The 72,089-nt window shown below is 40.9% G+C and overlaps 2 protein-coding genes across 3 annotated transcripts in view; both read right to left on the bottom strand.

The window, feature by feature from the left end:
• znrf1 (zinc and ring finger 1) overlaps positions 1-20,320 on the bottom strand; it is a 54,970-nt gene extending 34,650 nt beyond the window's left edge. For both annotated transcript variants that reach the window (XM_061919911.1, XM_061919910.1), the window contains exons 1-2: positions 19,599-20,320; positions 14,651-14,746 (exon numbers count right to left, since the gene is read on the bottom strand). In XM_061919911.1, the coding sequence (XP_061775895.1) occupies positions 14,651-14,746; positions 19,599-20,001 (499 nt within the window). In that variant the 5' untranslated portion in view covers positions 20,002-20,320. The remainder of the gene's footprint in view (positions 1-14,650; positions 14,747-19,598) is intronic.
• A 4,807-nt stretch (positions 20,321-25,127) lies between these two features.
• On the bottom strand, positions 25,128-63,848 carry LOC133568169 (probable D-lactate dehydrogenase, mitochondrial). Its single transcript, XM_061919909.1, has 11 exons — positions 63,751-63,848; positions 62,460-62,572; positions 58,129-58,270; positions 57,851-57,992; positions 50,391-50,550; positions 50,077-50,276; positions 49,837-49,965; positions 42,878-43,005; positions 35,224-35,314; positions 32,545-32,656; positions 25,128-26,115 (listed from the first exon to the last, which is right to left on the bottom strand). Exons 1-11 carry the CDS (start codon positions 63,832-63,834, stop codon positions 25,935-25,937), a joined length of 1,482 nt encoding a protein of 493 aa, XP_061775893.1. The 5' UTR covers positions 63,835-63,848; the 3' UTR covers positions 25,128-25,934.
• Between the last annotated feature and the right edge of the window lie 8,241 nt (positions 63,849-72,089).

Here is a 72,089-nt window from a genome sequence, read left to right as displayed (position 1 = left end):
AAGGTGCGCTTATTGTCTGTAAGAAGAAGACACAAGGAGTGGGAAGACCCTGCAGTGTAATGCCCGCAGCTAAAAGCAACTGCGTGAGAACGTATACTCGAATATTACGATATAGTAGGGGTGTAACGGTACGTGTATTTGTATTGAACTGTTTCGGTACAGGGGTTCCGGTTCGGTGCGGAGGAGTACCGAACGAGTTCCACACGAACATATGAAGTAGCCGCCTATGCATAAGTCTTAACAAGCTCCTCCGCTCCATTCTGCCTCCGTCTCTGTCTGTACACAGCAACCTGCATTGTCCCTCCCACACAACCATCTGATTGGTTACAACCGCAGTGCGTATTCAGAGCGCATGTCGTCAGCGCTTCATCTTCGAGAAGATAGGTCTTTAGCAGGGGAGCAACGGACCCTCCCAAAATTATACTAAACACTTCAAAGTCAACTACTTTCTAAACATCACTATGAGCCAGTTGACCTTCTAGAAATAAACTGCAGCTCAGCTCACTCGCAGTCCTGGTTTGAGGTGAAGGCTAGTTAGCTTTTTAGCCTAACGTTAGCTCATTTTGCGGTGTGTGTGTGTGTGTGTGTGCATGCGTGCGTGTGTGCGTGCGTGCGTGTGTGTGTGTTACGGACAGGTGTGTTGAAGCAGCAAAAAAAGGACATTATATTAAACGAAGAGTTTCCGTCTCTGATAGTGTATATAATAATGTAAGTGCATCATAAAGCCTACATGAACTCCATGGTGTTCAGGGATGAATAGTCTCTCCTATTGCTATTGTACTATCCATCCATCCATTTTTCTACCGCTTATTTCTACCGCCGGGGGCGCTGGCGCCTATCTCAGCTACAATCGTGCGGAAGGCGGGGTACACCCTGGACAAGTCGCCACCTCATCGCAGGGCCAACACAGATAGACAGACACCATTCACACTCAGATTCACATACCAGGGCCAATTTAGTGTTGCCAATCAACCTATCCCCAGGTGCATGTCTTTGGAAGTGGGAGGAAGGCGGAGTACCCGGAGGGAACCCACACATTCACGGGGAGAACATGCAAACTCCACACAGAAAGATCCCGAGCCTGGATTTGAACCCAGGACTGCAGGACCTTCGTATTGTGAGGCAGACGCACTAACCCCTCTGCCACCGTGAAGCCCGCTATTGTACTATTGTTTCAGCAATAGTTACATTAATCATTAGTAATGTAGCAGCCTGGTTTTGAATGGCAGGGTCCTTGCTATCACATGTGGATACAAATATAACATTTACATAATAAAAATCAACTACAGGCTTCCCCAATGCTGTAATAAATTAAGCATGATGAGTTGACTTGAAACTGTTTAATGTTGCACTTTTTATATGTAGAAGAAAATGTGTGTCATTTTATTTCATCCAAGCAACAACTTGAGGCAGTTTCATGTGGATTAATGTGGGCAGAATTATTAGACTGTCCTCAATGTTAAAAGGATCAAGCCATTGTTTACAAATTTGGTAAATAAATAACTGTCAGAGTTATTTGGTGTCGAACCCCAAGATGCAGAGACGGAGGCAGGCATTGAACAAGAAAATATAATTTAATAAAGATACTAAGACAAAATTAAACATAAGGGTACTAACACAAAGCGCGCACAAGGCGGGTAACAAACTAAGGGTCTTTAGCATAAAAGCTAGCAAGAAACAAAAAAGGGCCTAGCGTGGAAGCTGGCGGGTAGCAAACAGGAAAAACTGGAAACAGCTAATTGCTAACAGAAACAGCTTACCCCTACGACGACCAGAACAAAATGTAGCACGACAGGTAGTAGCTGTAACAAAACGACAAGACACGATAGCAACGACAAAAGCGACATGTGGCAACAACAATACAAATGACAATACAATACAATGATCCAGCAACTGACACAAGACAAAGCAGGTACAAATAGGAGCGGGCTGATTGGCAACAGGTGTGGCCAGGTGCCACTAGTTCCACATTCACCCATTCATACACACATTCACACACTGATGGCGCGATTTCCATGCAAGGCCCTAACCACAACCCATCAAGACTGGGGGTTTGGGGGAAGTGTCTTGCTCAAGGACACAACGGACGTGACCAGGGTGGCGGAAGCTAGGATCAAACTTGGAACCAGGAACTCTCAAGTTGCTGGCTTTACCAACCAAGCCAAGCCGTTCCCAAGAATCCATTCTGAATCGAATCGTCTCCCCAAGCACGTAATCAAACTGAATTGTGAGTTCTTGTAAGACACCCATGCCTCGTGAACACACTATCAGTGACAAACGTCACAGCCCCATGTGTACAAACATGTTCTGTTTGAGCAACTACAGTCAGGAAACGGCGATACACAAACCTGATAAGGGCTCAAACTAATCAACAGGCTGACAGGAAACATGACTCAGTACTCTTAGGTTCACTGTTCACTGTTCACTGAGTAATCAAGGAGGTCTTGAACAACAACAGAGCAAAAAGAAATGATACAAACATTTTATACTAGTTTGGATGATCACTAAAAAACAAAGTATTTTTATGACCTATATGAATTAATAAACTCAACTGCATTTGTTATGATTCCTTTCCTCTGCCTTCATTGCAAATAATTCTATGAGAACAGTTAGGGATGTCTGATATAATTGGACTGACGATCTTATCGGACGATAAATGCTTTAAAATGTAGTATGGAAATTATCGGTATCGGTTTCAAAATGATCGGTATCGGTTTCAAAAAGTAAAATGTATGACTTTTTAAAACGCAGTTGTGTACCCAGAAGTAGGGAGAAACCTTGAAGGTACTTCCTTTGCGTGACAGACGAATCACATAATATCTACGGCTTTTCACACACACACACACAAGTAAATGCAAGGCATACTTGGTCAAGGCATACTTGGTCAACAGCCATACAGGTCACACCGAGGGTGGCCGTATAAACAACTTTAACACTGTTGCAAATACGCGCCACGATGTGAACCCACACCAAACAGGAATGACAAACACATTTCGGGAGTACATCCACACCGTAACACAACATAAACACAATAGAAGTGAAGTGAAGCGAATTATATTTATATAGCGCTTTTCTCTAGTGACTCAAAGCGCTTTACATAGTGAAACCCAATATCTAAGTTACATTTAAACCAGTGTGGGTGGCACTGGGAGCAGGTGGGTAAAGTGTCTTGCCCAAGGACACAAGGCAGTGGCTAAGATGACAGAAGCGGGAATCAAACCTGCAACCCTCAAGTCGCTGGCACAGCCGCTCTACCAACCGAGCTAAGCCGCCCCAGAACAAATACCCAGGACCCCTTGCAGCACTAACTCTTACGGGATGTTACAATATACACCCCCTGCTACCCCCTACCCCCTCCGCCCCCTTCCGAAACACCCCGACCCCGCCCACCTCAACCTCCTCATACTCTCTTAGGGCGAGCATGTCCCAAATTCCAAGCTGCTAATTCATTTTTACAGCTTGTCCTTTATAATTTTGACCAAAAAAAAATAGAATGAGAAATGACACAATATGTTACTGCATACATCAGCAAACTAATTAGGAGCCTTTGTTTGCTTTCTGTCATGATCCTGTTTTGTTTAGTCATGTTCTGTTAGTCTTGGGCTCCAATTAGTTCCGGTTTGTGCACTTCCTGAGTTAAGTCACCATGGTTACTTATGACTTTCACCTGCCTCTGTTGTTTGGGACACACCTGTGTCTAATCAGGAGACTACTATTTAAGTCTGCCTTTGTTGATCACTCGTTCTGGCTTCATTGTTTGCGTCACACCTTTGCCAAGTGAGTTTTGTTCTATGTTCTAGTCCAGGGGTAGGGAACCTATGGCTCTAGAGCCAGATGTGACTCTTTTGATGACTGCATCTGGCTCTCAGATAAATCTTAGCTGACATTGCTTAACGCGATAATTATGAATAATTTCGCTGGTAATCACAGTGCTAAAAATAACGTGCAAAATATAAAACATTCTCATGCATTTAAATCCATCCATCTGTTTTCTACCGCACCTGTTCAAGAAGTCGCATTAATGGTAAGAGGTATTTTATGTCACAATGGGGGGGTCAAAGCTTGCTGCAGGGCCGTTCTCCCAGGAAGGCAGACGGACTACTCGGGACTCGGCATTTAGGTAAAAACATGATTTAATCTAAACTAAAAAAAGATACAAACAAAAATCGCTCACAGTGGAGGCACAACTTGGGCTAAGGAACAAAGCTAACGGATAAACAGACTATGAACATAAATCAAACAAAACTTACTTCGCATGGCATGAAGAACAAAACTATGGCAAGGCATGAAACAAGTCAGCACAGAGCAAGAAAAGATCACATTGACGCCAGGGTGACTGACTGGCAAAGACAAGCTTAAATACTGCCTCTGATTAGTGCTCGGGAAGCAGGTGAGCGGGCGTTTTGGCCACCAGAGACAGGTGGACAAAATGAGTAACCAAGGAAACAAGACAAGGGAGTGGAAAAAACAGCAACTTAAATAGTCCAAAGGACAAACAGCACATGGCCAAACAAAAACATGATCAACAGACATGACATTTGATTTATTATTGGTTAGCTTCAGAATAACAATGTTAATGAAAAGAATAAGAGACATATTATACTCTAAAAATGTTGGTCTTACTTAAAAATGCACACATTTAGTTGTATTCAGTGTTAAATAATATGATATGGCTCTCACGGAAATACATTTTGAAATATTTGGCTTTCATGGCTCTCTCAGCCAAAAAGGTTCCCGACCCCTGCTCTAGTCTGTGCTAACTTGTAGCCTTAGCTTCCGGTGCGATCGGCACCTTGTTCCGTCTGTTTGATTTCCGTTTGGTACCTGTTTGTGTTCGGTAAAGATTGAATTATGTCGTTACCTGCAAGTCCTATCCAAAGTCGTCCTCTTGCTTCCTGGGAGAACAACCCCCGCATCACCGTGCGACCCGGTCGGGACACTTACTTATTACCTAGTATGTTTACTATTTTATTCAAGGCCAAAATTAATAAGAAACATGTGTTTAATGTACCGTAAGATTCTTTGTTAAAATAAAGATAGTAATGCCATTGTTTTGTGGTCCCTTTTATTTAGAAAAGTATCGAAATATATTTTGGTACCGGTACCAAAATATTGGTATCGGGACAACCCTACTATGTAATGATGTGTACTCGACCAGATTTAAGCTTCATTTAGGGCTGGGCGATATATCGAATATACTCGATATATCGCAGGTTTATGCGATATAGAAAATGACTATATCGTGATATTCGAGTATATGTTCTCACGCAGTTGCTTTTAGCTGCGGGCATCACACTGCAGGATCTTTTCACTATTTTTGGTTTCTCTTTCTCACAGAGTCATAAAACAAGCGCACCTTCTTACATACGTCACATACTGTCGCGCGTGCAACGTCATAAGCCCTCGCGGAGCAGAGAGGTAGCGGAATGGGTAAAATTAGCTGTGATGTAGCGGACTGGTGCGAGTGGTAGTACGAGAGAAAGAAGGTGCGAATCTGGTAACAAATGAAGGAAGAATTAATTCCTAAGAAAAACAGCAGGGGGTCCATCGTCTGGCGGTGGTTTAGCTTCAAGCAGGAAGATGTCGAACAAGCGGCAAAAGCGTTGTTACAAAAAGTAGTACCTACTGCTAATTTGTAGCATCATTTGAAAAGTCACCCACGAGAGAATGAAGAGTGCTTGAAATTCCACATATCAACATCTCCGTTCGGTGCCACACCCACAAAATGCAGAAGCAACCATATCTAGATCAACATCGCACAGGGGAATTGATTGATTGATTGAAACTTTTATTAGTAGATTGCACAGTACAGTACATATTCCATACAATTGACCACTAAATGGTAACACCCAAATAAGTTTTTCAACTTGTTTAAGTTGGGGTCCACGTTAATCAATTCATTTAAGCCCCATGGTCCAACAACTGCTTCCGGTCCTCCCCGGGGTTCGAATCTGGGTCCTCCTAATGAGAATCAAGAGCGTTTGGCACCAAGGTAAAAGTCAGAGCTGTCGAGTCGACATCTAGTGCAAGCTCTTTAAGGTGTCAGGGAGTGAGGTCTGCCAAAATACACATGGTACACAAATGGCACAGCTGCACTAGCTGGCCTCTGTTACAGACACCCCCCTGAACCTCACTCTCATCCGGGTCACGGCACCAATTACGATTTATTGATTGATTGATTGAGACTTTTACTAGTAAATTGCACAGTACAGTACATATTCCGTACAATCGACCACTAAATGGTAACACCCGGATAAGTTTTTCAACTTGTTTAAGTCGGGGTCCACGTTAAACAATTCATTTAGGCCCCATGGTCCAACAACTGCTTCCGTTCCCCCCAGGGTTCTAATCTGGGTCCTCCTAATGAGAATCAAGAGCGTTTGGCACCAAGGTAAAAGTCAGAGCTGTCGAGTCGATATCTAGCGCAAGCTCTTTAAGGTGTCAGGGAGTGAGGTCTACCAAAATACACATGGTACACAAATGGCACAGCTGCACTAGCTGGCCTCTGTTACAGACACCCCCCTGAACCACATTCTCATCCGGGTCATGGCACCAATTACGATTTATTGATTGATTGAGACTTTTACTAGTAAATTGCACAGTACAGTACATATTCCGTACAATCGACCACTAAATGGTAACACCCGGATAAGTTTTTCAACTTGTTTAAGTCGGGGTCCACGTTAATCAATTAATTTAGGCCCCATGGTCCAACAACTGCTTCCGTTCCCCCCGGGGTTCTAATCTGGATCCTCCTAAAGAGAATCAAGAGCGTTTGGCACCAAGGTAAAAGTCAGAGCTGTCGAGTCGATATCTAGCGCAAGCTCTTTAAGGTGTCAGGGAGTGAGGTCTACCAAAATACACATGGTACACAAATGGCACAGCTGCAGTAGCTGGCCTCTGTTACACTCACCCCCCTGAACCTCACTCTCATCCGGGTCACGGCACCAATTTTGATTGATTGATTGATTGAGACTTTTATTAGTAGATTGCACAGTACTGTACATATTCCACGGCACCAATTTTGATTGATTGATTGATTGATTGAGACTTGTATTAGTAGATTGCACAGTACAGTACATATTCCGTACAATTGACCACTAAATGGTAACACCCGAATAAGTTTTTCAACTTGTTTAAGTCGGGGTCCACGTTAATCAATTCATTTAAGCCCCATGGTCCAACAACTGCTTCCGTTCCCCCCAGGATTCGAATCTGGCTCCTCCTATTGAGAGTCAAGAGCATTTGGCACCAAGGTAAAAGTCAGAGCTGTCGACTCCATATCCAGCGCAGGCACTTAAGGTGTCAGGGAGTGAGGTCAACCAAAATACACATGGTAAAAAAATGGCACAGCTGCACTAGCTGGCCTCTGTTACAGACACCCCCCTGAACCTCACTCTCATCCGGGTCACGTCACCAATTTTGATCGATTGATTGATTGATTGATTGATTGATTGATTGATTGATTGAGACTTGTATTAGTAGATTGCACAGAACAGTACATATTCCGTACAATCGACCACTAAATAGTAACACCCGAATAAGTTTTTCAACTTTTTTAAATCGGGGTCCACGTTAATCAATTAATTTAGGCCCCATGGTCCAAAAATTGCTTCCGTTACCCCCAGGGTTCGAATCTGGCTCCTCCTATTGAGAGTCAAAAGCGTTTGGCACCAAGGTAAAAGTCAGAGCTGTCGACTCGATATCCAGCGCAAGCTCTGAAGGTGTCAGGGAGTAAGGTCTACCAAAATACACATGGTACACAAATGCACTAGCTGGCCTCTGTTACACTCACCCCAATGAATCTCACTCTAATCCGGGTCACGGTACCAATTATGATTGATTGATTGAGACTTTTATTAGTAGATTGCACAGTACAGTACATATTCCATACAATTGACCACTAAATGGTAACACCCGAATAAGTTTTTCAACTTGTTTAAGTCGGGGTCCACGTTAATCAATTAATTTAGGCCCCATGGTCCAACAACTGCTTCCGTTACCCCCGGGGTTCGAATCTGGGTCCTCCTAATGAGAGTGAAAAGCGTTTGGCACCAAGGTAAAAGTCAGAGCTGTCGACTCCATATCCAGCACAAGCTCTGAAGGTGTCAGGGAGTGAGGTCTACCAAAATACACATAGTACACAAATGCACTAGCTGGCCTCTGTTACACTCACCCCAATGAACCTCACTCTAATCCGGGTCACGGTACCAATTTTGATTGATTGATTGATTGATTGAGACTTTTATTAGTAGATTGCACAGTACAGTACATATTCCATACAATTGACCACTAAAGGGTAACACCCGAATAAGTTTTTCAACTTGTTTAAGTTGGGGTCCACGTTAATCAATTCATTTAGGCCCCATGGTCCAACAACTGCTTCCGTTACCCCCGGGGTTCGAATCTGGGTCCTCCTAATGAGAGTGAAAAGCGTTTGGCACCAAGGTAAAAGTCAGAGCTGTCGACTCCATATCCAGCACAAGCTCTGAAGGTGTCAGGGAGTGAGGTCTACCAAAATACACATAGTACACAAATGCACTAGCTGGCCTCTGTTACACTCACCCCAATGAACCTCACTCTAATCCGGGTCACGGTACCAATTTTGATTGATTGATTGATTGATTGAGACTTTTATTAGTAGATTGCACAGTACAGTACATATTCCGTACAATTGACCACTAAATGGTAACACCCGAATAAGTTTTTCAACTTGTTTAAGTTGGGGTCCACGTTAATCAATTCATTTAGGCCCCATGGTCCAACAACTGCTTCCGTTACCCCCGGGGTTCGAATCTGGGTCCTCCTAATGAGAGTGAAAAGCGTTTGGCACCAAGGTAAAAGTCAGAGCTGTCGACTCCATATCCAGCACAAGCTCTGAAGGTGTCAGGGAGTGAGGTCTACCAAAATACACATGGTACACAAATGGCACAGCTGCACTAGCTGGCCTCTGTTACAATCACCCCCCTGAACCTCACAATCATTCGGGTCACGGCACCAATTTTGATTGATTGATTGATTGAGACTTTTGTTAGTAGATTGCACAGTACTGTACATATTCCACGGCACCAATTTTGATTGATTGATTGATTTATTGAGACTTGTATTAGTAGATTGCACAGTACAGTACATATTCCGTACAATCGACCACTAAATGGTAACACCCGAATAAGGTTTTCAACTTGTTTAAGACGGGTCCACGTTAATCAATTTATTTAGGCCCCATGGTCCAACAACTGTTTCCGTTCCCCCCGGGGTTCGAATCTGGGTCCTCCTAATGAGAATCAAGAGCGTTTGGCACCAAGGTAAAAGTCAGAGCTGTCGACTCGATATCTAGCGCAAGCTCTTTAAGGTGTCAGGGAGTGAGGTCTACCAAAATACACATGGTACACAAATGGCACAGCTGCACTAGCTGGCCTCTGTTACACTCACCCCAATGAACTTCACTCTAATCCGGGTCACAGCACCAATTTTGATTGATTGATTGATTGATTGAGACTTTGATTAGTAGATTGCACAGTACAGTACATATTCTGTCATTTGACCACTAAATGGTAACATCCGAATAAGTTTTTCAACTTGTTTAAGTCGGGGTCCACGTTAATCAATTCATTTAAGCCCCATGGTCCAACCACTGCTTCCGTTCCCCGCTGGGGTTAGAATCTGGGTCCTCCTAATGAGAATCAAGAGCGTTTGGCACCAAGGTAAAAGTCAGAGCTGTCGACTCCATATCCAGTGCAAGCTCTAAAGGTGTCAGGGAGTGAGGTCTACCAAAATACACATGGTAAAAAAATGGCACAGCTGCACTAGCTGGCTTCTGTTACGGACACTCCCCTGAACCTCACTCTCATCCGGGTCACGGCACCAATTTTGATTGATTGATTGATTGATTGATTGAGACTTTTACTAGTAAATTGCACAGTACAGTACATATTACGTACAATCGACCACTAAATGGTAACACCCGAATAAGTTTTTCAACTTGTCTAAGTCGAGGTCCACGTTAATCAATTCATTTGAGGCCTATGGTCCAACAACTGCTTCTGTTCCCCCCGGGGTTCGAATCCGGGTGCTCCTAATGAGAATCAAGAGCGTTTGGCACCAGGGTAAAAGTCAGAGCTGTCGACTCCATATCCAGTGCAAGCTCTTAAGGTGTCAGGGAGTGAGGTCTACCAAAATACACATGGTAAAAAAATGGCACAGCTGCATTAGCTGGCGTCTGTTACACTCACTCCCCTGAACCTCACTCTAATCCGGGTCACGGCACCAATTTTGACTGATTGATTGATTGAAACTTTTATTAGTAGATAGCAAAGTACAGTACATATTCGGTACAATTGACCACTAAATGGTAACACCCGAATAAGATGTTTAACTTGTTTAAATCGGGGTCCACGTTAATCAATTCATTTATGCCCCATGGTCCAACAACTGCTTCTGTTCCCCCCGGGGTTCGAATCTGGGTCCTCCTAATGAGAATCAAGAGTGTTTGGCACCAAGGTAAAAGTCAGAGCTGTCGACTCGATATCCAGCGCAAGCTCTTAAAGTGTCAGGGAGTGAGGTCTACCAAAATACACATGGTACACAAATGGCACAGCTGCACTAGCTGGCCTGTGTTACAGACACCCCCCTGAACCTCATTCTCATCCGGGTCATGGCACCAATTACGATTTATTGATTGATTGATTGAGACTTTTACTAGTAAATTGCACAGTACAGTACATATTCCGTACAATTTACCACTAAATGGTAACACCCGAATAAGATTTTCAACTTGTTTAAATCGGGGTCCACGTTAATCAATTCATTTATGCCCCATGGTCCAACAACACCTTCTGTTCCCCCCGGGGTTCGAATCTGGGTCCTCCTAATGAGAATCAAGAGTGTTTGGCACCAAGGTAAAAGTCAGAGCTGTCGACTCGATATCCAGCGCAAGCTCTTAAGGTGTCAGGGAGTGAGGTCTACCAAAATACACATGGTACAAAAAATGGCACAGCTGTACTAGCTGGCCTCTGTTACACTCTGTAACACCTGGATCATGTTTTGTTTTGTCATGTTATGTTTTGATTTTGGACATTCAGTCACGTTTTGCACTTACTGATTTTGTTTGTTACCATAGCTACTCATTAGTTTCCCCTAGTCACGCCCCGATCATCAGCCTCTCACACCTGTTTTTCATTACCACTGCTACTATTTAAGGATTTTACTTTCTGTCCATCAGTCTGGGATCTTCACACTCGCACGCACCCTACCCATGCTGCACCTCCTTCACAACCTCGATAATCTGTTTCATGCCTTGTTGTTCGTTTTGGTCCACGCCGAGTAAGTTTTGTTGTTTATGCCATAGATAGTATATTTTGTTTATTTGTATGTAGTCATACCATTGTGCTGTTTTGTTTTAAGTTTGGTGGAGCGCGTCCTTGGTTTGCCTTTTTGTAGTTTGTTTCTTTAGTTAATAAATATCATGTACTTACATTCATGCCTGACTCGTCCCACATCATCCTTGCATCGAGGAAGCACAAACGTCCACAGTTCAAACCTGACACACTCACCCCCCTGAACATCACTCTCATCCGGGTCACGGCACCAATTTTGATTGATTGAAACTTATTAGAAGATTGCACAGTACAGTACATATTCCATACAATTGACCAATAAATGGTAACACTCGAATAAGTTTTTCAACTTGTTTAAGTCAGGGTCCACGTTAATCGATTCATGGAGACGGGCTCGCGGTTAGCTTCAAGCTAACCAGCACCCGACCAGACTCCTCCACTTCAAAAACAGACTTTGCAGGTCAACTAACATGTGGCTTTTGAAGTGTTAATGTGCGATGAGTGTTCAAAAGGAGTCTCTTGGAGAAATGGCTGACAAATTGGCAAGTGCGGCTCACATCGCTGACAGTGACGTCATCACCGTCATTGTTTACTGAAGCAGAGATGCTGACTGTGAGCTACGTCGCCAGGCTTCGCTTTTTATCGTTAGATTTATCAGATTTTATGTTTTATTATCAATAGCAGGGGTGTCAAAAGTGTGTCAAAAGTTAATGTTTTAAAGGCCCACAGCACATTCTAAAAATATTGTTAAAATAAACCAAAAAATAACAAGTGGAATAATAAAGCTTACAGGTGAAATGTCATTTAGAAAAAAGTTGCAATGTTGACTAATAAAACAAAGCTGGTATTTATTTAAAACTTTCATTGCTCAAAACATAATATCGAATCAAAATCAATGTTTTTATGAAATATTCACCTGTATACATGGCTCCAATTACTTCACATCAGTGAAAAATATTTTTGTGGAAGATTTAGCGTATTTAGCGTTTGCCAGAAAAACACAGTTTTCTTTGAGAAAAAGGGCAGAAAAACAAACTTGGTGATCATGTTTAGTTTGGCTATGTTCTGTTTGGTTTTTGGATTTTGTCTTGTTTTTTCACTCCCTGTTTTGTTTCCATTCCAACCCATTAGTTTTCACCTGTCCTCATGTCACGCACCTGATTGATTTGAGCTCACGCACCTGTTGTTAATCTCGTCACCACTATTTAAGCCTGTAGTTGCCAGGCAGTCAGTCTGGTGACATTACATTCGTGCTCTGCAGTCTTGACACTCTGAGTACACTATCCAGGTCATAGTTCATGCTGCTCATTTCTTGCCACATAAGTTTTTTGTTTGTTTATTCAAGCCACGGTTTATTTTCATGTCCATAGTTTATGTTATAGTAATGTTTTTTGTTTTCTTAGCCAAGTTTTGTACCTCCGCTGTGAGCGCCTTTTGTTTTCACCTTTTGATAAATTAAAAGATGTCATTACCTTCATGTCGTGTCTGGTTCAGTCGCTTTGCACCACGGGAAAACAAACTGCACCAAAGTCCATGTTTTGACACAAACAAAACAAAAAAAAGAATTGATGGATAGATCTGAAGTTGATGAATATTTAAAACATAATACATTTACATATGCATAAAAACGTGTTTTATTTTGTTAATGACAACCTTTTTTCAAAATAATATAGAATGTGAGCTATAACAGGATAATGCATACGTTTATCATGTGTTTTCAAAACAGTTACAAAAAAGTGGGACCCCAAAAATGTACTGTGGGACCCCGTTTTTATGACTTGATGGGGTCCCTGGGACCCCATTTTGAAAATCCCTAGCACCAACACTGTTTGATGTTCGTCTTTAAGCGGTTTATTTCACCGTGTACATCTTTAAAAGATAAATGATGATACGTAATCACGAACTGGGAACGCCTCCACAATCAAACAACTTGCAGACAGTCAAAAAAAAAAAAAAAACGGGTTATAGGAGTGACTGCAAATTTTACAGCAAAGCATATCCAAACCATATTATTGAGACCACGGGGGAGTGTTTTAAATGAGGATTAAAACCATTGTTGTACTATGGGATCCCGTTTTTATGACTTGATGGCAGGGGTAGGGAACCTATGGCTCTAGAGCCAGATGTGGCTCTTTCGATGACTGCACCTGGCTCTCAGATACATTTTAGCTGACATTGCTTAAAACGGTAAGTAATGAATAATTCCGCTGGTAATCACAAAAATAACGTTCAAAATATAAAAACATTCTCATGCATTTTAATTTATCCATCTTGTCAGGTTGAGTTGCTGACGAACCCCAAGATGCGGGGATGGTGGCAGGCATTGTAAAGGAAAACATGATTTAATGTCCAAAATATAAAGAAAAAACACAAACCGGGAACCAGGAATGGACAAATTGGAAACAGGGAACAGGAACCAGCAAACAGGAACTAGGAACAAAAAGACGAAAAGCAGTCCACGGCATACAGGAACAGCGACAAGTAGTAGCACGACATCGACAGGTGTTAGCGACAATAATCCAGCCCTGATTGGATGAGAAAGCAGGTCTAAATAGTGTCTGGCTGATTGACACCAGGTGTGGCCCGGTGCCAATCAGCCACAGCTGAGGGGACACAGCACTCAGGGAGACAAACAGGAACAGGAACTTAAGACAGGAAACAAAGACAAATGCAGAGGAAAAACGAAGACATAGTCGAACTGTCAGGGACAAGCCTGACACATCCGGTTTCTACCGCACCTGTTCAAGAAGTCGCATTAATGTTAAGAAGTATTTTATTTATTGTTGGTTAGCTTCAGAATAACAACGTTATTAAAAAGAACAAGAGACTTATTATACTCTAAAAATGTTAGTCTTACTTAAAAATGCACACATTTAGTTGTATTTAGTCTTAAAAAATATATTATATGGCTATCACAGAAATACTTTTCAAAATATTTGGCTTGTATGGCTCTTTCAGTCAAAAAGGTTCCCGACCCCTGCTTGATGGGGTCCCTGGGACCCCATTTTGAAAATCCCTAGCACCAACACTGCTTAATGTTAGTCTTCAAGTGGTTTATTTCACCGTGTACATCTTTAAAAGATAAATGATGCTACTTAATGACAATCTGGGAACGCCTCCACAATCAAACATCTTGCAGAGTGACTGCAAAATTCACAGCAAAGCATATCCAAACCAAATTATCGAGACCACGAGGGAGTGTTTTAAATGAGGATTAAAGCCATCGTAGGTCCATTTTAAGCGCAGCAAAGACAGGGAGCCTTTCACCAAATTGACAGAGGAGGACAGACGAGGGAGAACAACGTGGAGCTTACCGTTGTAGGAGAGCCGAGGCTTGCTCAGACACATGATGAAGTGAAGTTCCATTTCATTTGATGCCACCGACTTGGAGCAGACAGGACACTTGAAGCCTAAAACCGCAACAGGTTGACCTTTTAAACATCACAGTACAGTGTGGTGTTGTGTTGCTGTGGTAACTGCTACATGGCCTTTGTGTCATAATGTCATACATACAAGTAACTAAGGAGATCCATGTATATTTTTATGCAACCAAAAGAATGGATTGGCAACTAATACGACGTTTTGATTCCGAATTTTTTTTGGGGGTTGCATAGACTTATTTTTTTGTTATGTGGTATACGTCCTCTTTTCCCCGGACATGTCCTCTTTTGCGGGGCTGTCCAGGCGGGGTTTCTAAAATGCCTCAAATTTCCGGCGTTTTGAGTCAGGGTTGCGTGAGTTTTCAATGTACGTCCAGTAGAGATGCGCGGATAGGCAATTATATCATCCGCAACCGCATCACCGTCGTCATCCACCCGCTGTCCACCCGAACCAACATTTTATCAGACCCTTACCCGCCCGCCCACTGAAATACATCAGAGGTCGGCCACCTTTACCACTCACAGAGCTATTTAAACCCGTTTCACAGAGTAATGAAGACAACTGGAGCCGCTAACGTGCTCGCAATTATCCCATTGACATTCATCCTGATGACAAGAATGTGGGCGTGCTGTGAAGCCATTGCCTTTGACACCTTCAACAACATGTACAAACCGATTGCTAGTCCGGCAACATGTTGTGTGCAGCCTCCGCAATCTCAGCTACAAGATTGAAAGGCTTACTGGGTGATACAGAGTACACTGATGGTTGTGATATAAACAACTTTAACACTTACTAATATGCGCCACACTGTGAAGCCACACCAAACAAGATTGACAAACACATTTCGGGAGAACATCCTCACAGTAACACAACATAAACGCAACACGACAAATACCCAGAATCCTTTGTATCCGTGACTCTCCTTGAATATATTTTACGCCCCCAACCCCGCCCACCTTACCGACGCATGGGGGGGTGAGGGGGGTTGCTGCTAGAAGGGTGTATAAAATAGTCAGGAATTTTCACGGATACAAAGGATTATGGGTATTTGTTGTGTTGCGTTTATGTTGTGTTACTATGAGGATGTTCTCCCGAAATGTGTTTGTCAATCTTGTTTGATGTGGCTTCACAGCCACATATTACTAAGAGTGTTAAAATTGTTTATATCACAACCATTAATGTACTCTGTGTCACCCAGTATGCCTTGCAGTCGTGTGCCTGTGTCTGTGGAAGCCACACACAACGTGGCTCTGTACCGTGGATGTCGTGGCTTGTGCAGCCCTTTGAGACACTTGTGATTTAGGGCTATATAAATAAACATTGATTGATTGATCGTACATGCCGTAGAAGGCGGTAAAGTCAATGGCTTCATAGCACGCCCTAATACTTATTATCTGGGTGACTGACGGCAGTCATTCTAGAGAATATTAGCGTCTCCTATTGTCTTCTTCGCTTTGTGACACAGGTCTTAAATGGCTCTTTGAATGGTAAAGGATACCGGTCCCTGAACCAGGTATATCAAATATTTCCGGATGGTTCAACCGCCACCCGCCCGAATCTAATTCAAATCTATTTTTTCGTCATGTCACCCGCCCGACCAGCGGGTTATCCGCGGACTCCGCGGATGAGACCGCAAACCGAGCATCTCTAACGTCCAGGGTTAAGAAAGGGTTTCTCACTCTTTCTTGTCTCTCCTCACAGAGGGATAAAACAAGCGCACCTTCTTACAAACGTCACGTACTGTCGTGAGGGCTAGTTAGCTTTTTAGCGTAACGTTAGCTCATTTTGCGGTGTGTGTGTGTGTGTGTGTGTGTGTGTGTGTGTGTGTGTGTGTGTGTGTGTGTGTGTTGATTGAGGTGTGTTGAAGCAGCAAAAAAGGACATTATATTAAATGAAGAGTTTCTGTCTCTGATAGTGTATATAATAATGTAAGTGCATCATAAAGCCTACATGAGCTCCATGGTGTTCAGGGAAGAATAGTCTCTCCTATTGCTATTGTACTATTGTTTCAGCAATAGTTACATTAATCATTAGTAATGTAGCAGCCTGGTTTTGAATGGCAGGGTCCCTGCTATCACATGTTGGTACAAATATAACATTTACATAATAAAAATCAACTACAGGCTTCCCCAATGCTGTAATAAATTAAGCATGATGAGTTGACTTGAAACTGTTTAATGTTGCATAGCGAAGGACATACACTATTTGATTTCCTATTATGCAGCTCATTTTTATTTGACATTTATTGAAATATCTTGTGTGACATCATGCACAAAAGTGCCCTTTATTTGTTTTTAAATATTGTAGTGATGTTCTGTACAAAAAGTACACTTTTATATAGTGTTGTTTTGATATGTCATCTTAGTGACATCATGCACAAAAGTGCACTTATAGCTTGTTTTAAAATGTCTGACAATCTTTCACTTTCTGTTTTGGAAATGACATGAATGTTTGTGCCATATTGTAGTGGCGTTCTGTATAAAAAGTGCACTTTAATTTAGTATTATTAATAAAAGGCCATATCGCCGAGCCCTAAGTGGACACATTTAGAACAGCAGTTTCTTTCATTCAAAAATTTTGGCTCATTTTTATACTTAGCAATTTCAGCCGGCCGTACGTTGGACACCCGTCTTACACAAAGACGGAAATATATCATGCTTAAAAACGGGTATGTGGGACAAGACAATTAGCTGTTCTTTAGTAACTTTTGCCAAGTGTTATTTTTCTTAATCATTTCAGACTTTGAACATGAAAGTGCGAGCATGCGGGTGCAGAAGGTTTGCACTTGGACCTGGAACCAGAACAAGAAGATAAGCATGAACGCTCCTTAACCACTTAAGGCCCAAGCTGTTTGTTTACATGCTTTTTTTTCTCTTTGCTATCTGGGCTTATTGGACCCTAATTAGAATAAAAACTAAAAATCATCTTTTGATATGATGTACTTTAGTCCATAAGTACACAAACGTGTACTTCGTGTGTAGTGAAATGCCACTTTTCATTTGTACACTTTTTTTCTTCCAAATTCCAATGTGTGTTATACTCTTCTGACACCACCAGATGGCAGTATAAGTGTCCACATACGTGGCCATAGGACCCCAATTCAGTAGTTTTGGAAAAGGTCCTATCCACGCTAAGGCTTTTAGAGCAGATCTGGGCAAACTAAGGCCCGGGGGCCACATGCGGCTCGCTAAGCATTTCAATCTGGCCCGCCGGACATTCCCGAATCAATTTTTTAGATCTATAAGATGGAAAATGTAGCTGCCATTATAATGTCCAGTGATGTTTTCTAAAGACCGTAAGTCTTGAATTATACTAAGTATTCCAAGGGTTGTTGATGTTATTGACTTGTGTGGAGTGCTAATCAGACACATTTGGTCACTGCATGACTGCAAGCTAATCGATGCTAACATGCTATTTAGGTTAGCTGTATGTACATATATATATATATATATATATATATATATATATATATATATATATAACTTAGATTTATATCGCGCTTTTCTAGACATTCAAAGCGCTCACAGAGAAGTGGGACTCAACATTCATTCACACCTGGTGGTGGTAAGCTACATCAGTAGCCACAACTGCCCTGGGGTAGACTGCCGGAAGTGTGGCTGCAAGTTTGCGCCTACGGCCCCTCCGACCACCACCAATCATTCATTCACCAGTGTGAGCGGCACCGGGGGCAAAGGGTGAAGTGTCCTACCCAAGGACACAACGGAAGCAAATTTTTTGGATGTCAATAGGTGGGAAGCGAACCTGCAACCCTCAGGTTTGTGTCATGTTTGTCCTCCTACATAAACTACTGTATATTAAAACAAAAAATATTTTTTTTTCCCCCTCAACATTTCCATTTTTTGTATATTTTTGAAAAATCTCCAGAGAGCCACTAGGGCGGCGCTAAAGAGCTATAGGAGGACAAACATGTCGCAAACCCCACTAATTGTTATAAAGCACACTGTTTATATTAAACATGCTTCACTGATTCAAGTATTTGGCAAGCGCCATTTTGTCCTACTCATTTTGGCGGTCCTTGAACTCACCGTAGTTTGTTTACATGCATAACTTTCTCCGACTTTCTAAGACGTGTTTTATGCCACTTCTTTTTCTGTCTCATGTTGTGTCCACCAAACTTATAATGTTGTGCATGAACGCACAAAGGTGAGTTTTTTTGATGTTATTGACTTGTGTGGAGTGCTAATCAGACACATTTGGTCACTGCATGACTGCAAGCTAATCGATGCTAACATGCTATTTAGGCTGGTTGTATGTACATATTGCATCATTATGCCTCATTTGTAGCTATATTTGAGCTCATTTAGTTTCCTTTAAGTCCTCTTAATTCAATTTATATCTCATGACACTATCTGTATAAAATATGGCTTTTAATTTTTAGCGGCTCCAGACAGATTTGTTTTAGTATTTTTGGTCCAATGTGGCTATTTCAACATTTTGGGTTGCCGACCCCTGATGTAGTGGGAAAGCGAGCGTGAAAACAAGCTGTCCCGACTTTAGTCTGCATGGAGCTGGAGGGGGCGTGGCCTCCAGCTACGGCTGAATTTCGGGAGATTTTCGGGAGAAAATTTTTTCGGGGAGAGGCGCTGAATTTCGGGAGTCTCCCAGAAAATCGGGGAGGGTTGGCAAGTATGCTAGGGAGAGGAAAGTCTGGGCTTCCCTGCTTAGGCTGCTGCCCCCACGACCCGACTTTGGATAAGCGGAAGAAGATGGATGGATGGTTACAGTACATTCCTAACACGAACATGAACAGTTTTTGGACAACTATGACACATAAAAATGCATATTTTGGTGCGTACGTCCTAACTAATGAAGCCAATAAAGATAAAAATACATGTTGTGGTCGGTCAGGTGCGTCCTTACCGCTGTGCGCGCTGAGCCAGCGGGGGGTGATGTGCAGGGGCAAGGTGTCGGCCAGGGACCCCCGGGAGCCCAGGTAGAGCACACCTTCCGTGTGGTGCCGTCCACCGCCAGCGTCCTGGTAGTCGGTGCCGTGGGAGGCGGCGGGGGTTCCGTCCGCTCCTCCTCCCCCGGCCCGGTCCGGGTCCGCGGTCCTGGAGGTGTAGAAGCCAAAGGGCAGGGCGGGACTGTGCTCGATGCCCATCGCGGCCACGGAGCTCACCGAGCGGCTGCGCAGGCCCATGGTGCCGCCGGACCGGTAGTGGCTGAAATGGGCGGAGGGCGGTACCGGCACTGCGCTGTCATCCGCGGACACGCCGGGAAAAGAAGCCCGCGGCTGGCCCGCCGTGCTCTGCTTCCCCCCCATCCGCTCGACCGGGACGGACGGGAAGTGTCCCTCTTATTTGTCCTCTGTCCGCCTGTCCTTGTGCGGGCGCGCGCGCGCGTGCGTGCGGGCAGGCGCGTTCACTTAGGTGCACGCGCAACAGCTCGCTTCCCCGCCGCCGGGCGGGTCATGTGACCGCGACGTCTGGATTCAACGACACGGGGACGACTGCTGCTCTCAGCGGCGGGAAACACGCCGGTGACGTCAGACATCCCGACGACGGTTTGCTGTCTGGCCGCCGTTAAAACACCGGTTTTGTTGTTTTTTTGTAGTCCGGTGTGGCAGCCTCCGACACGTCGTACCGGAAATCAGGGTCACCTCGCCCCCCCCCCCCCCCCCCCCCCCCCCCACTGTCTGCTTGACGGGTGGTCGATACTGCACATTGGGGTATCGATCCGATACCGGGTAAATGTATTGATCAGAATCATGAGTACCGATACCAGGGGTCAGGGGGCACCGAAAAGGCGGGGTAAAGGAGACGGATTTTAGGGCCCCATGATGGAGGGGGGCCCAGAAAGGCCCCTAATGATGTTGAAAAAATAATGACACTAAGTTATTAACTGTTCTTCTTTCCAAAAATATGGTAATGATAGTTAAAAATACCATTAAAATGCGTAATTGTATGTAAAATAGCAACAAAAAATGTTGCCGCTGTTTTGGGGCCCCTGTAAAAATTATTTTCATGGGGCCCAAAATCCCTAGCGGCGTCCCTGGCAGGGGTCGGCAACCCGTGGCTCTGGGGCCACATGCGGCTCTTTAGCGCCGCTCTAGTGGCTCTCTGGAGCTTTTTCAAAAATATATGAAAAATGGAAATGACGAGGGGGAAAAAAACATATTTTTTGTTTTAATACACACTACAGTGAGTTCAAGGACTGCCAAAATTAGTAGGACAAAACGGCGCTCGCCGAATACTCGAATCAGTGAAGCATGTTTAATATAAACAGTGTGCTTTGAAACAATTAGGGAGGTTTGTGTCATGTTTGTCCTCCTACAGAAACTACTGTATATTAAAACAAAAAATATGTTTTTTTACCTTCATCTTTTTCCATTTTTCATATATTTTTGAAAAAGCTGGGAGAGCCGCTAGGGCGGCGCTAAAAAGCCGCAAGAAGCCGACCCCGGCTGTAGGAGGACAAACATGACACGAACGTCCATAATTGTTATAAAGCACACTGTTTATATTAAACATGCTTCACTGATTCGAGTATTTGGCAAGCACCGTTTTGTCCTACTCATTTGGGCAGTCCTTGAACTCACCATAGTTTGTTTACATCAGGGGTCGGTAATCCAAAATGTTGAAATAGCCATATTGGACCAAAAATACCAAAACAAATCTGTCTGGAGCCGCAAAAAATTAAAAGCCATATTGCATACAGATAGTGTGTAATGAGATAAAATTGAATTAAGAGGACTTAAAGGAAACTAAATGAGCTCAAATATAGCTACAAATGAGGCATAATGATGCAATATGTACATACAGCAAGCCGAAACAGCATGTTAGCATCGATTAGCTTGCAGTCATGCAGTGACCAAAAATGTCTGATTAGCACTCCACACAAGTCAATAACATCAACAAAACTCACCTTTGTGCGTTCATGCACAACATTATAAGTTTGGTGGACAAAATGAGACAGAAAAAAGAAGTGGCATAAAACCTGTCTTAGGAAGTCGGAGAAAGTTATGCATGTAAACAAACTACGGTGAGTTCAAGGACCGCCAAAATTAGTAGGACAAAACGGCGCTCGCCAAATACTCAAATCAGTGAAGCATGTTTAATATAAACAGTGTGCTTTATAGCAATTAGGGAGGTTTGTGTCATGTTTGTCCTCCTACAGAAACTACTGTATATTAAAACAAAAATATGTTGTTTTCCCCTCATCATTTCCATTTTTCATATATTTTTGAAAAAGCTCCAGAGAGCCACTAGGGCGGCGCTAAACGGCTCCAGAGCCGCGGGTTGCCGACCCCAGCTGTAGGAGGACAAACATGACACAAACCTCCCTAAATGCTATAAAGCACACGTTTTATATTAAACATGCTTCACTGATTCGAGTATTTGGCGAGCGCCGTTTTGTCCTACTCATTTTGGCGGTCCTTGAACTCACCGTAGTTTGTTTACATGCATAATTTTCTCCGACTTTCTAAGACGTGTTTTATGCCACTTCTTTTTCCGTCTCATGTTGTCCACCAAACTTATAATGTTGTGCATGAATGCACAAAGGTGAGTTTTGTTGACGTTATTGACTTGTGTGGAGTGCTAATCAGACATATTTGGTCACTGCATGACTGCAAGCTAATCGATGCTAACATGCTATTTAGGCTAGTTGTATGTACATATTGCATCATTATGCCTCATTTGTAGCTATATTTGAGCTCATTTAGTTTCCTTTAAGTCCTCTTAATTCAATTTATATCTCATGACACACTATCTGGATAAAATATGGCTTTTGATTTTTAGCGGCTCCAGACAGATTTGTTTTAGTATTTTTGGTCCAATATAGCTATTTCAACATTTTGGGTTGCCGACCCCTGCTTTATACTTAGTCATTTTCAAATATGTTTTTGCCGTCTTCTTGATATTGTTCTTAATCACTGTTTTATGACATATCTTATTTTTGGTATCGTTATTGGCAACTTTGTGCTTGTATTTTCCTTTTCCGGAATGATACTAACATGTACAAAATCACCACGTATAGGTATGTTGTTAATTGATTTTAAGGTGTGTGTTGAATGTTTGATTGTATGAAGAATTTCAATCATTTTTTTTTTATATATAAATGCTTAAGTGTTTTATTATAATTATATTCATGGTCAACATTTTTTTGTATAGTTTTGGCCCTTTTGGTCCTTTACCTTGTACCGGATCAATACCAACATTTGCTCACTGCTCTCCTCACCTCCCAGGGGGGTGAACTTGCGGATGGGTCAATTGCACAGGACAAATTTCACCACACCTAGTGTGTGTGTGACAATCATTGGGATTTTAACTTTTAAATTTATTTAAAACAAACATAAATACACACACACACACATTTATATAAATTGCATGTATGTATATATATATATATATATGTATATATATACACATACACATATATATACATATATATATACGTATATGCATATACATACGTATATACACGTATATATATTTCCATATACATACATACATGTATATATATGTATATATATATACACACAAACACCGTGTGTATATATATATATATATATATATATATATTTATATATATATATATATATATATATATTAGGGGTGTGGGAAAAAATCGATTAGAATACGTTGTATGATTCAGAATCGACTCACATTTTTTTTTATTGATTTTTTATTTGTTTATTTATTTTATCAATCCAACAAAACAATACACAGCAATACCATAACAATGCAATCTAATTCCAAAACCAAACCTGACCCAGCAACACTCAGAACTGCAATAAACAGAGCAATTGAGAGGAGACACAAACACGACACAGAACAAACCAAAAGTAGTGAAACAAAAATGAATATTATCAACAACAGTATGAATATTTGTTATAATTTCAGCATAGCAGTGATTAAAAATCCCTCATTGACATTATCATTAGACATTTAACGGGGCGGTATAGCTCGGTTGGTAAAGTGGCCGTGCCGGCAACTTGAGGGTTGCAGGTTCGATCCCCGCTTCAGCCATCCTAGTTACTGCCGTTGTGTCCTTGGGCAAGACACTTTACCCACCTGCTCCCAGTGCCACCCACACTGGTTTAAATGTAACTTAGATATTGGGTTTCACTATGTAAAGCGCTTTGAGTCACTAGAGAAAAATCACTATATAAATGTAGTTCACTTCACTTCACATTTATAAAAATAATAAAAAAGAACAATAGTGTCACAGTGGCTTACACTTGCATCGCATCTCATAAGCTTGACAACACACTGTGTCCAATGATTTCACAAAGATAAAATAAGTCATATTTTTGGTTCGTTTAATAGTTAAAACAAATTGACATTATTGCAATCAGTTGATAAAACATTGTCCTTTACAATTATAAAAGCTTTTTACAAAAATCTACTACTCTGCTAGCCTGTCAGCAGACTGGGGTTGATCCTGCTGAAATCATATGTATTGAATGAATACAGAATAGTTTTGAATCGGAAAAATATCATTTTTGAATCGAGAATCGTGTTGAACTGAAAAAAAAATTGATTTGAATCGAATCGTGACACCAAGAATCGATATTGAATCGAATCGTGGGAAACCCAAAGATTCACAGCCAAAAGATTCACAGCCCTAATATATACACATATGTATATATATATACACACACACAAACATATATATTTATATATATATATGTATAAATATACATATATATATATATATAAACACACATATATATAAATATATATACACGCACATATATATATATATACACATACATACATATATATATACATACACATATATATATATACATACATGCATACATATATACACACACAACTATATATATATATATAAATATATTTATATGTACAGTATATACACACATATATATATATATATATATATACACATACAGTATACATACATATATATTATACATATACATACATACATATGTATATTATACATATATATTATATACATACAGTTTATGTATACATACATATATATAGATATATATACATAGATATATGTATATAAAATATACACATATATATATACATAAAACATATACATATATATACATACATATGTATATATATATATATATATATATATATATATATATATATATATATATATATATATATATATACGTCTTAATTAGATTATCCAGAAAATAGTGCTTGATACCGTGGTACAGCGCAGTACATGTATGTGTGGGAAAAAAATCACAAGACTATTTCATCTCTACAGAACTGTTTCATGAGTCGTTCCCTCAATCATCATATATATATATATATATATATATATATATATATATATATATATATAAGGAAAAAAATTTATTGACAAGCCTAAGTCTTAGTGTTGAAGAAGATAACAAACCGGCGTTTTCCTGCCCAATTGGTGGGCTGATGGAATGAAAGAGGAAACAACAACAAGAACAAAACAACTGGACATTTAATTTTTTTCCAGAAGTTTAAAGCTCCAATCTTACATTTCAAATCACATTGCTGCATTTTGGGCAGCACGGTGGAACAGTTGCCTCACAATACGAAGGTCCTGGGTTCGATCCTGCGCTCGGGATCTTTCTGTGTGGAGTTTGCATGTTCTCCCCGTGACTGCGTGGCTTCCTCCCACCTCCAAAGACATGCACCTGGGGATAGGTTGATTGGCAACACTAAATTGGCCCTAGTGTGTGAATGTGAGCTGCGATGAGGTGGCGACTTGTCCAGGGTGTACACCGCCTTCCGCTCGAATGCCGCTAAGATAAGCTCCAGCGACCCAAACGGGAAAAGCGGTAGAAAATGGGTAAATGGATGTGTGAATGTGAGTGTGAATGTTGTCTGTCTATCCGTGTTGGCCCAGCGATGAGGTGGCGACTTGTCTAGGGTGTACGCCGCCTTCCGCCCGATTGTAGCTGAGATAGGCTCCAGCGCCCCCGAAGGGAATAAGTGGTAGAAAATGGATGGATTGCTGCATTTTTTTGCCTTCAAACTCTGTGTCTCTGACACTTCTTTTTGGCACAGTAAAATCTACATGTATATATTTTTGTCAGGGTGGGTCATAGATCTTGGATTCTGTAAAACTCATTCTTCCAAAAAAATAACAGCAGAAAGGCTTGAAGAAAATGTGTTACAAATTTCTTCTATCATATTTTTCATGATCAATAAACAAAACAATTTGTCAACATTAAATCTGACAATTAAATCAAAATAATAATAATAATGATAATACACATTAGTGCCATCAGTGCTCTTCAGCAAGAAAAACCTTCCCAGGGTTCATGAGGTTCTTTGGGTCGAGGGCGTTCTTTATGTTCTGCATGACCCGCATGGTCTCAGGTCCCATTTCTTCGTACAGAAGACCTCGCTTGCCCAAACCCACTCCGTGCTCACCTGTGCAGGTACCGTTCATAGCCAGGGCTCGTCTGGAAAGAAACAAAGCGTCGTTTTATGTGACACACACAACTTTGTGTCCAGTTCACTGTGGTCCATGGTGTAGTCCAGGGGTTGGGAACCTTTTTGGCTGAGAGAGCCAAAAAGCCAAATATTTTAAAATATATTTCCGTAAGAGCCATATAATATTTTTTTTAACACTGAACACAACCAAACACGTGCATTTTTAAGTAAGACCAACATTTCTAGAGTATAATAGGTCTCTTATTCTTTGTAATAACATTGTTATTCTGAAGCTAACTGTGGAGGGGGCGTGACCTGCGGGCCTGCAGCGACAGGTGCGTAGATGGCCCACCTGGGCCTTGTTATCTAATCACCTGTCGCTCTGTTATAAGCAGCAGCCAGGAGGAGAGACTGGGTTGGGGCTGGAAGTACTCTTTCTGGAAACGTATTGAAAAATAAAACTATTTTGTAATCCTGAAACAGGCTCTCATGTCGGTGCTTGGGGGTCTGAAGAACACCCAGGAGGGCAAGGCCCAAACTAACCAATAATAAATGAATAACTTCTTACCATTAACACAACTTCTTGAACAGGTGCGGTAGAAAACGGATGGATGGATTAAAAATGCATGAGAATGTTTTATATTTTGAACATTATTTTTAACACTCTGATTACAAGTGGAATTATTCATTACTTATCGTGTTACGCAATGTCAGCTCAGATTTATCCGAGAGCCAGATGCAGTCATCAAAAGAGCCACATCTGGCTCTAGAGCCATAGGTTCCCTACCCCTGGTCTAGTCCATGGTCTAATCCACATTCAAAACACTTCCGTGTGGTTTAATTCTTTCCTGACCACTTTCCTAACCATTGATGGGTTGCAAGTAGAGATGTCCGATAATATCGCACCGCCGATATTCTCAACCGATGAATGCTTTAAAATGTAATATCGGAAATGATCGGTATTTGTTTCAAAGAGTCAAATTTATGACTTTTTAAAACGTTGCTGTACGGAATGGTACACGGACGTAGTGAGAAGTACAGAGCAGTTGCGTCTCCCAGTCTTACTTGCCAACCCTCCTGATTTTCCTGGGAGACTGCGGAATTTCAGTGCCCCCCTCCCCTGAAAATCTCCCAAGGCAACCATTTTCCTGATTTCCACCCAGACAACAATATTGGGGCCGTGCCTTTAAGGCACTGCAATTGCGTGCCGGCCCAATCACACAATATTTTCGGCTTTTGACACACACTTAAGTGACTGCAAGGCATACTTGGTCAACAGCCATACAGGTCACTGAGGGTGGCCGTATAAACATCTTTAACACTGTTACAAATATGCGCCACACTGTGAACCCACATCAAACAAGAATGACAAACACATTTCGGGAGAACATCCGCCCCGTAACACAACATGAACACATACCCAGAACCCCTTGCAGCACTAACTCTTCCAGGACGCTACAGTATACACCCGCCCACCTCAACCTCCTCATGCTCTCTCAGGGAGAGCATGTCACAAATTCCAAACTGCTGCTTTGAGGCATGTTAAAAAAAAATGCACTTTGTAACTTCAATAATAAATATGGGAGTGCCATGTTGGCATTTTTTTTCCATAACTTGAGTTGATTTGTATTGGAAAACCTTGTCACATTTTTTAATGCATCACAACAAAATTAGGCATAATAATGTGTTAATTCCATGACTGCATACAGTGGGGCAAAAAAGTATTTAGTCAGCCACCGATTGTGCGAGTTCTCACACTTAAAATGATGACGGAGGTCTGTAATTTTCATCATAGGTACACTTCAACTGTGAGAGACAGAATGTGAAAAAAAAATCTAGGAATTCACTTTGTAGGAATTTTAAAGAATTTATTTGTAAATTATGGTGGAAAATAAGTTCTATTTTGGTTTCATCTGACCACATGACATTCTCCCAATTGTATAATGTCACTTCAAACAAGGAAGATCTCTGGCTCTCACAGACCTGAAACTTCTTCTTTAAGAAGCTCTTCTGTCGTCCACTCGTTACCTGTATTAATGGCACTTGTTTGAACTTGTTATTTGTATAAAAGACACCTGTCCACAGTTTCAAACAGTCAGACTCCAAACTCCACTATGGCCAAGACCAAAGAAGTGTCGAAGGACACCAGGAAAATAATCGTAGACCTGCACCAGACTGGGAAGAGTGAATCTACAATAGGCAAGCAGCTTGGTGTGAAAAAATCAACCGTGGGAGCAATTATCAGAAAATGGAAGACATACAAGACCACTGATAATCTCCCTCCATCTGGGGCTCCACGCAAGATCTCATCCCGTGGGGTCAAAATGATCATGAGAACGGTGAGCAAAAATCCCAGAACCACACGGGGGGACCAGGTGAATATCCTGCAGAGAGCTGGGACCAAAGTAACAAAGGTTACCATCAGTATCACACTACGCCGACAAGCAATCAAATCCTGCAGTGCCAGACGTGTCCCCTGCTTAAGCCAGTGCATGTCCAGGCCCGTCTGAAGTTTGCCAGAGATACAGCAGAGGATTGGGAGAATGTCATTTGGTCAGATGAAACCAAAATATAACTTTTTGGTATAAACTCAACTCGTCGTGTTTGGAGGAAGAAGAAAACTGAGTTGCATCCCAAGAACACCATACCTACTGTGAAACATGGGGGTGGAAACATCATGCGTTGGGGCTGTTTTTCTGCTAAGGGGACAGGATGATTGATCCGTGTTAAGGAAAGAATGAATGGGGCCATGTATCGTGAGATTTTGAGCCAAAACCTCCTTCCATCAGTGAGAGATTTGAATTCTTGACCAAATACTTATTTTCCACCATAATTTACAAATAAATTCTTTAAAATTCCTACAATGTTTTTTTCACATTCTGTCTCTCAGAGTTGAAGTGTACCTCTGATGAAAATTACAGACCTCTGTCGTCATTTTAAGTGGGAGAACTTGCACAATCGGTGGCTGACTAAATACTTTTTTGCCCCACTGTATATCGGTTGATATTGGAATCGGTAATCAAGAGTTGGACAACACCGGGAAATCGGCAAAAAAAAGCCATTATCGGACATCTCTAGTTAGAATGTATTTTTTTTTCGCACTGAGTAATTGTATTGTGTTTATCTCTGGCACTCACTTCATTGTTGCCTCTTTTTGCACGGCTCTTTAAAATCTAAACAATGGAATTGATTAACTGGCCTCTCAACAAAATTGACGGGATCTCGGGTTTCGGTGGAACCTGCTCGTCCTAGGACAGACGGTTGTAGCGAGACACACAGACTCTTGGGAGAAGAGGAGTGCCTTTGGCCTGGCGACCCTTTTAAGTCGAGGACGTTGAAGATATCTATCTATTCGGAATCATGACAGCGGAACTCATGCTGATCGGAGTAAGTGTAGCTCTGGCTTGCCGACAAATTGAAAGATGCTGGCAGCCGTTTAGTCCGGAGCTGCCACAAATGATTGGAGGATGTGGGACAGAACTGTGGATCTTGGGATTTGGATCACATCAAAACCATCTGCCATGCGGGATGAGTTTGAAGACCAGAAATAGACAATTGAGAAAGAAAGGAAACATGTGTTTTCCCTCGCTAAACACAAACATTGTAATTTGGATTTGTTTCTGTGGCTCCCCTGAAGGACAGGACAACAATACACAACAAACCCCTTTCCTGTCTCTCATGGACACACACACCTGTTGTGGACTTTGGACTGACTGGCGGTTGCGAGAGCACAAAGGTTGCAGTACAGAAAACAATGCAGACTTACACACACACACACACATACCCCACCAGCCGTCCCAGGCCTTTGACCCCACATAATAGTGTGAAAGTCCAGTCCATAGTGGATTTAACATAATAGTGAGAGTCCAGTCCATAGTGGATTTAACATAATAGTGAGAGTCCAGTCCATAGTGGATCTCACATAATAGTGTGAGTCCAGACCATAGTGGATCTCACATAATAGTGTGAGAGTCTAGTCCATAGTGGATCTCACATAATAGTGTGAGAGTACAGTCTATAGTGGATCTAACATAAAAGCGAGAGTACAGTCCATAGTGGATCTAGCATAATAAAGTGAGAGTCTAGTCCATAGTGGATCTAACATAATAGTGTGAGAGTCCAGTCCATAGTGGATCTAACATGATAGTGTGAAAGTCCAGTCCATAGTGGATTTAACATAATAGTGTGAGAGTACAGTCCATAGTGGATCTCACTTAATAGTGTTAGAGTCCAGTCCATGGTGGATGCAACATAATAGTGTGAGAGTACAGTCCATAGTGGATCTAGCATAAAAACGAGAGTACAGTCCATAGTGAATCTAACATAATTGTGTGAGAGTCCAGTCCATAGTGGATCTAACATAATAGTGTGAGAGTCCAGTCCATAGTGGATCTCACATAATAGTGTGAGTCCAGACCATAGTGGATCTCACATAATAGTGTGAGAGTCTAGTCCATAGTGGATCTCACATAATAGTGTGAGAGTACAGTCTATAGTGGATCTAACATAAAAGCGAGAGTACAGTCCATAGTGGATCTAGCATAATAAAGTGAGAGTCTAGTCCATAGTGGATCTAACATAATAGTGTGAGAGTCCAGTCCATAGTGGATCTAACATGATAGTGTGAAAGTCCAGTCCATAGTGGATTTAACATAATAGTGTGAGAGTACAGTCCATAGTGGATCTCACTTAATAGTGTTAGAGTCCAGTCCATGGTGGATGCAACATAATAGTGTGAGAGTACAGTCCATAGTGGATCTAGCATAAAAACGAGAGTACAGTCCATAGTGAATCTAACATAATTGTGTGAGAGTCCAGTCCATAGTGGATCTAACATAATAGTGTGAGAGTCCAGTCCATAGTGGATCTAACATAATAGTGTGACAGTCCAGTCCATAGTGGATCTAACATAATAGTGTGAGAGTACAGTCCATAGTGGATCTCACATAATAGTGTGAGAGTCCAGTCCATGGTGGATGCAACATAATAGTGTGAGAATCCAGTCCATAGTGGATCTCACATAATAGTGTGAGAGTCCAGTCCATACTGGATCTAACATAATAGTATGAGAGTACAGTCCATACTAGATCTAACATAATAGTGTGAGAGTCCAGTCCATGGTGGATGTAACATAATAGTGTGAGTCCAGTACATAGTGGATGCAACAAAATAGCGTGACAGTACAGTCGATAGTGGATCTAACATAATAGTGTGAGAGTCCAGTCCATAGTGGATCTCACATAATAGTGTGAGAGTACAGTCCATACTAGATCTAACATAATAGTGTGAGAGTCCAGTCCAAGGTGGATCTAACATAATAGTGTGAGAGTCCAGTCCATAGTGGATTTAACAAAATTGTAATAATAATAATAATAATAATGGATTAGATTTATATCGCGCTTTTCTATTATTAGATACTCAAAACTCTCACAGAGAAGTGGGAACCCATCATTCATTCACACCTGGTGGTGGTAAGTTACATATGTAGCCACAGCTGGCCTGGGGTAGACTGACGGAAGCGTGGCTGCAAGTTTGCGCCTACGGCCCCTCCGACCACCGCCAATCATTCATTCATCCTTCATTCACCAGTGTGAGCGGCACCGAGGGCAAGGGTGAAGTGCCCTGCCCAAGGACACAACAGGAGCGATTTTGAATGTCAATAGGTGGGAAGCGAACCTGCAACCCTCAGGTTTCTTAGCACGGCCGCTCTACCCACTATGCCATGCCGCCCCAATTGTGTGAGAGTACAGACCATAGTGGATCTAACATAATATTGTGAGAGTCCAGTCCATAATGGATCTAACATTATAGTGTGAGAGTACAGTCCATAAGGGATCTAACATAATAGTGTGAAAGTCCAGGGGTGTATATTGTAGCATCCTGGAAGAGTTAGTGCTGCAAGTGCTTCTGTGTATTTGTTCTGTTGTGTTCATGTTGTGTTACGGTGCAAATGTTCTCCCAAAATGTGTTTGTCATTCTTGTTTGGTGTGGGTTCACAGTGTAGCGCACATTTGTAACAGTGTTAAAGTTGCTTATACGGCCACCCTCAGTGTGACCTGCATGGCGGTTGATCAAGTATGCCTTGCATTCACTTTTGTGTGTCAAAAGTCGTAGATACTATGTGACCGGGCCGCACGTAAAAGCAGTGTCTTTAAGGTTTATTGGCGGTCTGTACTTCCCCCTACGTCCGTGTACACAGCTGCGTTTTAAGAAGTCATAAATTTTACTGTTTGAAACTGATACCGATAATTATGAAACCAATACCGATAATTTCCGATATTACATTTTAAAGCATTTATCGGATGAAAATATCAGCAGTCCGATATTATCAGACATCTCTCATTTATGTAGCAGGTAGTAATGCCAGAATTTGTTTGGTAGCCTTCCTTACTAGTGTGGAAAAAGGCAAGATCTCCGTATGGAGGAAAAATTTGAATAAATGCAAGCGATGAAGTTACCTTGCCAGTCTCTCGCTGAACAAATGGACTTGGTGGAGTTCTTCTGGGTCATCAGGATCAAGTACCATCAGACAGTGAAAGTTACCATCACCCACATGGCCAGCAATTGGACCTGCACAGCAGTACATTTACATTTTCAGAACTTCTTCATGTAAATTACACACAAAGAATACATCTCAAAAAGTATTTTTTGGTTTTGTGGTTAAAATTGAATGAGAGGACGACTGGAAAGTAAGTTTTTTTTTTATATTTCTGGATTATCAGATTTTTTTCTGGATTATTTTACTGTATTGATATGTAATATAGACCCAGTTAAGAATTTTTTTTTAATACACGCCTGACTTAGACACAAACTGCGCTGCCTTGGCCGACCGCAGGACTGCCAAGTTTCAGAAAACTGGTGCTTATGTTCCAGTTTTGCACAAATTTTCAGTCATTTAATATGTGCAATGGGAATTAATTCAACCGTTTCTATCTACAAATGCATTGTTTTTAAAAGTTGCAAGTGAGGCATGCTTATTTAGTGAAACAAAAAGAAATGTAAAACTGCGTTAACATACATGAATTAAAGATGAATACACTTTTAATTGAATCCTAGCTCCTGAATTTGTCAGTTTAATCAAATCGTGCGGTGCCCACATATTTACTACTATAGTATTAATACATGCTCTACATTTTCTGTTTTATTACAATAATCACACAACTCTGTGTTATATGCTGCCAAAAATGTACGCCAAAGTGAGGAAAATGATAGCCGCACTATTAAGTCAAGTCACCAGAACCATACGTGTGTGTGTGTGTGTGTGTGACAGTCCATTACATTGTTGACTGGGAATTAAAAAGTGCCTGCCTGCAAATGCGTTTTTTTATCTGAGTTTGATACATTTTGTATTATTTGCACAGCTATGTTATTTGTTTTACAAACCCTGTTTCCATATGAGTTGGGAAATTGCGTTAAATGTAAATATAAACGGAATACAATGATTTGCAAATCCTTTTCAACCCATATTCAATTGAATGCACTACAAAAACAAGATAATTGATGTTCAAACTCATAAACTTCTTTTTTTTTTTTTTGCAAATAATAATTAACTTAGAATTTCACGGCTGGAACACGTGCCAAAGTAGTTGGGAAAGGGCATGTTCACCACTGTGTTACATCACCTTTTCTTTTAACAACACTCAAACATTTGGGAACTGAGGAAACTAATTGTTGAAGCTTTGAAAGTGGAATTCTTTCCCATTCTTGTTTTATGTAGAGCTTCAGTCGTTCAACAGTCGAATGTCAATTGTCGTATTTTAAGCTTCAAAATGTGCCACACATTTTCGATGGGAGACAGGTCTGGACTGCAGGCGGGCCAGGAAAGTACCCGCAGTCTTTTTTTACGAAGCCACGCTGTTGTAACACGTGCTGAATGTGGCTTGTCATTGTCTAGCTGAAATAAGCAGGGGCGTCCATTAAAAAGACAGCGCTTAGACGGCAGCATATGTTGTTCCAAAACCTGTATGTACCTTTCAGCATTAAGGGTGCCTTTACAGATGTGTAAGTTACCCATGCCTTGGGCACTAATGCACCCCCATACCATCACAGATGCTGGCCTTTGAACTTTGCGTTGATAACAGTCCGGATGGTTCGCTTCCCCTTTGGTCCGGATAACACGATGTCGAATATTTCCAAAAACTATTTGAAATGTGGATTCGTCAGACCACAGAACACTTTTCCACTTTAAATCAGTCCATCTTTGATGATCTCGGGCCCATAGAAGCCGGCGGCGTTCCTGGATGTTGTTGATAAATGGCTTTCGCTTTGCATAGTAGAGCTTTAACTTGCACTTACAGATGAAGCGACAAACTATATTTAGTGACAGTGGTTTTCTGAAGTGTTCCTGAGCCCATGTGGTGATATCTTTAGAGATTGATGTCGGTTTTTGATGCAGTTCCGTCTGAGGGATCGAAGGTCACGCTCATTCAATGTTTTTTTCCGGCCATGTGAAATGATTTCTCCAGATTCTCTGAACCTTTTGATGATATTATGGACGGTAGATGTTGAAATACCTAAATTTCTTGCAATTGCACTTTGAGAAACGTTGTTCTTAAACTGTTTGACTATTTGCTCACACAGTTGTGGACAAAGGGGTGTACCTCGCCCCATTCTTTCTTGTGAAAGACTGAGCATTTTTTGGGAAGCTGTTTTTATACCCAATCATGGCACCCACCTGTTCCCAATTAGCCTGCACACCTGTGGGGTGTTCCAAATAAATGCTTGATGAGCATCACTCAACTTTATCAGTATTTATTGCCACCTTTCCCAACTTCTTTGTCATGTGTTGCTGGCATCAAATTCTAAAGTTAATGATTATTTGCAAAATATATATATATATATATATTTATCAGTTTGAACATCAAATATGTTGTCTTTGTAACATATTCAACTGAATATGGGTTGAAAATGATTTGCAAATCATTGTATTCCGTATATATTTACATCTAACACAATTTCCCAACTCATATGGAAACGGGGTTTGTACAGTACTTCTCCGTTTTATGAATATTTCGTATTAATCATTAATGGGAGTGCATATCGCAACTAAATGCCGTAACACGAGGACAACCTGTAATAATGTTACAGTGAAACGGTACATTCCTGGTGCATGTAGCACCTTAGCATCTGCAGCTCACCTGTAAGTTTGTTCTCAAGCAGGTCGGCCTTTGTTTCTACTATGATTTGAGGCAGTCGAGAAATGGGAACACACACATCTGTAGAGTAAGCCTACACACACACACACACACACACACACGCACACACACACACACACACACACATGAGGAATCAGATGTAATGTTCAATGTTCAAGGCTGTGATGGAGATCCCTCTTTTGTTTTTCACAATAAAGATCATTCACTAGTGTCTGCTATTTATTATTTTTTTTACACACGTTGCAAAAGACACATTTTTTATAGGTTTTATTTACTTTTCTAACCAGTTGGCATGTGTAACTTTCACATGTAACACATTTTGTGGTACCTGGGACTCAATTCATTTAAAGGGGAACATTATCACCAGACCTATGTAAGCGTCAATATAAAGCTTGATGTTGCAGAAAAAAGACCATATATTTTTTTAACCGATTTCCGAATTCTAAATGGGTGAATTTTGGCGAATTAAACGCCTTTCTGTTTATCGCTCTTTTTGCGATGACGTCAGAACGTGACGTCTCCGAGGTAATACAGCCGCCATTTTCATTTTCAATACATTGCAAACATTGGGTCTCAGCTCTGTTATTTTCCGTTTTTTTGACTATTTTTTGGAACTTTGGAGACATCATGCCTCATTGGTGTGTTGTCGGAGGGTGTAACAACACTCACAGGCAGGGATTCAAGTTGCACCACTGGCCCGAAGATGCCAAAGTGTCTGCCGCCAGACCCCTATTGAATGTGCCAGAGTGTCTCCATATTTTACCGGCGATGCTAAGGCAGACATGGCACAGAGATGTATGGATAACCTGAAGATGCATTTGCAACTATAAAGTCAACGAATTCACAAAGATGAGTTTTGTTGATGTTGACTGCCAGCTAATCGATGCCATCATGCTACGCTAATCGATGCTAACATGCTATTTACCGGCGGTGCTAAAGCAGACATGGTACAGAGATGTATGGATAACCTGTAGATGCATTTGCACCTATATTACGTTTCCTTCCACCCACATTTAATGCGAAAAAAACACTTACCAATCGACGGATTTAAGTTGCTCCAGTGTCACAAGATGCGAAAGTCCTGATCGTTTGGTCCGCACATTTTACCCGCGATGCTAACAATGCTATGAATAGCGTCAATAGCTATTCGCTCAATAGCTTCAGTTTCTTCTTCAATACTTTCATACTCCAACCATCCGGTTCAATACATGCGTAATCTGTTGAATCGCTTAAGTCGCTGAAATCCGAGTTTGAATCCGAGCTAATGTCACTATATCTTGCTGTGGTATTCCCATTGTTTGTTTACATTGGCAGCACTGTATGACGTCACAGGGAAATGGATAGTGGTTTCGAAGATAGCGAAAATGAGGCACTTTAAAGCTTTATTTAAGGATATTCCGATGTTTTGTGTGTGTTTGTGTGAATAAATACTAGTTAAAAATATTTTTATTATTTAGAACTTAACAGTGAACTTATAATAATAATAACCGTGCTGTCTAGTTGTTGGATTTTGTTTTCTCACATTACTGAGTATCATTTGCAAGTATGCATTCATTTCAGTTTGTCTTAGGTGTGTTGCCGTCGCCAGAAAGTAATGTGAAGTGAAGTGAATTATATTTATATAGCGCTTTTCTCTAGTGACTCAAAGCGCTTTACATAGTGAAACCCAATATCTAGGTTACATTTAAACCAGTGTGGGTGGCACTGGGAGCAGGTGGGTAAAGTGTCTTGCCCAAGAACACAACGGCAGTGACTAGGATGGCGGAAGCGGGAATCGAACCTGCAACCCTCAAGTTGCTGGCATGGCCACTCTACCAACCGAGCTATACCGTTTTTTTTGCCATTAAGTTGAATGAGTCTTTTCTTTTGTCCAGTCCTACAAAGTGTTTATACTATAAGTGTTGTACAAACCCTGTTTCCATATGAGTTGGGAAATTGTGTTAGATGTAAATATAAACGGAATACAATGATTTGCAAATCATTTTCAACCCATATTCAGTTGAATATGCTACAAAGACAAGATATTTGATGTTCAAACTTATTAACTTGATTTTTTTTAGCAAATAATAATTAACTTAGAATTTTGTGGCTGCAACACGTGCCAAAGTAGTTGGGAAAGGGCATGTTCACCACTGTGTTACATCACCTTTTCTTTTAACAACACTCAATAAACGTTTGGGAACCGAGGAAACTAATTGTTGAACCTTTGAAAGTGGAATTCTTTCCCATTCTCGTTTTATGTAGAGCTTCAGTCGTTCAACAGTCCGTTGTCGTATTTTACGCTTCATAATGCGCCACAAATTTTCAATGGGAGACAGGTCTGGACTGCAGGCAGGCCAGGAAAGTACCTGCACTCTTTTTATACGAAGCCACGCTGTAGTAACACGTGCTGAATGTGGCTTAGCATTGTTTTGCTGAAATAAGCAGGGGTGGCCATGAAAAAGTTGTTCCAAAACCTGCATGTACCTTTCAGCAAAAAAAAATGTTTATCAGTTTGAACATCAAATATGTTGTCTTTGTAGCATATTCAACTGAATATGGGTTGAAAATGTTTTGCAAATCATTGTATTCCGTTTATATTTACATCTAACGCAATTTCCCAACTCATTTGGAAACGGGGTTTGTAGTTTTCACTAACACACTTACTGTTGATGTCTTAAAATCATCGTAAAATCGCTAATCAGTAGCATGTACAATCGCGATCAAAAGTTTACATACACTTGTAAAGGACATAATGTCATGGCTGTCTTGAGTTTCCAATAATTTCTACAACTCTCATTTTTTTGTGATAGAATGATTGGAACACGTACTTGTTGGTCACAAAAAACATCCATGAAGTTTGGTTCTTTTTTTAATTTATTATGGGTCTACTGAAAATGTGAGCAAATCTGCTGGGTCAAAAGTATACATACAGTAATGTTAATATTTGCTTACATGTCCCTTGGCAAGTTTCACTGCAATAAGGCGCTTTTGGTAGCCGTCCAAAAGCTTCGGGCAAGCTTCTGGTTAAATTTTTGACCACTCCTCTAGACATAATTGGTGCAGTTCAGCGAAATTTGTTGGCTTTCTGACATGAACTTGTTTCTTCAGCATTGTCCACACGTTTAAGTCAGGACTTTGGGATGGCCATTCTAAAACCTTAATTCTAACCATTCCTTTACCACTTTTGATGTGTGTTTGTAGTCATTGTCCTGTTGGAACACCTAACTGCGCCCAAGACCCAACCTCCGGGCTGAAGATTTTAGGTTGTCCTGAAGAATTTGGAGGTAATGCTACTTTTTGTAGCAACGCTTTTGCCCCACACTTGACAAATTACGGTTGTCTGTTCGACATATTCCCACTTGAAGCCAAACCACGCCCCTGCTGTTTTTCCGGGGAATTAATTCTTCCTTCATTTGTTACCAGGTTCGCACCTTCTTTCTCTCGTATTACCACTCGCACGGCTCTGCTAGCATCACAGCTTGACGTATGACGTGACAGTATGTGACGTGAGTAAGAAGGTGCGCTTGCTCTTTGTGAGAAGGAGACACAAGAAAGAGCGAGAAGAGCATGTAATGCAGACCTGGGCAAATTAAGGCCCGGGGGCCACATGCGGCCCGTTAAAGCTTTTCAATCTGGCCCGCCGGACATTCCCAAATAATTATTTGTATTTATTTAAAGGGGAACATTATCACCAAACCTATGCAAGCGTCAATATATACTTTGATGTTGCAGAAAAAAGACCATGTATTTTTTTAACCGATTTCCGAACTCTACATGGATGAATTTTGGCAAATTAAACGCCTTTCTGTTTATCGGTCTTTTAGCGATGACGTCAGAACGTGACGTCACCGAGGTAACACACCCGCCATATTCATTTTCACATTACAAACACCGGGTCTCAGCTCTGTTATTTTCCGTTTTTTTTACTTTTTTTTGGAACCTTGGAGACATCATGCCTCGTCGGTGTGTTGTCGGAGGGTGTAACAACACTAACAGGGAGGGATTCAAGTTGCACCACTGGCAAGAAATCTGCCGCCAGACCCCCATTAAATGTACCAAATTGTCTTGACATTTGACCGGCGATGCTAAAACAGACATGGCACAGAGATGTATGGATAACCTGCAGATTAAGTCAACGAAATGACAAAAGTGAGTTTTGTTGATGTTGTTGACTTGCGTGCTAATCAGACATATTTGGTCACGGCATGACTGCCAGCTAATCGATGCTAACATGCTATTTACACTAGCTGTATGTACATTTGAAACTAGATACCCACATTTAATGCGAAACAAACACTTACCAATCGACGTATTTAAGTTGCTCCAGTGTCACAAGATGCGAAAGTCCTGATCGTTTGGTCCGCACATTTTACCGGCGATGCTAATAAGGCAGCTATGCTATGGACCACCTCATTAGGTACACCCACGCTATGGCCGGATAGCGTCAATAGCTATTCGCTCAATAGCTTCAATTTCTTCTTCAATTTCGTTTTTGCAATCTGCCTCCATACTACGACCATCTGTTTCAATACATGCGTAATCTGTTGAATCGCTTAAGCCGCTGAAATCAGAGTCTGAATCCGAGCTAATGTCGCTATATCTTGCTGAGGTAACCGCCATGTTGTTTGTATTGGCAGCCCTGTATGACGTCACAGGGAAATGGATAGTAGTTTCGAAGATAGCGAAAATAAGGCACTTTAAAGCTTTATTTAGGGATATTCCGGGACCGTTAAAATTTTGAAAAAAACTTCAAAAAATACAACAAGCCACTGGGAACTGATTTTTATTGTTTTTAACCCTTTTGAAATTGTGATAATGTTCCCCTTTAAGATGGAAAGTGTAGCTGCCATTGTGATGTGCAGTGATGTTTTCTAATGACCGTAAGTCTTCAACTATACTAAGTATTTCAATGGTTGGAATCTTTTTTTTTTCACGATATTTTAGCGACTAGTGTTGTCCTGATACCAATATTATTTTGATACTTTTCTGAATAAAGGGGACCAGAAAAAATTGCATTATTGGCTTTATTTTAACAAAAAATCTTAGGGTGTGGCGGAACGGTACTTTTCAGAGGCGGTATGATACCGAATATGATTCATTAGTATCGCGGTACTATACTAATACCTGTATACCGTACAACTCTACCGGTTACTATGGTAATCTACAAACCCTGTTACCATATGAGTTGGGAAATTGTGTTAGATGTAAATATAAACGGAATACAATGATTTGCAAATCCTTTTCAACCCATATTCAATTGAATGCACTACAAAGACAACATATTTGATGTTCAAACTGATAAAAAAAAAAAAATTTGCAAATAATCATCAACCTTAAAATTTGATGCCAGCAACACGTGACAAAGAAGTTGGGAAAGGTGGCAATAAATACTGATAAAGTTGAGGAATACACATGAAACACTTATTTGGAACATCCCACAGGTGTGCAGGCTAATTGGGAACAGGTGGGTGCCATGATTGGGTATAAAAGCAGCTTCCATCAACTGCTAAGTAATTCACAAACAAGGATGGGGCGAGGGTCACCAATTTGTAAGCAAATTGTCAAACAGTTTTAAAACAACATTTCTCAATGAGCTATTGCAAGTAATTTAAGGATTTTACCATCTACTGTCCGTAAAATCATCAAAAGGTTCAGAGAATCTGGAGAAATCACTGCACGTAAGCGATGATATTACGGAACTTTGATCCCTCAAAAACCGACATCAATCTCTAAAGGATATCACCACACGGGCTCAGGAACACTTCATACAACCACTGTTAGTAACTACAGTTGGTTGCTACATGTGTAAGTGCAAGTTAAAACTCTGGAATGCAAAGCAAAACCCAATTATTAAAAAAACCAAGGAACGCCGCTGGCTTTAATGGGCCCGAGCTCATCTAAGATGGACTGATGCAAAGTGGAAAAGTGTTCTGTGGTGTGACGAGTCCACATTTCAAATTATATTTGGAAACAAAGGACGTGGTGTCCTCCGGAACAAAGAGGAAAATAACCATCCAGATTGTTATAGGCGCAAAGTTCAAAAGCCAGCATCTGTGATGGTATGGGGGTGTATTAGTGCCCAAGGCATGGGTAACTTACACATCTGTGAAGGCACCATTAATGCTGAAAGGTACATACAGGTTTTGGAGCAACATATGTTGTCATCCAAGCAACGTTATCATGGACGCCCCTGCTTATTTCAGCAAGACAATGCCAAGCCACGTGTTACAACAGTGTGGCTTTGTAGTAAAAGAGTGCAGGTACTTTCCTGGCCCGCCTGCAGTCCAGACCTGTCTCCCATAGAAAATGTGTGGCGCATTATGAAGCGTAAAATACGACAGCGGAAACCCCAGACTGTTGAACGACTGAAGCTCTACATCAAGCAAGAATGGCAAAGAATTCCACTTTCAAAGCTTCAACAATTAGTTTCCTCAGTTCCCAAACGTTTATTGAGTGTTCCATTTTCCATCCATCCATTTTCTACCGCTTATTCCCTTTTGGGGTCGCGGGGGGCGCTGGCGCCTATCTCAGCTACAATCGGGCGGAAGGCAGGGTACACCCTGGACAAGTCGCCACCTCATCGCAGGGCCAACACAGATAGACAGACAACATTTACACTCACATTCACACACTAGGGCCAATTTAGTGTTGCCAATCAACCTATCCCCAGGTGCATGTCTTTGGAAGTGGGAGGAAGCCGGAGTACCCGGAGGGAACCCACGCATTCACGGGGAGAACATGCAAACTCCACACAGAAAGATCCCGAGCCTGGATTTGAACCCAAGACTGCAGGAACTTCGTATTGTGAGGCAGACGCACTAACCCCTCTGCCACCGTGAAGCCCCTTATTGAGTGTTGTTAAAAGAAAAGGTGATGTAACACAGTGGTGAACATGCCCTTTCCCAGCCATGAAATTCTAAGTCAATTATTATTTGCAAAAAAATAAAATAAAGTTTATGAGTTTAAACATCAAATATCTTGTCTTTGTAGTGCATTCAATTGAATATGGGTTGAAAATGATTTGTAAATCATTGTATTCCGTCTATAATTACATCTAACACAATTTCCCAACTCATATGGAAACGGGGTTTGTATTCATTTATTTATTTTTGTTTTTATTCAGTCATTGGTAGAGCTAAGGATAATATCTGAATATTGTTTTTAATATTGTTGTGCAGCACTTTGGAAACATTCATGTTGTTTAAATGTGCTAGACAAATAAAGTGGAATGGATTGGATTGAAATCAATCGAAAAATGTGGAAAAAGCGTTACAGAAGTGAGGCAGAACAAGAACAAATTGAAGAATTTGGAGCAAAAAAAACTTGGCGCCAAGTGGTTGACTTAAGTACATCAATATATTGAACCCGTGTTACAATAACACGTGTATTAGGAGTCTAAGTACCACAAAATAAATATCAGAATGAACTGTCATGATCCCGGTGCGTATTAAACAGTACACTTATATAACTTGTTATTGCTTGACGCACTAGGAGTGTGAATAGCATCTCTCATAACATCTTGGCCTTGAGGGAGACAGTATTCGGGGAATATACGTCAGCCAGTGTTTTGGAACTTTTGTGAATAAACAAAGGAGGCATTCCGATTCTCACAATCAGTGTGTCTTGGCTTGTTTTTTTTTTTGTACCTTCTTACCTTACAACCAGGCCTCAGAGCCTGAGCAGCATACCAGGCGTCATGGCGAGCTTTCCACAAGCGATTCCGTTTTTCTGCATCCCTGGCCCACTCAAAATCGGAGCCTTCGTTGGCTTGAGTAATTTCCTCTGTGAAAAGATTATTGCAATAGTGATGACACATGTTTGTGTGTGTTGTATTTCTACCCTTCGTGAGACATCAACAAGGAAAAGTACCTTCCATAAGAGGAGCAGTTAACAAGTTAGAACCAAAATGATGGTCCCAATACGGAAAAGCATTGCATCGAGTAGAGCAGGGGTGTCAAACTCAAATACAGAGTGGGCCAAAATTTTAAACTGAACAAAGCCGTGGGCCAAGGTTAAACAATTTAACCTTTTAATAGGACCCAAACAAGTTTTGCATTGAATATTGAACAAGCGAGACTTATATAACTTTATAGTGACATGCAAAATCGAGTTTCAAATAATACTAATAATTTAAAAATAGCAATGGCATATCAAATCAAATTTAAACAGAAATTGAATACCTCTTTTCTATTTGCAGCCTTCTCGGCTAAGTATCAAAATAAACTTTTCCCACAGGCTAATAATACATTTGTATATTGTAGCGTCCAGGAAGAGGTAATGCTGCAAGGGGTTATGTGTATTTGTTCTGTTGTGTTTATGTTGTGTTACAGTGCGGATGTTCTCCCGAAATTTGCTTGTCATTCTCGTTTAGTGTTGGTTCACAGTGTGGCGCATATTTGTAACAGTCTTAAAGTTGTTTATATGGCCACCCTCATTGTGACCTGTATAGCTGTTGACCAAGCCTCCATTGCATTAGAGTGTGTATGTCAGGGGCGCTCACACTTTTTTCTGCAGGCGAGCTACTTTTCAATTGACCAAGTCGAGGAGATCTACCTCATTCCTATTTATAATTTATATTTATTTATTTATGAAAGAGACATTTTTGTAAACAAGTTAATGGTGTTTAATGATAATACAAGCATGTTTAACACACATAGATTTCTTTCTTTCATGAAGACGAGAATATAAGTTGGTGTATTTGATTCTGATGACTTGCATTGATTGGAATTAGACAGTGGTGCTGATAACCTCCGCATTTTCAAATGGAGGAGAAAAAAAAGTCCTCCTTTCTGTCCAATACCATATGAAAGTGGTTGGATTTGGCATCTCATTTGTCCAATTTGCATACTCGTTTTTAAACACTTTGTTATGAGAGTAGCATATGTGTGTGGCCCTTTAATGTCTGGCAGCAGGTGAGTGACGTCAGTGAGTGTGCGGGTGGGCAAGCAAGTGAGAAAGCGGTCGCGGAGGGCGGGGGAGAAATACATTGGCATCAAACTCCGTAGCTTGCTAGCTTGTGCACGCTAGCTTTCTGAGACTCTTATTTTGTTAGCACAGGCAGGATGAAGCAGGTCTTTTATGGTGAAGACAGGAACTGTGCTGTCGGTCTTTAGAGTTTTGACAGTAGGTACGGAGTCTCCATCCATCCATCCATTTCTACCGCTTATTCCCTCTCTAGAAATAAAATGTGTTTCTCTGCGTCCGCCCTGTTAGTGATTTTTTTCTTAAATATGAGCTCGCAGCAGCCAGCGTCATCTCACAAGATCTTCTGGTGCCGAGAATGTCAAACAACTGACGAAAGTGAAGTCTTGGTATGATTGATGATTGCTCATTTTTATGTCTATTTTTGAACGCCTGGCTTGAGATCGACTGACACACCCTCCGAGATCGACCAGTCGATCGCGATCGACGTAATGGGCACCCCTGGTGTATGTGTAAAAGCCACATATATCATGTGACTAGGCCGGCACGCTGTTTCTACGTAGGAAAAGCGGACGTGACGAAAGGTTTTAGAGGACGCTTGAGGCAGTGCCTAAAGGCACGCCCCCAATATTGTTGTCCAGGTGGGAATCGGGAGAAATTTGGGAGAATGATTGCCCCCTGTGATTTTCGTGAGGGGCACTGAATTTTGGGTGTCTCCTTGGAAAATCGGGGGGGGGGGGGGGGGGGGGGGGGGGTGTTACAGCGACGGCGGGCCAGCTCTAATGTTAATTTGATATTGCCTCAAGGGCCAAATGAAAATACACGGCGGGCCAAATTTGGCCCGCGGGCCAGAGTTGGACACCCATGGAGTAGAGGACTGTCTCATTTGCATTTGCACCCCAGGTGGTGAAATCAATCAAAATTAAGGTGGTCCCAAAAAGGAGGGATTTTTCAAATTGACTGTGTCGCTTTTAAAAGTGTAAAAAATTTAAGTGCTCCCCCTCTGGCCAACATATGTAATAACTAGAGATGTCCGGTAATGGCTTTTTTGCTGATATCCGATATTGTCCAACTCCTAATTACCGATATCAACCGATACTGATACATACAGTCGTGGAATTAACACATTATTATGCCTAATTTTGTTGTGATGCCCCCTGGATGCAATAAACCAGTGGTTCTCAACCTTTTTTCAGTGATGTACCCCCTGTGAACAATATATGTTTTAAGAATGCCCTGCGATGAGGTGGCGACTTAAAAATTGAAGTGCTCCCCCTCTGGCCAACATATGTAATAACTACAGATGTCCGGTAATGGCTTTTTTGCTGATATCCGATATTGTCCAACTCTTAATATTTTGAGAAAAAAGTTCATATTTTATAGGAAAAGATGATGTCACTTTACAGGATTAAAGTAAAATATAATGTGATTTTTTTTTTTTAAATAAATATTTAATATTGTGAGAAAAAATGTATTTTAACGATACTTGTGTAGGAATATTAAACATATATATTTTAAGAATGCCCTGCGATGAGGTGGCGACTTAAAAATTTAAGTGCTCCCCCTCTGGCCAACATATGTAATAACTAGAGATGTCCGGCAATGGCTTTTTTTGCTGATATCCGATATTGTCCAACTCTTAATATTTTCAGAAAAAAGTTCATATTTTATAGGAAAAGATGATGCCACTTTACAGGATTAAAGTAAAATATAATGTGATTTTATTTTTAAATAAATATTTAATATTGTGAGAATTTTTTTTTTAACAATAATTGTGTAGGAATATTAAACATATATATTTTAAGAATGCCCTGCGATGAGGTGGCGACTTAAAAATGTAAGTGCTCCCCCTCTGGCCAACATATGTAATAACTAGAGATGTCCGGTAATGGCTTTTTTGCTGATATCCGATATTGTCCAACTCTTAATATTTTGAGAAAAAAGTTCATATTTTATAGGAAAAGATGATGCCACTTTACAGGATTAAAGTAAAATATAATGTGATTTTTTTTTTTTTTAATAAATATTTAATATTGTGAGAAAAAAGTTATTTAACAATAATTGTGTAGGAATATTAAACATATATATTTTAAGAATGCCCTGCGATGAGGTGGTGACTTAAAAATTTAAGTGCTCCCCCTCTGGCCAACATATGTAATAACTAGAGATGTCCGGTAATGGCTTTTTTGCTGATATCCGATATTGTCCAACTCTTAATATTTTGAGAAAAAAGTTCATATTTTATAGGAAAAGATGATGCCACTTTACAGGATTAAAGTAAAATATAATGTGATTTTTTTTTTTTAATAAATATTTAATATTGTGATAAAAAAATTATTTAACGATAATTGTGTAGGAATATTAAACATATATATTTTAAGAATGCCCTGCGATGAGGTGGCGACTTAAAAATTTAAGTGCTCCCCCTCTGGCCAACATATGTAATAACTAGAGCTGTCCGGTAATGGCTTTTTTGCTGATATCCGATATTATCAACCGATACCGATACAAACAGTCGTGGAATTAACACATTATTATGCCTAATTTTGTTGTGATGCCCCCTGGATGCAATAAACCAGTGGTTCTCAAGCTTTTTTCAGTGTCAACATTTTTTTAATTCAAGTACCCCCTAATCAGAGCAAAGCATTTTCGGTTGAAAAAAAGAGACAAAGAAGTAAAATACAGCACTATGTCATCAGTTTCTGATTTATTAAATTGTATAACAGTGCAAAATATTGCTCATTTGTAGGGGTCTTTCTTGAACTATTTCTAAAAAAAGATATGAAAATAACTAAAAACCTGTTGAAAAACAAACAAGTGATTCAATTATAAATAAAGATTTCTACACATAGAAGTAATCATCAACTCAAAATGCCCTCTTTGGGATTGTATTGGAAATCCATCTGGATTCATCAACTTCATTCTAAACAATTCTTCACAAAAAAAGAAAAATTTAACATTAATATTTATTGAACATGTCCACAAAAATTCTAGCTGTCAACACTGAATATTGCATTGTTGCATTTCTTTTCACAGTTTATGAACTTACATTCATATTTTGTTGAAGTATTATACAAAATATATCTATAAATAATTTTTGAATTGTTGCTATTTTTAAAATATAAAAAAAAAAAAATCTCACGTACTCCTTGGCATACCTTCAAGTACCCCCAGGGGTACGCGTACCCCCATTTGAAAACCACTGCATTAAACAATGTAACAATGTGACAAGGTTTTCCAAAATAAATCAACTCAAGTTATGGAAAAAAAATGCCAACATGGCACTGCCATATTTATTATTGAAGTCACAAAGTGCATTGTTTTTTTTGAACATGCCTCAAAACAGCAGCTTGGAATTTGGGACATGCTCTCCCTGAGAGAGCATGAGGAGGTAGACGTGGGTTAGCGGGGGGTGTATATTGTAGCGTCCCGGAAGAGTTAGTGCTGCAAGGGGTTCTGGGTATTTGTTCTGTTGTGTTCATGTTGCGTTACGGTGTGGATGATCTCCCGAAATGTGTTTGTCATTCTTGTTTGGTGTGGGTTCACAGTGTGGCGCATATTTTCGACAGTGTTAAAGTTGTTTATACGGCCACCCTCAATGTGACCTATATGGCTGTTGCATAAAGCCATAGATGTTAAGTGACTGGGCCAGCACGCAAAGGCAGTGCCTTTAAGCTTTATTGGCGGTCTGTACTTCTCCCTATGTCCGTGTACACAGCAGCGTTTTAAAAAGTCATCAATTTTACTTTTTGAAATCGATACCGATAATCTTGAAACAGATACCGATGATTTCCGATATTACATTTTAAAGCATTTATCGGCCGATAATATCGGCAGTCCGATATTATCAGGGATCCCTAATGACAACACCTCTAAATATATCTTGTGGCGTACCGCAGGGATCAAAACTGGAACCAACATTGTTCAAACTCTGTACAAACAACATTTGTAAAGTTAAAAAGGATTTAAAGTTGGTACTGTTTGCAGAAGATACAACTGCATTCTGCTCAGGAGAGAACACAGACAGTAATAAAAATAACAAATTAAATGAAAGAGATGATTTGTCATAAAGCAGGCTAAACAGATGTATGCGTTTAGTAGTATATTCCGTTTTTATTGGCCAATTTTGTGATTTCCTTCAGAATTCCATAAATTTAGAAATAATAGGGCACTAATGATGATCTTTCTGCAATTTCACATACGGAAACTTTGTTAGGACTTTAACTTCCTCTATTTAGACCAGTTTGATGTCCTTTCAAGTCTCCCGATTTTTCCGGGAGACTCACGAATTTCAGTGCCCCTCCCAAAACTCTCCCGGGGCAAATTGTGGAAGTAAGGAAACCGGCCTATAATCTGTCAACTGGTGATTGTCTTCAGTCTTACAAGTTGGTACAACTATTCCTCAGCTCAGCTAAGAAACTATACTTGTAAATGTATGATCACTTGTCTATGAATTGGGGACTCACCGGTAGTGTTGACTTGTTCTTCGAGACTCTGTTCAGAACCATGAAACTCCAATTGTGAATTTGTTCAATCTGTTCCATATTTTTTTCTGTGATTTTTGGAAAATTGTGGAAGTAAGGAAACCGGTCCATAGTCGGTCAACTTTTGATTGTCTTCAGTCTTACAAATTGGTACAACTTTTCCTAAGCTCAGCTAAGAACCGATACTCGTAAATGTATGAATACTTGTCTATGAATTTGGGACTCACCAGTAGTGTTGACTTGTTCTTTGAGACTTTGTTCAGAACCATGATACTCCAATTGTGAATTTGCTCAATCTGTTCAATATTTTTTTCTGTGATTTTTGGAAAATTGTGGAAGTAAAGAAACTGGTCCATAGTCGGTCAACTGTTGATTGTCTTCAATCTTACAAATTGGTACAACTTTTCCTAAGCTCAGCTAAGAAACGATACTCGTAGATGTATGATCACTTATCTATGAATTGGGGACTCACCGACAGTGTTGACTTGTTCTTTGAGACTCTGTTCAGAACCATGAAACTCCAATTGTGAATTTGCTCAATCTGTTCAATATTTTTTTCTGTGATTTTTGGAAAATTGTGGAAGTAAGGAAACAGGCCTATAATCTGTCAACTGGTGATTGTCTTCAGTCTTACAAATTGGTACAACTTTTCCTAAGGTCAGCTAAGAAACGATACTCGTAAATGTATGAATACTTCTTTATGAATTGGGGACTTACCAGTAGTATTGACTTGTTCTTCGAGACTCTGTTCAGAACCATGAAACTCCAATTGTGAATTTGTTCAATCTGTTCCATATTTTTTTCTGTGATTTTTGGAAAATTGTGGAAGTAAGGAAACCGGTCCACAGTCGGTCAACTTTTGACTGTCTCCAGTCTTACAAATTGGTACAACTTTTCCTAAGCTCAGCTAAGAACCGATAATCGTAAATGTATGAATACTTGTCTATGAATTTGGGACTCACCAGTAGTGTTGACTTGTTCTTTGAGACTCTGTTCAGAACCATGAAAGTCCAATTGTGAATTTGCTCAATCTGTTCAATATTTTTTTCTGTGATTTTTGGAAAATTGTAGAAGTAAGGAAACCGGTCTATAGTCTGTCAACTTTTGATTGTCTTCAGTCTTACAAATTGGTACAACTTTTCCTAAGCTCAGCTAAGAAACGATACTCGTAGATGTATGATCACTTGTCTATGAATTGGGGACTCACCGGTAGTGGTGACTTGTTCTTCGAGACTCTGTTCAGAACCATGAAACTCCAGGAAGAGAGTTGGTGTGACAGGGTATGACAGAGAGCTAAACTTGTTGCAGGCGTCGATCATCACGTCATCTAGAAACTCTAACAGACACAGATCACAAATCATTATTTAACATACATTTATTTATTTAACCACTGAACAAGCATCTTTTTGAGGGTTTCTTTTAATCAGCAAAAGCAACTAGTGCTCACCGATGCGAGCGATAGCAACTCCAGCTTGTAGAATCTGCACCGTGCTATCCACAGCGGCCTGCACCGTAGGAAAAGAGCACACGGCAGATACCATAGAGTCCGGAATACCATAGAGGCGCAGGGTCGTCTTAGTGATGATTCCCAGGGTGCCCTCTGATCCCACAAACAGGTTTGTCAAGTTGTAGCCCGCTGAAGTCTTCCTATGTTTTTTTGTTTTTTCATAAAGTAATGAACACTCTGATTATGTAATGTTTGCTGTTGGACACAACTCTTAACATCACATTAACAGAACTTCAGTAGACAATAAATCTTACTTGGGACGTCGGCCCTTGCCGGCCGTGTGTATCGTAGTCCCGTCAGCAAGTACAACCTCCAAGTTCATAACGTTTTCTCTCATGGTTCCATATCGCACTGCATTGGTGCCGGATGCGCTAGAGGCTGCCATACCACACAGCGAAGCATCAGCTCCAGGATCTAAGAGGAAATTGGGACTTTTTACAATCGAATGGAAAGCATTAGCAAAGTCATCTCTAGTTTAAACCACTTTGAAAATGTATCCTTATATAACGCACATTAAGGCATCGAGCTACACTTTTTGCATCATTCCGTGGTTTGTGTTTTTCATTGTACGTCCAAACATTGAACGGTCGTTTGACCATGTATCATTCCGTGGAATGGAGTTTCCTAACACCAGGGTTTCCCGCAGCGCTTTGTTGCTAAGGCGGCCGTTTTAACAACAAAGAGCCGCCGCCTAAGCTAAAGTCTTAACAAGCTGCTCCGCTTCGTTCTGCCTCTGTCTCTGTCAGTATTCACTGCAGCACCCAGCATTGTCCCACCCACAGAACCATCTTATTGGTTACAAAGCAGAACTGTAACAGCCAATCAGCAGTGCGTATTCAGAGCGGTAACAGCCAATCAGCAGTGCGTACTCAGAGCACATGGAGTCAGTGCTCCAGTGTTGTGATGAGCAGGTAAGCGTCAGGCAGCGGACTCTCCCCAAATTATAATAAACACCTCCCAGTCAACTACTAGTAACATCACTATGAGCCCGTTGACGTTCTAGAAACATAAACGGCAGCTCAGCTCGGTCACAGTCCTTGAGGTGAAAGCTAATTAGCTTTTAGCATAACGTTTGCTCATGTTGGTGTGTGTGTGTTTTACGGACACCAAAGCCCTGTCGGTCACTTTACCTTTTTCTGTGTTGATTGGACTGTGTTGAAGCAGCAGAAAAACTACATTATGTTAAATGAAGAAAAGCTGTCTCTGATAGTTGATATAATAATGTAAGTGCATCATAAAGCCTACATGAACCCCATGGTGTTCAGGAATGACTAGTCTCTCCTATTGCTATTGTACTATTGTTTCAGCTATAGTTACATTATTCATTAGTAATGTGGCAGCCTAGTTTTGAATGACAGGGTCCCTGCTATGGCATGTTGATAAAAATATAACATTTACATAAAAAAATCAACTACAGGCTTCCCAAATGCTGTAATAAATTAAGCATGGTGAGTTGAACATATGTCAGCATGCGGAATAATAATGACATACTTAGTATCTCAGGTAACTAGGACTGTTTTGTTTTTACTTTACGGGAATAAAAAAGAGATATATATCGTATATCGCCATTCAGCAAATAGAGCAGAAAACACAACCAAAAATTTTAGGCTTCTACACGCGACGAAGTCGGCCTACTTTACCGCAGTCTGTAGTCTATTGCCCCCCAGGCTGTGGTGGCAGCGACGAGGTGGAGACGTGATGGCGAGGGGTCCAGTTACACTGATCCTTACAACCACCCACCCCCTTCCCCGGTCTGTCCGCCGGAGAGAAACCACCTTAACTAACACATTTTCTGGGAGAAACACTGAACACAGTATCCACGCTTATACTTTTTGGAGAGTTATACCATCAAAGTAGAAGTGTTCACTGACACACATTTGTCAACAATATTTGAAAGAATTGGACCTTTTGTGTACGTAGAAAACTTTTTAGATTGTTTATATTTCCGCTGAGTGTAGTAATGAAGTGAATTATCTTTATATAGCGCTTTTCTCTAGTGACTCAAAGCGCTTTTACACAGTGAAACCCAATATCTAAGTAACATTTAAACCGGTGTGGGTGGCACTGGGAGCAGGTGAGTAAAGTGTCTTGCCCAAGGACACAACGGCAGTGACTAGATGGCGAAAGTGGGGATCGAAACCTGGAACCCTCAAGTTCCGGGGTCTCAAACTCAATTTACCTGGGGGCCTCTGGATGCAGAGTCTGGGTGAAGCTGGGCCGTGATAAAAGATTAAAAAATAATAATAATTTGCATACTCCTCAGCATGTCTGGTTGTATAAATGACGTTTCAAATTGTATTCCTTGTGGACCTCAACTTTCTCTGTGCAAATTAGACACGTCGGGGTACCGATGTGCTCAACAAAGGAATATTGCATCTCCCACATTTCCTGGAATTGTCTTTGCTCATCACTAACCTTTCTTTTCACTGCAGGCTTCGAAAAAGACATGTTTTGGGGTTGTGGAAGATATTTGTATTTAGCCCACGCATGGACAATAATGTTATTTCCGCAATGTGCGTCGTTCCGCTTTTCCTCCCTACAGCAACACGGCGGTCGGTCGGGAAAGTACCAGGATAGCGGGCGCAAAAAAAGTGACGGCTCCCAGAGTGTTATCCGGCGTCATATAGAAATATATGTAGTGTTCATCGTGTGAGGCAATGCAAATTAAACAATAAAAAAAAACAAAGAACGGTTTGAATTGGTTCAGGTTATCGGGGACTGTTATTACTGACGGACAGGTGTCACGGTGTGACTGCAGCCAGGCATGTAAGAAAACTCTCGTCTCCATGGCAACGTTTCTGTCGCTTTCACTCAGTTGCCGCTTTTCCACTAATGCAGGGGTAGGCTACCCAGAATGTTGAAAGAGCCATTTTGGACCCAAATAACAAAAATCGTCTATGTCTGGAGCCAATGGGAGGGGGGGCTCGCAGTGGAGTTTAAAGTTACGGTAGCACAATTAACCCCGAACGGGCTAATATCGCGACTAACGTGTTACACGTCCGATTCGCCCAGCCACTTTCTATCGGAGTATCAGCGCTGGGGTCCAGTGCACCACAGTTTTCTATTGTCGCTCGGTCTTTCGGCGGAGTGCTTCGGAAGATACCGGACCTTCTCGGGAAGAAGCGAGAAGAAAGAGACACACACAGTGACAGAGAGAGCTCGAGAGAGACGGAGGAAGAGCGCGTGCAGGTTAAGTGGAAAAGCGGCAAAACGTTTTTCTGCTTGCATCACGCAGGTGTTGTCGATGTTCGGCCCTCAAGAGCCATATACCACACCGTGATTGGTAGGTTCCTTCAGCTGCGCACACAACGCTGCCAAGCGCCATTCATACAAAACTTGCGGGTTGCACTAATGTCTCGCGGGCCGCGTGTCTGAGACTTAGGGGTGTAACGGTACACAAAAATTTCAGTTCGGTACATACTTTGGTTTAGACGTCACGGTACGGTTCATTTTCGGTACAGTAAGAAAACAACAAACTATGCATTTTTTTATTATTTACCAAATTTGCAAAATCTTCCACCAAAATTGTTTCTTTTAGTGGAATATTTGATGTGAAGTGAATTATATGTATATAGCGCTTTTCTCTAGTGACTCAAAGCACTTTACATAGTGAAACCCAATATCTAAGTTACATTTAAACCAGTGTGGGTGGCACTGGGAGCAGGTGGGTAAAGTGTCTTGCCCAAGGACACAACGGCAGTGACTAGGATGGCGGAAGTTGGAATCGAACCTGCAACCCCCAAGTTGCTGGCACGGCCACTCTACCAACCGAGCTGTACCGCCCCATAGAAAATGGGTTGTACTTGTATAGCGCTTATCTACCTTCAAGGTACTCAAAGCGCTTTGACACTACTTCCACATTTACCCATTCACACGCACATTCACACACTGATGGAGGGAGCTACCATGCAAGGCGCTAACCAGCACCCATCAGGAGCAAGGGTGAAGCGTCTTGATCCAGGACACAACGGACGTAACGAGGTTGGTGCTAGGTGGGGATTGAACCAGGGACCCTCGGGTTGCGCATGGCCACTCTTCCACTGCGCCACGCCGTCCCAATGATGTGATGTGAAGTAATGGGAACATTGGATAGGTCAATAATTCATAACAACATTGATTTTGATTCAATATTATGTTTTGAGCAACGACAGTTTGAAAAAAAACAACACAGTTTTATTAGTCAACATTGCACCTTTTTCTAAATTACATTTAACTTTTAACCTTTTTTATTTCACTTTTGTTATGTTTTTGTTTATTTTAATAGTATTTTTAGAATGTGCCGTGGGCCTTTAAAACATTAGCTGTGCAAATGGCTTCCGGGGCACACTTTTGACACCCCTGCTACAGATAATGAAAAATAAAATCTGAAAAATCTATGGGTAAAAAGCACAGCCTGGTGACACACGCGCGTTTATCATAACTCTCTCGCTCTCTCTGTCTCTGCCCCTCCCTCACGAATGCTGCTGCGTGCACAATTTGTTTTGTTTTTAACCCCTTCTTAACCCCGAAGGTACATTGAAAATACACGCAACCCTAACTTAAAATGCCGGACATATGAGGCATTTAAGAAACTCCACCCGGACAGCCCCGCAAAAGAGGACATATCCGGTGAAAAGAGGAGGTATGGTCAGTCTATCGTAGCCCTGCCGCTGCTAGCATGCCTTGTGTTGTGCCTCGTTGTGCATTGTTTACACAACGTGCGGTGCACTACTTAAAATGTCCGTGTGGAAACTTGTTCGGTACATCTCCGAACCAAACCGAAACCCCGTACCGAAACGGTTCAATAGGGATACACGTACCGTTACACCCCTACTGAGACCCCTGCTCAAGTTGTTGGGACAGCCACTCTACCAACCGAGCTACACCGCAATATCAAAACAGATTTCATTTTACAACAACTATAACCAACAAATCTACCACGGAAATCTCCAAATGTGACCGATCAACATTGTGGCGTACAAGGGAGCAACCAAAACAGTCACATCCATCATGTAAATAAACTATCATAAATATTACAATAAATATCATAAATACACTATCTGGGATGACTGGATGGAGCTGAATAGGCACCACTCTGACACACAGGCATTTTTAATTGTCATTTATAGTAGGTTTGTTTTGGGAACCTCAAAAGTGGTAAGCATGGGTGAGAGAGTATGTTTGTGTGAAACATAGCGTGGGTGTGCTTGTATATGTGTTTGTGTGTGCATGCGTGTTGCACGCGTTTGCGTGTGAGAGATAAAAAATTATTAAATTTTTAATGTACTAATACAAACATAGGTTACATTTTGAGTTTAGTAATAAAATAATATAAAAAAAAGATTACGTTTTGAGTGTAGTAATAAAAACAAATTACATTTTTGAGTGAGATTATGTTTTAAAAGCAGTAATAAAATGATTACATTTTGAGTGTAGTAATAAATATATAAATTACATTTTAGTAGGGGTGTAAATGGTAAGTGTATTTGTATTGAACCGTTTCAGTACGGGGGTTTCGGTTCGGTACGAGGGTGTACCGAACGAGTTTCTAAGCTAAAGTCTTAACAAGCTGCTTTGCTTTTTCTGCCTCTGTGTCAGCACCCAGCATTGTCCCACCCACACAACCATCTCATTGGTTACATGTATAGCGGTAACAGCCAACCAGCAGTGCGTATTCAGAGCGCATGTAGTAAATGCTTCAGCGTCGAACAGATAGGTGTTTAGCAGGTGAGCCTAAGGTAGCGTACTCTCCCCAAATGATAACAAACACCTCCAAGTCAACTACTACTAACATCACTATGAGCCCATTGACCTTCTAGAAACTTAAACTGCAGCTCAGCTCGCTCGCAGTTCTGGCTTGAGGTGAAGGCTAATTAGCTTTTAGCGTAATGTTAGCTCATTTTGCGGTGTGTGTGTGTGTATTTTACGGACAGAAAAGCTTTGAATGGCAGGGTCCCTGCTATCACATGTTGATAAAAATATAACGTTTACATAATAAAAATCAACTACAGGCTTCCCAAATGCTGTGATAAATTAAGCATGATGAGTTGACTTGAAACTGTTTAATGTTGCACTTTTCATATGTAGAAGAAAATTTTTGTCATTTTATTTAATCTGAGAAACAAGTTGAGGCAGTTTAATGTTGATTAATGTGGGCAGAATTATTATAGTGTTCCCAATGTTAAAAGGATAAAGTCATTGTTTACACATTTGGTAAATAAATAACCAGAAAATTTATATTTTGTTGTTTTTTTACTGTACTGAAAATGAACCGAACCGTGACCTCTAAACCGAGGTACGTACCGAACCGAAATTTTTGTGTACTGTTACACCCCTAGTAACAGCCAATCAGCAGTGCGTATTCAGAGCGCATGTAATAAATGCTTCAGCGTCAAACAGATAGGTGTTTAGCAGGTGAGCCTAAGGTAGCGTACTCTCCCCAAATGATAATAAACACCTCCAAGTCAACTACTATTAACATAACTATGAGCCCGTTGACCTTCTAGCAACTTAAACTGCAGCTCAGCTCGCTCGCAGTTCAGGCTTGAGGTGAAGGCTAATTAGATTTTAGCGTAATGTTAGCTCATTTTGCGGTGTTTGTGTGTTTTACGGACAGAAAAGCTTTGAATGGCAGGGTCCCTGTTATCACATCTTGATAAAAATATAACATTTACATAATAAAATTCAACTAGAGGCTTCCCAAATGCTGTAATAAATTAAGCATGATGAGTTGACTTGAAAATGTTTAATGTTGCACTTTTCATATGCAGAAGAAAAGTTTTGTCATTTTATTTAATCTGAGCAACAATTTGAGGCAGTTTAATGTTGATTAACGTGGGCAGGATTATTATTGTGTTCCCAATGTTAAAAGGATAAAGCCATTGTTTACAAATTTGGTAAATAAATAACCCCAAAATTTATATTTTGTTGTTTTCTTACTGTACCGAAAATGAACCAAACCGTGACCTCTAAACCGAGGTACGTACCGAACCGAAATTTTGGTGTACAGTTACACCCCTAATTTTTAGTGTAGTAATAAAAAAAAATTACATTTTGAGTGTAGTAATAAATAAATATTTAAGTGGAGTAGTAAAACAGATAACATTTTGAGTGTGATAATAAATGGAATACATTTTGAGTGTAGTAAAAAATTATCAATGATCATTAATTCGTTTTGTAATGCAGATAAACATAAGGAGTTTAATAGTAATAAGTATAAGTATTAAAGGCCAAAATGAGGCCACACACAAAATCTTGCTTAGAGCCACCCAAATCCTAGGGCCGTAACACAAACAAATAAAATTTTTGCCATGTGGAGATACCGTATTTCCTTGAATTGCCACAGGGCATATAGTATGCGCTTAGCAAAATAATTAGCGCATGCTTAGTATTACCGCCTGGTCAAACTTGTGACGCCACGAGTGACACTTCCCCTGTCATCATTTTCAAAATGGAGGAGGCTGATTTCAATACCGGTAATTTGAAATCGCATAAAGGGAAGAAGGTTATTCAGTAGGATTTAAGGTCCAAGCTTACATCACACTCAAATTTTTACTGCATTCCTTAGGTAAGTGCCGGAATGAGAAGAGGTTTTAAAGTAATTAGCGCATGCTTACTTTTACCGCATGCCTTTGGTAAGCGCAGGAGTGAGAAGAGGTTTAAATTAATTAGCGCCCCGGCGGCAACTCAAGGAAATACGGTATGTAACGTTTAATATGGTAACAGTTGAACTGACCAACAGGAAACCACAGTCCTGTGTCTCGTAAGTTTGCATTCAGAGTCTTCCGGGTCACACCAGGCTCAACCGTCACATCAAAATCCTCCTGGTGGAGATCCAGAATCTGATCCATGTTCCTCAGGCTGAAGCATACACCACCCTTAAGGGAAGTTAACATACCAATGATTCATTTGTGGTCATTCTGAGGTGCCACAGCTTTAAAAGGTCAGTGATATCGATTACTTTGTTATTGTTATTCCAATCATGCCACACTTAGGTGTTTTGGTCTCTCTTACCTTCAGTGCTCCTACCCCTCCCTCCAGGCCAGTTCCAGTGCCAAACGGGATGATGGGAAGGCGTTTGCTATGACAGACTTTGGCAAGGGCGCTGACTTCCTCCACACAGCGCGGAAAAACCACCACATCCGGTGGACGGCATCTGGGCACATACGGTACAGTAAGAGCTGCAGCGATCCAATACCCAACTTCCATTAATCGGATAAAATATACGTTTTTTAATAAAATCCCTCTTCTATTGGTAATACAAGTAAACCCCATTACCTTTTCTATGTCTATGACTTCACTTGAGCAACAGGATCAAATGTAAAAATTGTAAAACCTTTCAACAGCCAATTCTCTGAACTATTATCATCATTGAGGAGACTTTCATTGTGAAAAAACATTTTGACCTTAAAACTGGAAGTAAATAAATAAATGATAAATGGGTTGTACTTGTATAGCGCTTTTCTACCTTCAAGGTACTCAAAGCGCTTTGACACTACTTCCACATTTACCCATTCACACACACATTCACACACTGATGGAGGGAGCTGCCATGCAAGGCGCCAGCCAGCACCCATCAGGAGCAAGGGTGAAGTGTCTTGCTCAGGACACAACGGTCGTGACGAGGTTGGTACCAGGTGGGATTTGAACCCGGGACCCTCGGGTTGCGCACGGCCACTCTCCCACTGCGCCAAGCCGTGTAGCTTATGTTCGCAAATTAGCCATTAGCGCTAATAAGCATTGGTTTTGAAAACGATGGCTGTGTATTCAAAAGGAACAATGCATTGCGACCACTGTCACCTTGCACTCTATAGTGCAACCCAAAAATACCTTAAAATAAGTATATTTTCACTAATAACTAGTGCACTTTTCTTGATAGAAAAAACAAATATGACAACTTTTTTCGCTCAATAGGTTGAAAAATATTCTTAAAGGGGAACATTATCACAATTTCAGAAGGGTTGAAACCAATAAAAATCCGTTCCCAGTGGCATATTTTATTTTTCAAAGTTTTTTTCAAAATTTTACCCATAATGGAATATCCAAAAAAAGGCTTTAAAGTGCCTGATTTTCGCTATCTGTGTATCCACCCCCCCATTTTTCTGTGACGTCACATAGTGATGCCAATACAAACAAACATGGCTGATAGCACAGCAAGATATAGCGACATTAGCTCAGATTCAGACTCGGATTTCAGCGGCTTAAGCGATTCAACAGATTACGCATGTATTGAAACGGATGGTTGGAGTGTGGAGGCAGATAGCGAAAACGAAATTGAAGAAGAAACTTAAGCTATTGAGCGAATAGCTATTGAAGCTATTCGGCAATCGCCTTCTAACCAACGATTGCATCTTTTGACCAGACCACTGGAGCAACTTAAATCCGTCGATTGGTAAATGTTTGTTTGGCATTAAATGTGGGTGGAGTGAAAGGCTGGATGCAAATATAGCTACAAATGTACCTACAGCTAGCCTAAATAGCATTTTAGCATCGATTAGCTGGCAGTCATGTCGTGACCAAATATGTCTGATTAGCACATAAGTCAATAACATCAACAAAACTCACCTTTGTGATTTTGTTGACTTTAATGTTGGAAATGCATCTGCTTTGAGTGTCGCAGGATATCCACACATCTCTGTCGTAGCCTCGCTATCGTCGGTAAAATGTGCAGAACAAACGAGGGACTTTCGCATCTTTTGACACTGGTGCAACTTAAATCCGTCGATTGGTATGTGTTTGTTTGGCGTTAAATGTGGTGGAGGGAAAGGCTGGATAGAAATATAGCTACAAATGAGGCATATCGATGCAATATGTACATACAGCTAGCCTAAATAGCATGTTAGCATCGATTAGCATGCCGTGCTAATCGATGCACACTCCATGTAAATCAACTTTAATCCGTCCCTGATCGTGTTATTACACCCTCCAACAACACACCGACGAGGCATGATGTCTGCAAGGTATGGAAAACAGTCGAAAAAACGGAAAATAACAGAGCTGATTTGACTTGTGTGTGTAATGTGTTTGAGAAAATGGCGGATTGCTTCCCATTGTGACGTCACGGGTGAAAGGTCATCGCTCCGACAGCGAACAATTGAAAGGTGTTTACATCTCCAAATTCACCCTTTTAGAGTTCGGAAATCGGTTAAAAAAACATATGGTCTTTTTTCTGCACCATCAAGGTATATATTGACGCTTACATAGGTCTGGTGATAATGTTCCCCTTTAAATTAAGTAAATGCTAGTGCCATTATCTTGACATAATGATATGTGCTCGGCATTACATTTCTTGCATTTTCCCGTCGATAAAATGACATCACCGCCCCAAGTGCATGCTCTTTCAGTCATTAGTGCGAAAGGAGTATATATATATATGTATATATATATATATACATATATATATATATATATATACATACATATATATATATATATATACATACATACATATAAATAAATGTGTGCTCATTAATGTTTGACCAGCAGCCTGGTTCCTTTTCCTCTGACCAGGTTAAAACAGCATTTATCATGAGCCTGCTATCTGAAAAAGCCGCCACTCAGGCCATGACGGTTAGTAAGAAGTCTCTCGCTTTGATCACCCCGGAAAAGACAGAGAAGCTGTTGGACTATAAAGGGGAACATTATCACAATTTCAAAAGGGTTAAAAACAATAAAAATCAGTTCCCATTGGCTTGTTGTATTTTTAGAAGTTTTTTTCAAAATTTTATCGGTCCCGGAATATCCCCAAAAAAGCTTTAAAGTGCTTGATTTTCGCTATTTGCGATGCCACTATCCATTTCCCTGTGACGTCATACAGTGCTGCCAATGTAAACAAACAATGGCAGATACCACAGCAAGATATAGCGACATTAGCTCTGATTCAGACTCGGATTTCAGCGGTTTAAGCGATTCAACAGATTACGCATGTATTGAAACGGATGGTTGGAGTATGAAAGTATTGAAGAAGAAACTGAAGCTATTGAGCGAATAGCTATTGATGCTATTCATAGCTATAGCATGGCCAAATAGCTGCGTTAGCATCGCCGGTAAAATGTGCGGACCAAACGATCAGGACTTTCGCATCTCTTGACACTGGAGCAACTTAAATCCGTTGATTGGTAAGTGTTTTTTTCGCATTAAATGTGGGTGGGAGGAAACGTAATATAGTTGCAAACTAATCTACAGGTTATCCATACTTCTCTGTGCCATGTCTGCTTTAGCACCGCCGGTAAATAGTATGTTAGCATCGTTTAGCGTAGCATGTTAGCATCGATTAGCTGGCAGTCAACATCAACAAAACTCACCTTTGTGATTTCGTTGACTTTATCGTTGCAAATGCATCTGCAGGTTATCCATACATCTCTGTGCCATGTCTGCTTTAGCACCGCCGGTAAATAGCATGTTAGCATCGATTAGCTGGCAGTCAAGCCGCAACCAAATATGTCTGATTAGCACATAAGTCAACATCAACAAAACTCACCTATGTGATTTCGTTGACTTTATTGTTGCAAATGCATCTGCAGGTTATCCATACATCTCTGTGCCATGTCTGTCATCGCCGGTAAAATGTGGAGACACTTTGCTACATTCAATGGGGGTCTGGCAGCAGACACTTTCGCATCTTCAGGCCAGTGGTGCAACTTGAATCCCTCCCTGTTAGTGTTCTTACACCCTCCGACAACAAACCGACGATGCATGATGTCTCCAAGGTTCCAAAAAATAGTTGAAAAATCGGGAAATAACAGAGCTGAGACCCGGTGTTTGTAATGTGTTGAAAATGAAAATGGCGGGTGTATTACCTCGGAGACGTCACGTTCTGACGTCATCACCACATGAGCGATAAACAGAAAGGCGTTTAATTCGCCAAAATTCACCCATTTAGAGTTAGGAAATTGGTTAAAAAAATATTTGGTCTTTTTTCTGCACCACCAAGGTATACAGTATATTGACGCTTACATAGGTCTGGTGATAATGTTCCCCTTTAAGCAGGGCCAACTCTCTGTGGACGCATAGACTTAGACTTAGACTAGGTCTAAGTCTAAGTGTCCACAGAGTTGGACTTAGACCTAGTCTACAGAGAGTTGGACTTAGACTTAGTGTAAGTCTAAGTCTATGCGTTCACAGAGAGTTGGCCCTGCTTAAACTCTCTGTGGATTCATAGCCTATAGACTTCCGTATCCTCGCTGCAGAGAGCGGATTTGGCGACGGTTCTTCACGCAACATTTTTTGCAAGGGATTAAATCATCGCATCAAGGACGGACCTGCCTCTGCCGCTACTGCGGAAGCCCGGACCACCACATCTCCAACTGCACCATTCGTCCTTGATAAGTGAGTCTGACAGATACCTGTGTACGGATTCATCTTTTCCGTGTTGTTCTCGGACAGCGGCTCCCAGAGAGACGCCATCCTCTCCGCATATTGATCTGAATGCAGGAAGTGCACTGTCCACAGCAGCACCCTGTGCAGAAACACCAACATTCATAAGTTAATGAGGTTTTCCATCTTAAAACCTAGCGTACAGAGCGGCAGTGTCAAAAAGTCCTTGTTTCCAATCAAATCTATCTCCGTTTCTTCTCTCTTAGGAGTCTCTGGAGGATCAACATCGTAATTTCCCAGGTTTCTACTTGTCTGGTCAAACCCTGTCTGTGTGCAACAATGTCAAATACGTAGGCCACATCATCAATGACAAGATGGAGGATGATGCTGACTTGATTAGACAGAGAAGAATGGTGTCACTACTGTTCTGATGAAGCGATGGTGTACAAACCCTGTTTCCATATGAGTTGGGAAATTGTGTTGAATGTAAATATAAAGAAAATACAATGATTTGCAAATCCTTTTCAACACATATTCAGTTGAATATGCAGTTGATGTCAAAAGTGAAATGAATATAAAAGTACTTCATGTGTGGTACTTGAGGTCTGGAGTTGAAGGCAGAAAAGCAAAGAAAACTGGCGCCATCTTCTGGAAACTCTGAAGTGACAATACTCAAATAGTGAAAGGTAAGTGTTGTTGTTGTTTTTTAGTAACCAGCAAGCAAGCACAGTACAGTTAGTAGAATAACTGTGTTTTAAATACTGTGTATTTGATAGGTGCCATCTGAAATTCAACTATTTATTTTATTTATATATATAATAAAAAAATATATATAGGTAGAATTCACTGAAAGTTAAGTATTTCATACCTTCCGAAATTGGAGGTCTCAAGGTTGGTAAGTATGTAAATAAATATTTTTCTGCAGCCTGGACTGCTTACCTAGAATATCAATCCCAGGACACGCCAGGACGGAGACAACGTATGCAGTACTCTCCAAGGTTTCTCATAGTCACTGTCACCAACGTCCCACTGGGGTGAGTTTTTCCTTGCCCTTATGTGGAATTTGAAGTTGTGGCTTGTGCTGCCCTTTGAGACACTTGGGATTTAGGGCTATATAAATAAACATTGATTGATTGATTGATTGATTGAACGTGCAAAGTCTAACACAGAAAGGTCAGGCGGTGCATTTACATTACACAGTAACTGGCAACTACCATAACCATTTATACACACAACTTTATAAGTCATTATTGACTCACTGTGCGGTTTTTAAAACGAAAGGCAAGTCGGACGTTTGAATAAAAAAAAAAAGCGACTTACTCTGCTGCGGATTGTTGTCGTCAAGCTTCGACAATGACGAAAGAGTCTTCTACTCGCCGCCACGACAAGCGACATGCTTCCCATAAACACACGTTCGTCACTTCCGTTGAGTTATTCAAAATAAATTCAACAAGACGTTTAAAAAACAAAATTCCAAGATTTACATCGATATAGATGTATTTAATTTATTTATAAGAACATTATCATGTGCAATTAACATGTTCGATGCGATCATCTGGTCTTAGTTTACCTGACACTTGCGCACTCTAAGCTTTAATTTTGAAAGCTATTTTTTGTTTTTCCTGTTACAACTTGTTCGTCAGATCCTATAACGTAATAACTACAGTCCTGGGGTCATAGATATTTTACACAAACTTCATGACATTTTTTTTTTAATTAAGATGTGATATTTGGATTTACAATGTATGAAAAAAAAGAAAAGTAATTTTACCTTCGCAACCTCATTATACTATTGGCTAAGTTTTATGTTCATAAATGTAAATTTATCAATTACCCGACCTGTTTTTTTTTGCCTTTAAAAAAGTTTTAGAACTCTACATGAAAACTCTCTCTACCTCTAACAACCAAAAAGCTGTGAAAACGATGATGCTGTGTTCCAAATGTAAGTTATTTACTGAAATTCAGTGACCCTATGGCTTTGCACTTTGTTTATTATCCATCCATCCATCCATTTCTACCACTTGTCCCGTTAAGAGTCACAGTTAGTGCCTATCTCAGCTGCATTCGGGCTCTTCTCACTCCTGCGCTTACCAAAGGCATGCGGTAAAAGTAAGCATGCGCTAATTATTTTAAAACCTTCTCACTCCGGCACTTACCAAAGGTATGCAGTAAAAATTTGATTGAGATGTAAGCATGCACCTTAAATCCTAACGAATAGCTCTTAATCTTCTTCCCTTTATGCGATTTCAAATTACCGGTATTGAAATCAGCCTCCTCCATTTTGAAAATGATGACAGGGGAAGTGTCACTCGTGACATCACAAGTTTGACCTGGCGCTAATTATTTTGCGAAACGAATTTGACTCGGCAGTAATCCAAGTCAGGCGCATACTATATGCCCTGTGGCAATTCAAAGAAATACGGTATATATATATATATATATATATATATATATATATATATATATATATATATATATATATATATATACATATATACACACACAGCTTCAATAGCCGTATTCCCATGGTCAAGCCACTCCTGAACTCTAGACAACGGAAGTTCCCTCAGTCAGCAATGGTTTTGGTCCACTGTGTTTCATCAAGTCCAGAGTCAATGCAGCTGTGTACATGCTTCCATCTGTTGTAAAGCTCTATCGAGATGATGATTTAATTTTCCAGCATGATCTGGCACCTGCTCACAGTGCCAAAACCAGCAGTAACTGATTGGCCTGCCAACTCCCCTGACCTAAACCCCATAGAGGATTTGTGGGGTATTGTGAACAAGAAGCTGAAAGACACGGGACCAAATAATGCAAATGAGCTAAAGGCCGCTATTGAAGCATCCATAACACCTCAGCAATTCCACAGGCCGATCGCCCCCATGCTACGCCGTATTGATGCAGTAATCCGTGCCAAAGGATTCCCAACCAAGTACTGAGTGCATTAATTGACATTTTCAAATGTTTGATTTTGTTTTGCTGTTATAAATCTTTTTTTTTTTACTTGGTCTGAGGAAATATCAACATTTTTGGAGATAGGATTTTTGAGTTTTCTTAAGCTGTATGCCATAATCAGCAATATTAAAATAATAAAATGCTTGCAATATTTCAGTTGATATATATACATATATATATATATTTTCTACCGCTTATTCCCTTTGGGGTCGCGGGGGGCGCTGGTGCCTATCTCAGCTACAATCGGGCGGAAGGCGGCGTACACCCTGGAGAAGTCGCCACATCATCACAGGGCTAACACAGATAGACAGACAACATCCACACTCACATTCACACATTAGGGCCAATTTAATATTGCCAATCAACCTATCCCCAGGTGCATGTCTTTGGAAGTGGGAGGAAGCCGGAGTACCCGGAGGGAACCCACGCATTCACTGGGAGAACATGCAAACTCCACACAGAAAGATCCCGAGCCCGGGATTGAACTTTGACTACTCAGGACCGTCTGCCTCACAATACGAAGGTCCTGAGTAGTCAATGTATATATATGTATATCTATACATATTTCAATTTCAATTTGTGTATATATATATATATATATATATATATATATATATATATATATATATATATATATGTACACACAAATTGAAATTGGACTCCTCAGACCACAGAACACTTTGCATCAGTCCATCTTAGACGAGCTCGGGCCCAGCCAAGCGGGCGGCATTTCTGGGTGTTGTTGATAAATGGCTTTCGCTTTAATTTTTTCATGTATTTATTTATTTCAGACAATGACATAAAAATAATAATAATTAAAAAACATGTACAAAGTTGTCAACACATAATAATATAAGTTAATATAGTGCAAAAGGTAATGTATAGTATGTAATGCATGATTGTCCAGTTTTTGCCTGAAAGGGAGTGGAAAGAAAATAACTTATTTAATCCCACCCCCAGTTCTCCATTCAGTGATTATTCCATTGAGTTTCACAATTACTTTGTTAAAGGATTATAATACAAATGTTGTATTATGGTGGCATTACCACAGGTAACAGTAATTATTACACTGTAACAATAATTTGTATCAACAATATAGGAAGAATGAATATACCAACAATGGTAATAGACAACATAACCACTCTACGACAACTCTGCTATGCTTTGCATAGTAGAGTTTTAACTTGCATTTACAGATGTAGCCACAAACTGTAGTTACTGCCAGTGGTTTTCTGAAGTGTTCCTGAGCCCATGTGGCGATATCCTTTACACACTGATGTCGCTTTTTGTACCGCCTGAGGGATCGGCGGTCCGTAATATCATCGCTTGCGTGCAGTGATTTCTCTAGATTTTCTGAAATTTTTGATGATGTTACGGCAATAACATGTTGAGAAATATTGGATTGTCCAAAATCCAGAAGGATGACAAGTTGTGGACAAAGACACAGGACGCCCTCAAACAGGAGAACAAGAGGAGGAAAACTCAGTACAGACTTTGGATTTCACAAAACTCAATTTGTATATTATTATTCTTTATTTTTCTATTATTATTGTTTTTTTGCACTTCTTTCTTTTTAATGTTTTTGACATGAAGAAAGAAAATGCCAGTATGGATTTTGAGTTTTGAAGGACACAATGCAAGTTCATAGAACTTATTATTTCTGCTGCATTTGTCTCCACCTTGTTACGTTCCATCCATCTAGCCATCTTCTTCCGATGATCCGAGGTCGGGTCGCGGGGGCAGCAGCCTAAGCAGGGAAGCCCAGTCTTCCCTCTCCCCTCTCCCCAGCTACTTCGTCCAGCTCCTCCCGGGGGATCCCGAGGCGTTCCCAGGCCAGTCGGGAGACATAGTCTTCCCAAGGTGTCCTGGGTCTTCCCCGTGGCCTCCTACCGGTCGGACGTGTCCTAAACACCTCCCTCGGGAGGCTTTCGGGTGGCATCCTGACCCAGACCCGAACCACCTCATATGGCAGTGGTTTTACATTGAGTTCCCCTCGGCTGACAGAGCTTCTCACCCTATCTCTAAGGGAGAGCCCCGCTTTTACCCGTGATCTTGTCCTTTCGGTCATAACCCCAAGCTCATGACCATTGGTGAGGATGGGAACGTAGATCACCTGGTAAATTGAGAGCTTTGCCTTCCGGCTCAGCTCCTTCTTCACCACAACGGATCGATACAGCGTCCACATTACTGAAGACGCCGCACCGATCCGCCTGTCGATCTCACGATCCACTCTTCCCTCACTCGTGAACAAGACTCCGAGGTACTTGAACTCCTCCACTTGGGGCAGGGTCTCCTCCCCAACCCGGAGATGGCACTCCACCCTTTTCCGGGCGAGAACCATGGACTCTGGACTTGGAGGTGCTGATTCTCATCCCGGTCGCTTCACACTCGGCTGCGAACCGATCCAGTGAGAGCTGAAGATCCCGGCCAGATGAAGCCATCAGGACCACATCATCTGCAAAAAACCAGAGACCTAATCCTGCAGCCACCAAACCGGATCCCCTCAACGCCTTGACTGCGCCTAGAAATAATTGTAATATTGTTTGTTTTATATGCTTAAAGGCTCCACCTTACTGCTGTTCCTTTTAGAATGTAAACTAGGTGACTATTGTTGCTATTTTTTAGCATATTTATCAGAAAAATATTGTTTGTTCTGATATACTGGGAGGTATCAGAACACTGCTGTTCTGATATCGGGTTTTTCTATGTAAAGCGCTTTGAGTCACTAGAGAAAAAGCACTATATAAATATAATTCACTTCACTTCACTGTTCTATTTTGGTGTAGTTACTCTTTGAAGCTGATACTGCAACTTAAAGTCTGTGCAAAAAACTGTTGAAGCACAGTGATCTTAAATACGTGACACTTTCAACCCCTTTTCAAAATAGATTTAAAGTACAAGGGTTCAGTTTTTTTTATATTCTCGTCGTGATATCAATAAATATTGAGAATCGTGCAAATTCACAGGTATTGGTATTGATTGCTGAAATCCTGATAATGTGACAACCCGACTGAATGAAGCAAAGTGAATTATATTTATATAGCGCTTTTCTCGAGTGACTCAAAGCGCTTTTACATAGTGAAACCCAATATCTAAGTTACATTTAAACCAGTGTGGGTGGCACTGGGAGCAGGTGGGTAAAGTGTCTTGCCCAAGGACACAACGGTAGTAACTAGGATGGCAGAAGCGGGGATCGAACCTAGAACCCTCAAGTTGTTATACCACCCGTAATTCCACCACGTACATTTTCATTGTATTTTAGACACACATGAATACAATCAATCAATGTTTATTTATATAGCCCTAAATCACAAGTGTCTCAAAGGGCCGCACAAGCCACAACAGGGCAAGGAAAAACTTAACCCGGTGGGATGACAATGAGAAACCTTGGAGAGGACCGCAGATGTTGTCAGGGTTATTTGGTGACAACCCCAAGATGCAGAGATGGAGGCAGGCATGGAATGTGAAAACATGATTTAATTAAATACTAAGACAAAAACAAAACCAAAAGGGTACAAACACAAAGCGCGCATGAGGCTGATAAACAAAAGGAGCTAGCCTGGGAGCTAGAAAATAACGAACAGGAGCTTAGCGTGGAAGCTAGAGAGTAGCGAACAGGCAAACAGAAGTCGTACTTGTATAATGAAAAATAAAACGGAAGCAGGGAACAAAAAACAGTAAGCTACAAACATCAACTGAATATAGTTTACCGCTACGTTGCAAAGACAAGGTACGACACGACAGGAGCGATAACACATCACAAAAGCAAATAGACGTGACATCGACAAGACAATACAATGATCCAGCAACTGACACAAGACAAAGCAGGTACAAATAGGAGCAGGCTGATTGGCAACGGGTGTGGCCAGGTGCCAATCGGCCAATCAGCTGAGGAGGAACACAGCACTCAGGGAACAAGACAGGAAGCTGACATAATAAGAGCACTAGACAGGAGATAATAAACACAGAGGAAACAGACAAATGCTGAGGAAAAAACTAAAACATAGACAAACTGTCAGGGGAAAGCCTGACAGATGTGGGCTTTTGCCGATAGAAACATATCGGCAAAAGCAACGCTGTAAATATGCCAGCAATAGCTTAAGTTTCCTAAATTTCCGTTCTAAGGCAGATGCCATAAAAATGAATAAAAATAACATCATGCATGTTTTTTTTAATTTTTTTTTTTTTTACTAAACATTCAGCAGGACAAGGCATCACCTGACTGAGCAAAACTGCAAAATGAGAGAGAGAGTTTTAAAAGATTAGAGGAGTTGGAAGTGATTGGTGCCCTACAATGAGGTGGCGACTTGTCCAGTGTGTACACCGCCTTCCGCCCGATTGTAGCTGAGATAGGCACCAGCGACCCCGGCGACTCCATAAAAGGAATAAGCGGTAGGAAATGGATGGATGGATGGATGGATGGATGGATGGAAGTGATTGGTGTCCCTGTGAAGAGTGATGAGAAGAATAATACTGATGATGACTATATGTCTCTAATGCTATTGTTATTGTTGTGGCTTGTGCAGCCCTTTGAGACACTTGAGATTTAGGGCTATATAAATAAACATTGATTGATTAAGACGTTTCACGCGAGCAACACGTGCCTTCGATGCTCTTAATGTGACTAAAATTTTATCAGCAAGAGAACTCTTAATGAGACACACACATTTACACTGGAGAGAAACCTGTTTTCTGTTCAGTGAGTGGTAAAGGTTTGGTAAGGAAGCAAAGTTCAAATAATCACATGACGATACACACTGGACAAAAAACCTTATTCCTGTTCAATCTGACACAAAAGTGTTCGTGACAAAACATTAAATAAAAACGCACACTGGGAAGAAACCGTATTGCTGTTTAATCCGCAACAAAAGCTTTGGAAGGCAATCAATCCGTTTAGTACACACGAGAACGCACTGGGGGAAACCATATTGCTGCGCACTCTGCAACAGAAGCTATTGGACTGGACCAAGCCTTTTAGTCCATGGGTCGAGACATGGAGCAGAGAAACCTTTCCCTGATCAGTGTGCGGTATAAGTTGTGTGCGCAAAGATGAGTTGAAAAGACAAACAAAAATATACACACTTGAGAGAAACCGATTTTCTGTCCAGAGTGTTGTAAAGGTTTCCTAAGAAAGCAATCAATCAATCAATCAATCAATCAATGTTTATTTATATATCCCTGAATCACACGTGTCTCAAAGGGCTGCACAGGCCATAACGACATCCGCGGTACGGAGCCCACATAAGGGCAAGGAAAAACTCACCCCAGTGGGACGTCAATGTAAAGGACTATGAGAAATCTTGGAGAGGACCGCATATGTGGACACCCCCCCCCCCCCCACCCCCTCTCTCGCTCTAGGGGAGACTAAAAGCAATGGACGTCGAGTGGGTCTAACATAATACTGTGAGAGTCCAGTCCATAGTGGATCTAACATAATAGTGAGAGTCTAGTCCATAGTGGATCTAACATAATAGTGAGAGTCCAGTCCATAGTGGATCTAACATAATAGTGAGAGTCCAGTCCATAGTGGATCTAACATAATAGTGAGAGTCCAGTCCATAGTGGATCTAACATTATAGTGAGAAGCCAGTCCATAGTGGATCCAACATTATAGTGAGAAGCCAGTCCATAGTGGATCTAACATAATAGTGAGAGTCCAGTCCATAGTGGATCTAACATAATAGTGAGAGTCCAGTCCATAGTGGATCTAACATAAAAGTGAGAGTCCAGTCCATAGTGGCTCTAACATAAAAGTGAGAGTCCAGTCCATAGTGGCTCTAACATAATAGTGAGAGTCCAGTCCATAGTGGATCTAACATAATAGTGAGAGTCCAGTCCATAGTGGATCCAACATAATAGTGAGAGTCCAGTCCATAGTGGATCTAACATAAAAGTGAGAGTCCAGTCCATAGTGGCTGTAACATAATAGTGAGAGTCCAGTCCATAGTGGATCCAACATAATAGTGAGAGTCCAGTCCATAGTGGATCTAACAAAATAGTGAGAGTCCAGTCCAAAGTGGATCAAACATAATGGTGAGAGTCCAGTCCATAGTGGATCCAACATAATAGTGAAAGTCCAGTCCATAGTGGATCTAACATAATAGTGAGAGTCTAGTCCATAGTGGCTCTAACATAATAGTTAGAGTCCAGTCCATAGGGGCTCTAACATAATATTGAGAGTCCAGTCCATAGGGGCTCTAACATAATAGTGAGAGTCCAGTCCTTAGTGGATCTAACATAAAAGTGAGAGTCCAGTCCATAGTGGATCTAACATAATAGTGAAAGTCCAGTCCATAGTGGATCTAACATAATAGTGAGAGAGTCCAGTCCATAGTGGATCCAACATAATAGTGAGAGTCCAGTCCATAGTGGCTCTAACATAATAGTGAGAGTCCAGTCCAAAGTGGATCAAACATAACAGTGAGAGTCCAGTCCATAGTGGATCTAACATAATAGTGAGAGTCCAGTCCATAGTGGATCAAACATAATAGTGAGAGTCCAGTCCATAGTGGATCCAACATAATAGTGAGAGTCCAGTCCATAGTGGATCTAACATAATAGTGAGAGTCCAGTCCATAGTGGATCAAACATAATAGTGAGAGTCCAGTCCATAGTGGATCCAACATAACAGTGAGAGTCCAGTCCATAGTGGATCTAACATAATAGTGAGAGTCCAGTCCATAGTGGATCTAACATTATATATT

The sequence above is a fragment of the Nerophis ophidion genome, linkage group LG14 (genome assembly GCF_033978795.1).
Source record: "Nerophis ophidion isolate RoL-2023_Sa linkage group LG14, RoL_Noph_v1.0, whole genome shotgun sequence".
NCBI lineage: Eukaryota > Metazoa > Chordata > Actinopteri > Syngnathiformes > Syngnathidae > Nerophis > Nerophis ophidion.
This window is presented reverse-complemented; position numbering and strand designations above follow the sequence as displayed.

Bases quoted from the DNA above. Each gene is read 5' to 3' on its own strand.
- LOC133568169 (XM_061919909.1), bottom strand. From the start codon at position 63,834: ATGGGAAGCATGTCGCTTGTCGTGGCGGCGAGTAGAAGACTCTTTCGT. The intron at 49,966-50,076 runs GTGAGCACTAGT...TGTGTCTGTTAG, and splicing joins AGTTGCTATCGCTCGCATCG to AGTTTCTAGATGACGTGATG. The intron at 35,315-42,877 runs GTAAGAAGGTAC...GTGTGTGTGTAG, and splicing joins CTCTGAGGCCTGGTTGTAAG to GCTTACTCTACAGATGTGTG.